Source organism: Conger conger, chromosome 16, assembly GCF_963514075.1.
Source record: "Conger conger chromosome 16, fConCon1.1, whole genome shotgun sequence".
Lineage (NCBI taxonomy): Eukaryota > Metazoa > Chordata > Actinopteri > Anguilliformes > Congridae > Conger > Conger conger.
Window position 1 is genome coordinate 27,847,051 of NC_083775.1, and position 72,089 is coordinate 27,919,139.

The 72,089-nt window shown below is 44.9% G+C and overlaps 1 protein-coding gene across 1 annotated transcript; it reads left to right on the forward strand.

Annotated features, from left to right (window-relative positions):
- Positions 1-12,462: 12,462 nt before the first annotated feature.
- Positions 12,463-50,745, forward strand: LOC133115288 (tumor necrosis factor receptor superfamily member 16-like). Its single transcript, XM_061225131.1, has 6 exons — positions 12,463-12,840; positions 16,641-16,788; positions 25,174-25,536; positions 40,610-40,835; positions 43,017-43,204; positions 50,402-50,745. The coding sequence occupies exons 1-6, from the start codon at positions 12,805-12,807 to the stop codon at positions 50,743-50,745; spliced, it is 1,305 nt and encodes a 434-aa protein (XP_061081115.1). The 5' UTR covers positions 12,463-12,804.
- The last annotated feature ends 21,344 nt before the right edge of the window (positions 50,746-72,089 follow it).

Here is a 72,089-nt window from a genome sequence, read left to right on the forward strand (position 1 = left end):
GAGAGTGTCAGAAGGAAGGGCACAGCCACAAACCTATCAGTCGTGACTCCAGTGCCCTACCCTAGCCCCCCACTGCCACTCTGACCAACACATTCCCACATCTCAGAGCCATTATCACCTGCAATGAGCTGCCATTTTAGCGCTTGTTAGCCGGTATTAAAGCAAACCTTCCTCACACGTCCCTTTATTTACAGTCCTGGCCAGCCCAAACGCTTTGAGCCCTGCTGACCTTCCTGCACCTCCCCTTTAAAGACGGCTGTGGATTTCCTGAGGGTGATAAAGACATGGGAAAATCACACGTTCAAAAACCACATGGGAACACCCAACATGTGAAGAGTACACGTGAACTATAAAAATAAATTGCATTAGGGTACGATGAGAGCAGGAAAATGTAGCCTATGCCATTTTAAGTCACATGTTTTGTTTTCACATTTGAAAAGTGTAGTTTATAAAATTTTAGTCCGCGACGTGAATATGTGAACATGGAAATGACAGAATGCAAGCTATTTTCTTTTCACATGTCAATTTGCATTCATACCTGAAAAAGCCAGTCACATGTGAAAACGTCCAGCTTGCATGTGCCATTTTTTTTTTATAAGGACAGAGCCTAAAGAGTAGGCCCAGGTCCAGATCCCATCACTGCACTCGGTCCAAAAAAGGATTTCTAATCTCAGTCTGGATTAATTATGCTGAAGCACCGTTCACCGCCGCAACACAACAAGACCTGCTCCAAACCAGTGGGTGCACAGTCCTCAAATACAAATATGGAAATCAGTTTTCGCAGACGTCCGAAGTCAAAGGAATGGACGCAGTCACTTCCTCAGACACTTCTGAGCAGAGAGCATTGAAGCCCTCTCTCTAAGCACTGCAGACGCGGAGCTGCTCATTATGTTGGTTGCCATTACTGGTCTGAATGAAAAGACTGTTTTGTGAATACATGGTAAATGGATGGCTTTCAGATCCCTCGTCTTTCATCAAACGAAACAGGGACACAGAGAGGGCAAGAAATATCTCTGATCTAACATCAATAGAGCGTTTCTGTCCCAGCACAGTGAACAGTTTTTTCTACTTACATTGTTAATATGAATTTATGGCAACTTTGTGTAATTGAATATGCCGAAAGTATCGACTAAGGACACAAAACTGCACATAGTCTAGCGCATAGCAAGCCTATACGCAAGAACAAGAACGGTGAAATAATCTTGACATTTTCTCCTGCAATGCCAAGCTGTGATAAGTAGCTTGCCAGTAAGATAAGTCATGTCCCAAACGCACCTCAAGGCTGTAGTCATCCATTCCAATAGTTAATTAAAATGTAATAAATGCTTATAACAGACAATTGACACATATGAATTTCTACCATTTAACACTAAATATTTTCCTAAATAGTTTCCTCCCCTGATTATAGTTTAAAAATAACAAACGTAGCATAACATTGACTTAAATTCTAATAATGTCATTACAGTATTTCTCAACAGCCATGTTTGAATTTCTAGGAAGCATTTCATTTCAAAATGTTACGTCCGTGTGACATTAAACCCACACCAGAGACTAACTGCAAGCAAGCACGACGAAGGCTGGACTCGTGCTGATAAACATAATCATTTGGGGAGGCATGTATCAGTCTACGACAGACACTGCCCTCTGTAGCTCAAATTTGTTTAATATGGATGCTTCAGTCAGCACGCGTTTGCCAGTGCGCACCTGCATATGGATGATAGCAGGAGAGCAGCCCTGCTGGGCGCTGATACACATGAACAGGGAGATGATATAGGGGCATCAACAGCAGCTGGCACCAGTGTCAGATTTCCGTAGAAACAAAACTCAGTCCCTGAAGCAACCACACAATTGTCCACTTAGTTCCTGGACTGGGGTAATATTCCGTATATACACTCAGTGAGCACTTTATTAGGAAGACCTGTGCACCAGCTTGTTAATGCTAATATTTAAATCAGCCAATCTTGTTGCAGCAATGAAATGCATAAAAGCAGACGTGGTCAAGAGGTTCAGCTGTTGTTCAGACCAAATGTTAGAAAAATGATCTTAGTGACTTTGACCATGGAATTAGTGTTGGGGCCAGACAGGGTGGTTTGAGTATCTCAGAAACTGCTGATCTCCTGGGATTTTCACATACAACAGTCTCTAGATTTTGTAGAGAATGGTGTGAAAAACAAAAAAACATCCAGTGAGCAGCAGTTCTGTGGGCAAAAATATGTTGTTAATGAGAGAGGGCAGAGCAGAAGGGCCAGACTAGTCGAAGCTGACAGGAAGGTGAATGGGAACATGAAACATTACAGTATTTTATAAAAGCACATGGCGCTACATGGCGGCAACATTGTGAGAATGTTGTGTGTTAGCTGGGTACTTCATGAAGTCACTACCCTCAAACACCCCCCCCCCCCATCTTACGTAGGAAGCCACAGAACAGAGACCTGCCCCCTACAGGGACACAAACTAATTTCTTGGTCTGAGGAGGATATACTGGGAAATATGTCACCGGGACACTTTGAAATATAAAACACAATTGAAATATGAATGTATGATTAACCAGCACATTAGTAGCTACATAACCAGTGTGCCCCAGGGCCTAATTAAAAGCCGTTTTAATTACAATTAAAATGTTCATTCTCAGACATTCTTCACTTTGCTTTATGGCATTTAGCAGACGGTCTTGTCGAGAGTGGCTTACAAGGCAACCGCAAGCGCAAAGATCAGAGATGGCAGTGTATTTCCCGAGAGGGGGAAAGTACTGTCCCATGGGTGGCAGCAATGGGGATATTTATACTGACAGCAAGCCATGACTGAAATGATATACCACCAATCAGACATTGTCGATGTCATTGTCTCATTCACTGTGACTGGAGGAATGATACATTTTGGCCGCCTGTCATTCTGTTCCTAGTCCCTCCCCCTTGACATTTGAAAAATAAGGAGTTCTAGGCTCCTCTTACTTGTTCCAAGGAGGAATGCAAATGAGGATTTAAAGCTTTATAGAAGGTGAGGGCAGTGTGCAAAGCAATGAACTAAAATGAAATAGCTTCATTATTAACCGATTTCAAAGAACAAACTACAGAAAAAAAAGAGTAAGCTACATGAACCAGCAGGAATAATACCAGAAACCATTCGTATTCTAGTCTGATCGAATGGAAAAGTTTCATAAATTTTCTGTTGCTGCGTTGAAGCACACCACTACACCATAATGCTGAGGGCGTCTCTCAACAGCCAAGGTAAATTCAAAATGAAACGCTTTCTCCCACACCCATCCTGTGTCGTGCAGATGGAGATCTGGACTGAATATAGCCACACTCAACACACTGAGATACAGAGACACTTAGATAATCCCCAGTTTGCTCAAAGATACGGAAACGTCTACTGTTAGTGCCACAAGCTTCACCATGTTATCAATTAAACCAAACTACAGACGGACTGCGCTGTAAATCAACCTCATACGCCGACGGCCGAACACAGATATGTCACACACCCGCCGTCAAAGTTCCCTACAGAGCTGGCCCGTTTCCAGCGGAGATCAAAAAAAGGGTTCAATGCGGCCTTCGCTGACCACAGAAACACGGCGAATGCATATCGGGTTCACGTCATCAATGTGTTTGCACTTAGAGATGACCGCGCTGAAGCGGTCCTTCAGGAGAGTGGAGGACTGCGCTATCCCAGCCTCCCGTGGATGATGTTCTCAGAGCAGCTCATTGGCCGGGCTCCAGCCTGTAAGCAGCTGCCCGCCCGCACCTGCAGGAAGCGTGCGCCCCAGCTGCCGCCCACCGCGACCTTGCGCTGGCATCAGCCACGGGGACGCGGTAGCACCTGTCGAAAACCGCCACCGAATTACCAAGTGCCTGAGATCCTGAAAGAGGATTTGATGAGCTATTTTATTTGTGAGAGCAACAGACTCTATGGGCGAAGCTAAAGATATCCATCGAGAGACACACACACACACACACAGACACACGTTCTCTCTTTCTCTGAGTGAGTGAGAGAGAGAGAACACTAATGCACTCTATTCTATACAATTCAAAAGCATTAGAGCACTCATTTCTGTATTAAAATATAAACTAGAGAGACAGGAGAAGAATGGGTAAAAGGATGTGGGGAAGAACACTCCTCCTTTGTTCTGCTCTTTTATGCCATAATGCAGGAATGGCAGGGGAAAAAAAACAACATGTAAATACATATTTCTCATAATCACAGCGGTTTGCATTTCGATCTCCAAACTGGCAAAGAGATTGAGCATGGAGTCAGATATGAATGACGATCCCATGGTGCATTTCTAACACTGTTATCCAGATATCTAGACTTACAAAAGTACTGAACTGATTGACAAGATGGCTTCACATCCAGGTGTCCAAGTTATTTTATTAGGGCAAATGCAATCAGAGTGAGTAAGGGTTATGGAAGTTTTAATTTTAGTTAAATACATACATACATTCTTAGTGCAGGTATTCTCTGGAGACCTCCAGCAGAGAAGTTGGTGCCAAAGCTGTGGGCTCTTGACCCAACGTCGGGTCGTATGACTTGAGGATGAAGCCACCTGAGAATTCCAGGGATTTTCTTTCTTTAAAATGTGAATGGAGGCTACTACATGCCAGCCATTACAACAACCCAACAAAGCCGCACTGCCACCCAGCTATGGAAACAGGCTACACGGCTTTGTGATAATATTTTTCTGCCAAGCACGAGTTCCTAAGTTGAAAAATGTATCTGCACACTTCTGCATCCCATTTAAATTAAAATATATTGTAACTGTTGACTAACAAATGAATGCCAAAATTGCAGCATTTTAATTAACATTCTTGTACCCAGAGATGTGAAAGGCTATTTATATTTGTTCAGCTTCAGAAATATACAAAGATTTCTCAGTTATGTTTCAGATTAGTTTTGTTTTTAAGTTTGAATCCCACCACTGCATGCCTTGCAACTAAGAGACACAAATTGTGGTTTTGTAAGGCTTATATGACTTATCTAAATTATGTTGTATTGCCTCGTTTGTAGATATATTTCCGCTGGTCTGAGGGTATCTTTAGACCATAAAAAAAACCTTCTGGGCCCAGTAAAAGACACATTCCACAAAATCTGATTTTATAGTCTGAAGAGAAACATCATGGAGTGCACTTCTTGCATCCATGTTTCCACACCATATTTAGAGGTGGCGTTCGAGAGGTCTGGGAAGTTTTCATTCCTCTTTGGGTGGTCTCAGGCAGTCGTATAAAATGAAAGCTCTTTAGACACATGATGACGTCAGTGTTCTCACTGTCATTGCTGAAGTGCCACTATTTACATCAGGAATAGTTATTCATTTATTTGGTAGGCTACTTTGTCTCTGTGCTGGAATTCAAAGCATGTATGTATGACTATAGAAGATATACTTGAAATTATTATAAAGATTTTACTGAATTTAAGCATTTTTAGGTACAGTAGTAACATTTTCAGCACAATGTACCACACAAACAGCAAGGCCCCTGAACTATGTGACCTGTGGGTAGGGCAGTCCTTCAGCATGGGCTCAGAGAAGAGGATACCACACTCCCGCTGCCAATTGGTTTGGTTTAGATATTTACAGCGTTTTCAATGAAGTAAAATCAATAACAAGAATGGGAATGATCAGAATAAGCCAAAAAAATAAAAATATTAAAGCCTCCGTGTGTCGAATCAGGGTCGAATGCTAGAAAACACAGATAAAATCCGCAGTTTCATGAACATTTAAGCCGTGTAATCTTCGCATTACATATTGACATGTCTATCATAAATGTGGGAGGCTAATAGGAAAATACTGCAGAAGTTTATGATGCAGAGAACAATAATGCTATCACAATAAACTGGTCTTGGGTTATTGGCTGTGCTCCAGTTCTAGCCTTGTCAACTTGGTGTGAAAACTCAAAGACTTGTCCTGTAGAAATCATGTAATCTGTGACCCCATTGTGACCCCACTTGCTGCAAAGATCACATTTTTTATTCCAGCAATTTTATAGCATGTAACTTAGTTATGAGCCAATTGCTTTAGAACCTGACAAAAACAAGAGGTTCCTGCCGGACGGAAGACAATTGAGTCCCACATCCGGCCCAAAAATAATCTCATCAAATTTCATCAAAATGGCATCAGCTGCAGAAAGAGAAGAACAACAACAACTGGATAAATCATATTTGGACATCGGCCCCGAATTACATATGTTAGTATTTCATTTGGGTTTTCACACATATGCAAAACCAGAAAAATGGCTGAGAAACAAACAGAATGCCCCATGGATCCAAAGAGTTCATTAGAAGGGGCTTCTGGGCAGGATGTAGGATGTGGGTCCATCGACTGGGCCGGGGATCAATACGAGATAAGATCTGAACGCCTACGCGATCCGCCCCGCCTGAAATCCCATCCCGGTCATTTCACTGATGCAGCACTTTTCAGGGGGGTGGGAGAGTGGGCGGAGTCTCTCTTCACAGGGGTGAGTACAGAACGTGAGGGTTTCCTACTGGACGAGAGACCCGATTGGTCCGACGCGGCCACGGATCAATCGCATCTCCTGTACTCCTCAGCTGAAAAGTCAATAACGGCAGAGGGTCGAATGACCACGAACGGGCTTCAGGCAAACAGAGGCTTAAAATAATGCAAGATAGGATCATTTTCTCCAATGCCGAGCTACCAGAGCCACGACAGGATAGGGCTGTGTGATTCCCCCCTAAAAATCAGACTCTCTCTCAAGAGTGGCCATCAAGACCTTGCTGTGAGTAGAATACACAACTGCTCAGTTACAGTGGTTCTGGAAAATGGCAACTAACATTTCCGCTTTTTTCTGCAAGTATCCTACAAATCACCCTGCCCTTCCATGCACAAGGGTGCAGTGACTCATGCCTTCTGCAAAACATAGCCAATCAGATACCACCAAATGGGTGATATCTTCAAACAGATGAGGGTATTTAAATATTGAGTATTTGGATATTTTGTTTACTATAATTTCTCTATAAACTCGAATTTGCAAGATGACACATGCACATTCCTTGCAGGAATCATTAACCCATTTGCACCTTCAACTGCTATTGCTTTTTATAGATTTTGTTCCAAAAGTAACAAAATTCAAAGCAAAGTTCAATACCAGTGTATTGGAAGGGGTCTTCAACATTCTAGGGTGAAGTCTAGGGTGACCAACCCAGTTAAAAACTGATTTCTGGGAGACATTTAGTGTGGGAGAGGGGGGTAGAATCTATCAGGAAATGTAACTAATCTAAGAAAACTGCAAAAATCGATCAATCGTTCATGAGGTCTCAGTAGAACAGGCAGACAGAGGTGTTCTGTGATAGCAAAGCCTTTCCTGGAGATTGTACCCTGATAACAGGAGTTCAAAAGCTAATGCTTAACTTTTAGAGGACTCTTCAAAGTTCTGAGAAACATGTGGGGTCAATTTAAATGGAGTTTAAACCGCAGGTTTAGACCACAGAACTACATTACAACTGGAACAGCTAATCCTCCCAATCCTTCAATTTCACAGATTTGGATAGCTGTTCCAGTTGGAATGCAGTTCTGTTGTCGAAGGGTTTAAACCTGTGGTTTAAACTCTAGATCACTGCAATGTTCTGTCTGGGAGAGGGTGATCACATGACCTGTTGAATAAAATCAGCAGCTCAAATCAGAGAGGAGCCCATTTTTCCGAGTTAAAATTAAGACCCTGCATATTCGGTTCAGACTAATTTACATCGAAAAATGCCTAGAGCAACACAATGCGTTTCCTCCAACCGATCCAGCAATATTTTACTCAGTCAGCTTATTTACAATTGGTTATTTGTTGTTACTGTAACACAAGTACTGACATATTTCAATTTTGAGCTGACAATTATGACTATCTTTGCAACCAAAGCCAAGATGTACAAAACAACCTCGCCAATGTTCTCCCTGCATTTCCTCTCATTCAAAATGAACCCAGAAAAATCCCTGTATTTTTTTATTGGAAAAAGAGTGAGCACATCAGACCCTGGATATAACCCAGGGACTCTTTGTGTCTCCTGTGCCGGAGGTTGGTTCTATCGAAGTAGAGATAAATCAAAGAGCGGTTCGAAGAGAGAAGCAGAGGGGGTTTGCAGCAACACCTGTGAACTTCATTAATGCCCTTGCCCCTAAACCCACTTCAGAGGCCCTGGATGTGATGTCACAGTGGGGACTCCTGTAGGGAGGGGTGGGATGGTACCACAGGAGGCAGCGAGAGATGACATCAGCAGCTGTCTCCCTATGACCCTGGGGGGGAGGGCGGGGCACAACTCAACCGTTTCTCATTTAAAAAAGTCAAGAGTTCACGATATGTAGCCTCGCAGCCCAAACTTAAAAGCTTATGCAGTTTCACGAGAAACCTCTAGTGACCTTCTTGAGTTTTATCGAGGGAGAAGACTTGGTGATGGTGAAGGAGATGTGTAGTTTATGCGATGTTCTGCGGGGGTAGAGTTCAAACTTCACTGCGTATGGGAGGAAGACTTGGTTATGGAGATGAGAGCGGTAGCAGGCTGGACAACTTACAGTGCAGTCTGTAAGTATTTGGACAGTTGTAGAATTTCTGTTTGGATTGAGAAGCCAACTGTCCAATTACTTTTGGTCTTCAAAAATGAGGGGTCCCATGTATAAATCCTGTAATTCCTACATGTATCACCGAATCTGGATGTAAATACCCTCAAATGAGGTCTGAGGTAGTCACTTTAACCTCATCGTCAGTTTAATTTCAAGTCCAATCTGCTTGACTACAGAGCCAAAAGAACAGAAACTGTACCACTGTCCAAATACTTATGGACTGCACTGTCTACACAGCATAAACGCACGGGTTCACAAGCAGGCGTCCTCCACAGTGCTCTTCATCCATTTTGTCCATCTCTGTCCACAGGCTTGGCTTTACCGAGCTCATTGTGAATCCTCAGTCTTCATACCGTGCAGCTGTAGCCTGACATTACTTTGACTGGTGGTTAATTGGGTATAACAGGCATGTGCAGAACACAGCAATGCATTGTGGGACGGACTGTAATCAGGCTAATGCAAGCTGCTGTAAATTCAATTATAAAATGGATAGCTCGGGTCCTGGAAGTTGATTGGTCAGCCTCCTTTCATAGCAAAGCAGGGCTTAATTGAATGCTCATATTTCATTTTCATAGGATTGCAATGAACATAATCATCATATGCTGAAACTTGGATCCAGTCAACCTTAATAAAAAACAGACTTTTTGCATGTTTTTAAGTCTGCTTGGTTAAAACTGGCTCAAATTACTCACTTATTGGTGAGTGGAAAAATAAGCCCTTAAAGTCCAAAACAGCAGCAAAAGGGTAAATGATGAATTCTGCTTGACTGTTTTTTAAAACCATTTAAAACGGAACGCATGACTATAAATGTACCCTTGCATAATCTATGAAATCTCAGCACATATATATACATATATATATACATACATATATATACACACATATATACATATACATACACACATATATACATATACATATATATATACACATATATACATATACATACACATATATACACATATATACATATATACATATACATATACATATATACACATACACATATATACAGACATATATACATATATATAAATATAAATGAAGTGCTGAGATTTCATAAGTAAAACGTATGTATATATATATATATATATATATATATATATATATATTATTCAAACGATACATATTGATTAACTGAAAAGATTTATTTAAGATTTTATTACTTTTCATTTGAGACTGTTGTATGTTGTTTCACAATAATGATGTAACCACACCGACCCAAGCTTGCATCCTGTTCATACACAGTCTAACAGGGTATCATCTTGACCTTGTCCGTTGTATGACCTTTTTTGAAATACTGAACTAAGGCAGACAAGGAGGGGACGTTGCTGGGGGCTGTTGTCGAGAAAGAGTTCTTAAAGTAGAGACAGGCCTCGGTTTGAACTTTTGCTTGTGTGGAATCGGAATTTATGACTTAAGCGACACAAGTTTGTTTGTCTACTGAATTTATGCATTTTCTATGAAATCTATCTTAATGTTCTGATGGGGCATATTTTAAAAGATTATTTTGGAAAAGACCATGTGAACCAGAGCCAATGACAGATGGGAAGCCTCTGTCTGTCAAGGGAAGGGACTGCCTTAATACTAAAATTAATGTTAAAATGTAACCTACATACCAAAGAATAACAATGTATTAACAAATTTGCATTATGGATTATTGTACTAATGAATGATAAAATGTATCAGCTAACATCAACAAGAGTTAGATGCTTATAGAGAATAGATACACCATGCAAAGATACTTAGCAATTTATCTGAAAAACCTAGAATGAGTGAGAGTAGGGAAGGGGCTGCCAGCATCGAGCCAGCGTCTTGTGACCTTCGACACAACACCCCCTTTCCGATGACGAGTTTTGGAAAAAGGTATAAAGATCATAATGACCAAGAGATGTTTAGCGCACTTTACATTGTCTTGAGTATTACTCTTCTGGACAAAGATATTATTGCAATAAAATCCTTATCATTCACTAGCCCTGACTTAGACTTTGACACTTTCACCGAAAACCAACCTGTCACTTAACAAGAGACAGAATGTCTCTAAGCCTAAAGAACAGTGAGAATCTGGAGTTAACGTCCATGCCTCGGTATTGCCTAGAGTTCAATGCTCTCTTTATCCCAAAATATGCATTCGTTCTAATATTTTCATGACAAATGACATTTCATTCATTTTAGTTCTAATATTTTAATGACAGATAACATTACATGAATTTAGCTGTTGCCAGTACCTAGAGTGACTTGCAATGTAAAATAACATGAATTCATTCACCTGAGCCACATTCCATTATGCACACCTACTGTACATAAGGGAGAATCCAGATCAACATCTAAGTACTATGCATAACCACTTCCCCACTTAAATGTACATACATGAAATGTATCCTTCAAGCATTGCTTCTATTGTGTTGAGATGTATGTTTAGCTGGACACTGTATGCTTTTTTTCTTTCAGAAAATAGTTTTTACAGGAAGCGTTTGCTTCTCTTCGACTATGCCTATAATGCTCTTTCTGTGATTCGAGGGCGAAATAGATTGTCTCTAAACCAAGAGCCTGCACAGCAAACCACTTAAAATAAGCACCTCGAAGACATGAAAAGAAATAACAACACTATTTAACCTCCTGGGTGTGATTTTGCATTTTCTGGCAGTTATGGAAAAAGGTGAACCAGTTTAACCAGCTTTCATTTTCCTGTGCATTTAATGCTATTCGCTTTACTGATGAGACAATTGAATTGTATCACAGCCATATGATGTTGTTTTCCCACACTGTCGTCACTGGTCAGTGTTGACGGTCTCTGAGCACAACACTCAGATACGCCGCAGGCGGGAAGATGCAGGATCTGATAAGGTAGCGACGGTTAGCCTCATATCGTTAGAATCAGTCATCACAGTCAGCTTCAGAAATGACAACCGCTAGAAGGTAAAGGGGACCAATTAGCTACTCCAGAATAATACAAATGGGCGACACTCTTCATGCTTAGCATTAAATTAATAAATAAATACATTCAGCCAAGGAAACATCTGAAGCTTAGGGCTGAGAGTGCTGAAAACGTGCACCCGTGGTTTTCTTGTTAAATACATGTATTTCCACATCTGGAAATTAACGATAGGACCGACTATAAGTTTATGGTGGGTCATATTTGCACCCTGGATCACCAGATAAATAGCCTAGACTTGCCTTAGGCAATCTGGGCAAGTCGCTTGTTGTACAGTAGCAGTAGCTCTCTGTCTAGCAGAGAAGGGAAATCTAATCTAAACCATCTAATCCATTGATGCTGCAATAGCAGCGAGGAGATAAAATCGCAACTACGAGGTAGGGTCATCAGTAAATACTCCTGTAGGTGTGCTCGCACAGGAAGGGCCCCATTAGCGGCGGAACATTTAGTAGTATAGCTAAATGTAACTAAATAACGAAATGCGACGTCATTTATTCAGAGTCTATATCATCAGCGTCAGTCGCCCTCTCGTGGCATCTTACTAACCTATATCGTAACCTGCGTACAGTGCAGCTGTCACTAGAAGGAAACATAAAAGATTAGGTAATCAGTTACTGAATATAGTGTAAACTGTACCACTAATACAAAAAAATGCTATTTCAAAAAATGCATTACATGAAGTTACTTAAAAATGGTTTGCATGGCCGTTGACGTAGGCTATGTCCCAGGCAATTTTGTTCGTTTCCAATTGAGAACTCAATTTCAATACAGTTCACAAAACAAAATGTGTGAAATTATCGAGAGAGAGAGAGAGAGAGAGAGAGAGAGAGAGAGAGAGAGAGAGAGCCCGGTGGGAAGGGCACATGTGAGATTCTTTGGTGCTTTTGGTGTCAGAGGAGGGGAGGGGAGGAGTGACTCAAGTCACAAGCACAAGCAGCGAGTAAAATCTGTTCAATGACTCACAAACTGTGCAAGCCCGTCCGCTCCGCACTCCGCAGTGCTCTCTGGATAGTACTCTCCGCACAGTTCATTTAGACAACGGCAGCAACTACCTGTCCACCGCCGCGCATCGTTCACAAAAAGGTCCCGAAAACTGCAACTGGAGCGCGTGGACTGAATTGTCTTTGCTGCAGACTGTAGGACACAACCATAACTATAACTCAGGAGGAAATGAAGAAACCCACGAGGATAAATTAATTCATGAGATAACATACTAACAATGCAGAATATTTTTTTCCGATGCATGACTAATTCTTTTTTTAATATTCACCACTTATTCGTCTGCATTTCCTTTCCAAAACACAAATAAAAACCCAGGATGAGAACCTTGATGTTAATGGTTTTACTTGGAGCGGTGAGTATTTGCACGTCTATCCTAGATGTATTGGTCGCCTATTAATTTAATTTTGCTGCATTGTTCATCCAAAATCGGGATAGTGTACATTTACCCTATTTTGTGTGTGGCGTCTTTGCGCGAGTTCAGTGTGTCGAGGTGGTATCCTTTCTTGGTGATTCAGTTAGAATATACTGTATCCAGAGACGCCGAGACTGATAGTGCGACTGTGGGAAGAGCTTGCGAACGGACCTCGCCCTCTCCTCATTCACACATTATTTTACTGCTCGTTTCGTCACTGAAAACGTCTCTACTGTACTTTTTTGTGTGGCGCGGAGACTCCGTCGGCGGTCGCTCATCTTTCGCAATAGCAGCTGGATGTTGGAAGAGCAGGTGCCTGCTAAGTAGAGCACTATAAGCCGTAGAGGATAGTGCACTAAGCACTCCAATGATATTAAATATTGCCGTTTTAATAATGAATCACTGTGTTCTATATTTAGGATAGGTACGCTTCAGAATGCGTCATAGGCTATGCTATACAAAAGCACAGCAGCCTGATGGATTTTTAAAAGATATATAAACATTTGGCTAAGCAAACAACGAAGCGGCGTGTCAGATTTGACTGTTTTGCGGCCACAAGACGCCTTTAGTAACTTGTTCAGAAGTTCACGCTGACGCCACGCTTGACGAATGACAAACTACTGCGGCTGCATTAGTTCAATGACGTTCTTTAATTTTAATGGATTGAAAGGTACAGTTATTGGTAACTTCATCACTCGGCGGAGTCGGCGCAAATCTTAACCTATCGCCTGCTCCTGCCCTTCCAACGTCTCAATTTTAAATGGGCTCGAGAACACTCGCTTTTATTAGTGCGGTGGTGCTGAAAGATCAGTGCAACACGTTTTAAAAAATCTCCCTTTCAATAATCTGCTCTGTGACAGCAGTAGGCCTAATTGTGTAATTGTGTAAAGCACCTAACCAGTATGTAATTAATTAGAACTCCAATACTAATTTACCTTCAGTCAAATATGGGACCGAACAAAGCTGTGGTCCCATCCAGACTTCCAATTCCACCGATTGGGTTATATTAGTGACGGGCGCCGCTAGATCATTCAAGAATGGCCGGATGTTATCTATTTATTTGCAAGTAAGTTTGTACCACAACAGGACAGTAACTGTATAAGTACTTTGAAGTTGTTTTATAGGATTTAACCAAATTAATATATATTGTATGACAGACATGCTTCTCATTTTTAACTGACAAATGAATGTGACCACATAAAATGATCTAACAGACAAAAGCTTAACATGCTGTGGGGCGTGTCAGTCTGCATGGACAGAATGTGTGTAAGATTATGCAACAGACTGGGAGCATGCTGTGGTATACTGTAAGCTTTGTGTGCGCATACATGTGTGTATGTGCACTTGTGTGCACGTGTGGGTGTATGTCTGTGTATGAGTGCATGCAGGTCTCTGATATTATGTTTACAATAACTGAGGTCACTATTTCATACTATGTTAAAGGGGAAGATGGCAGTTGACATCCTGCCAAACTTGCTCCTCAGGTCAAAATGTAGCTCTAGGGCATGCTGACTGCCCTGATCATGTGACCCAAGACCTCAACTGCCCTGTGTGTGGATGAACAGGGGCTTTATGTGTGTGTATGTGTGTGTGCATGTGGATTGGAAGAGTAAAAAGACCAGAAAATTTGGATTTGACGTGAAACTATTGAATTACTTGCCGATAGTCCATTCGAACGCGTTCCTGCCAAATTCACTGCGGACAACAGTGTGCACATCTTACTTAAAACACTGCTTGGATGGTACAGGCAGAGCCCAGGCTGAAACAGAACAGATAAGAGACAGAGAAAAAAGCTCTGAGGATGGGCTGTAACACTCTTCCTGGAATATACTGGACAGAGAATGTGTTTGTGATTTGATTTTGGGTGTGACTATGGACTATGGACTATGGTGAGGGGGTGGGGGTTAGGGGTAGGATTTGTGGTGTTACTGGGTAAAATGGACCTGTGCATTGAGGGAAGCTTATTGCATTATTACTGCATATAAGTGGAGCCAAAGATGTGTTTAGGTTTTCATTTTTTGGTCAAGGTCTCTTTCACTCACACACTCTCACACTCTCACACACATAACTTCATGAAAATGGCGGACCATTGTGATGCAATAAATACAGTTGCCAATGCCCCTTGAAAAGTTTTTAAAATGACAGCAAGTTTAATGTGGGCTTTTTTCACCATCATCATCAGTACTCTACAGGACTGGCACACATTTTACACCATAATTGCACTTGCAAAAGTACTTCGCACTAATAAGTAACCACGTTCCACTGATGCCTGTGTGTTGCTGTGGCTGTATTTGTGGATGTGGTCTCATTTGTGTGTATGCGGAGGTGGTTTCACGGCATGTGTGTATTGTTACTTGTGTGTATTGTTACTGGTTTGAGGCCTATGTTGCTGCCACACGAGTGTGTGGAGTCTCATTTATTTACTGTGAGGCTGTCATAATGTACATGTGTACTGTACTGTGTGTTCTGTTTATTCATTTTATCCATCAGGGACAGTGCACATTAATCAACATTTTCAGTTTTCACGCCAATGTAAATGCGCCAGAGTTAGCTAACAAGCTCATGTTCATGTGTAGTCCCTAACCTGCAGGTCTGGACTCACAGTGGGGGTGTGGCTGCATGCCTATGTAGTGTGTTTGCGGGCTGTGGTCATCATACGCGTGTGGGGTACGACATCACGTGTGGGGTGGTTATGCACCAGCTCTTTTAATGTGTGGTCTCATCTGGTTACTGTGTGTGTGTGGCCGTCATACTGTACGCGTGTGGGGTACTACAGCACGTGTGTGGGGTAGGACAGCACGCGTGTGGGGTACTACAGCACGTGTGTGGGGTAGGACAGCACGCGTGTGTGGGGTAGGACAGCACGTGTGTGGGGTAGGACGGCACGCGTGTGGGGTACGACAGCACGCGTGTGGGGTAGGACAGCACGCGTGTAGGGTAGGACAGCACGTGTGTGGGGTTGGACAGCACGTGTGGGGTAGGACAGCACGTGTGTGGGGTAGGACAGCACCTGTGTGGGGTACTACAGCACGTGTGTGGGGTAGGACAGCACGCGTGTGGGGTAGGACAGCACGTGTGTGGGGTAGGACAGCACGTGTGCGGGGTACTACAGCACGTGTGTGGGGTAGGACAGCACGTGTGTGGGGTAGGATAGCACGTGTGTGGGGTACTACAGCACGTGTGTGGGGTAGGACAGCACGCGTGTGGGGTAGGACAGCACGTGTGTGGGGTAGGACAGCACGTGTGCGGGGTACTACAGCACGTGTGTGGGGTAGGACAGCACGTGTGTGGGGTAGGACAGCACGTGTGCGGGGTACTACAGCACGTGTGTGGGGTAGGACAGCACGTGTGTGGGGTAGGATAGCACGTGTGTGGGATAGGACATCACGTGTGTGGGGTACGACAGCACGTGTGCGGGGTACTACAGCACGTGTGTGGGGTAGGACAGCACGTGTGTGGGGTACTACAGCACGTGTGTGGGGTAGGACAGCACGCATGTGGGGTAGGACAGCACGTGTGTGGGGTACTACAGCACGTGTGTGGGGTAGGACAGCACGTGTGTGGGGTACGACAGCACGTGTGTGGGGTATGACAGCACGTGTGTGGGGTACTACAGCACGTGTGTGGGGTAGGACAGCACGTGTGTGGGGTACGACAGCACATGTGTGGGGTAGGACAGCACGTGTGTGGGGTACGGGTGCCGTGGGCACGGCCTCACGTCTGTGTGCTCGCCCTGGCAGATGGAGGCGCTGGCGGCCCAGGAGGACTGCGAGTCTGGCCAGTACACCACCGGAGGAGAAGGAGAGTGCTGTCTGCAGTGCCAACCTGGGGAGGGCGTGGTGAAGAGGTGCGGGGCCAAGCAGACCGTCTGCTCCCAGTGCCTGGACAGTGAGTACCGCCACCGCTACACGCCTTCTCCAAAAACACGTCGCCTCTCCCAAGCAAGGAACAACCGCACTCTCCTCCAACTCGTAAAATAAATGTGCTCGGGGCATAACACAAGTCACATGCATACTGACAACAATGTAGCTCACGCAAGAAAAGTGTACAGTACTACATATCTACCTGGCCTTAAATGTGCTGTATTGTTATTGATACCAACTTCAGTCCAGAGATTTTGCACTACAAAACATTTGTTGTAAATTACAGCATGTTCCTAATCATACAAAACCAGTAACTAGCACATACGAAGCTTCATGCACATATATTGGCAAAAGGCCATATTACCACTCAGCTTTACTGTATGCAAACTGCCTTGGTGAACAAATACTGAGAATGTTAAGGTGTACACACAAGTTGTAATATAATGCATATTGCATATTTTGAAACAATATATACAGTATATACAGTCTAAATAATATATACAGTATATATTTTCCCCCATGTTGTTTTTATATTGTTCACTAATAACAGAGTGGCTCCACCACAGCACACTTCTCTGTGGATGGCTTCGTGATCTCAGATAATATGGCCAAAATGGCTGTCAATCTCAGTACTTTTATCTACCCTGTCAATTTTATGACCGGGTCAGCCAGGTCACCTCGCGGGTTTCACTGCGGTTCAATCACAGTTACAGTATAGCTGGCGGTTGCTATAGTTACTGTTAAAGAAGAAGCTTCTGTAATTTCCATGGATAATCTGGTATTACACACAGCCTTTGTCATTTCTTTCACAATAAATGCTAGTTCAGTCCTGTTAATTGCATCAACAAAATAGCATGAATAAGCAATCAAATATTTGAATGAAAATTATCTCAACTGATTATTTAAAATATATATATTGTTCCCCTGGGATCTAAGCGTATTGATGACATACTGTAGAATCAAAAGTTTGAAGGTTGAATTAAAATGTAATTGTTGACTGTTGACTGACCTGTTTGCTGAAATGAGGATAATTACTGCATATATCTTCTGCAACTCTATTGCACACAACATGTGCAAATGAATACAGATTGCAAACAACGGGTCAAATCTTTCCATAAATGTTTTAAATGATTCCCATGTCTGGTTCTGTTCTCCTTGCGTAACTGGATCGCCCGTATTAAGCCAGAGCAAAAGAACAGTCCGTTAAACAGTGAAGATAGATTTTCTCAGGTCTCAGATATTTAGGACCCTGAATAGCTGACTCAGCTTACAGGTTTCTTTTGGGAAAGTGTCCCTTGTATGGCATGAAGCATTAAACACATTTCACAAATGTACCCTCAATAGTACAATACTGTTCTTTTGGGTAGAAATACGTATCTTTTACAAACAAAAAAGGTATTTATTAAGTTATTTATTAATCCAATGGCAGGGGTACAATTGTATGGACCTGGAGGGTACTGCCCCAGTGCCAAGCTTTTGTAGCTTTTTTTGGCACTTTTTGTACCTGTTTTTCTGAGTGAAACATCTGTGGGCTCAGAGTATTCCCGTGGTTTTGAAACGTGTTGAACTGTGCCATCGGTTACATAAAAACCAAGAGGCCAAGATGTTTGCCTCCATTTTATCTGTCGGCTATTGGAACCATAAAGACACAGCTGAATGGATTTGACTACCGGACACACAGGTGCCTACACATGTTCCTCCGGTCTAGGAAAACCTGATCCAGCTTCAGTACCTGATTGGATAAAACTGGATAAAAAAAAAAAAAGACTGGATTAAAAGAATGTCTGCAGCTCCCCACTACCTGTCAGTCTACAGAGGTGTGTGCTGGGAAACTGAGTTTTTTGCCTGTTCTGAAACTGATTGTACACTTTGAGGCAGCCCTTTAGCGTTAGCCAAATTTCCTCGGCGAGGGATCGATTTTCCCACCGAAGACACGTTTGTTGTGTCAGCGTTTTCACTCCAGGTCCATCTCTCCCCAGAGCATTCTCCCTGTCCTGTCAGATCGCACTTCTGCCCTGAACCACGTAGGACGGACCTTGCACTCCCATACAAAAATAAACGCCAATAAACAGATAAAATACATTTCATTTAAAATATATGGAGAACACATACATTACAAATACAACAAAACAGATAAGCCTAATATCTACAGAATATATTATATATTATAGAGATATATATACAGATATATTATATCGCCTGAAAATAAATATAATGAAGTTGCTTCTTCTAAATTGGAGAATGACGATATTAGAAATATAATGATTTTGGCGATGGGTGCCACATTCACATAGTAGTGGCCACAGAGAGCATGCTGGTGTGAAAACCATCAGTAGTAACCGTCAGTAAGGCTCAGAGCCTTGCATGGCATAGACACAGCATGCTGTATTTGATATTTATGTACTTCTCCATAGTATCAATTTAATCAGCACGACATATACTGAAGCAAAGGCTGCCTCACTCAAGGGAACAGGCTGTGCCTTACAGTACCTGGGAGTTGGACCTGGAACCTCACGGTTTCAAGGTCAGTTCCACGACCCCTGTACGACACCGTCACAGGAGATACACTGAACAGGCAGCAGTCGCCGGCTCCGCCCCCTCCTTCTCTGGGACCGCCCTGTATACACACACGGTTACGCCCAGCCCACTCTTCCATGCCTTCATTGGTTCATTTATAACTGACGTTCTTTATCCACCTATAAAACATCAGGTGGTAAATACTGTGGGCGGGATGACAACTGAGAAGCTCGTCAAAAAATGTTAAACTTACACAAGCCAGCCCTGGGTCAAATTGTTTGGAATTCTTTACGGAGCTTGTCTGGTGTATTGGAACCTACAGGATGAAATCAAAAAGTGCAAACAACACCTTCTGGTCCTCTTGGTTGGCCAGGCAACCTTGGTGTTCTTGCACCAGGCAAGATCAATCAAGTACAGACAAGTATTTGAATCTAAAACATATTTGACTGAGGTCAGCGACAAACAATTACGTACCCTGAATATTTCCAGGAGGTGACCCTTGGCCCTCTGCTTGCTGGGATGGGGATACAGTAGATACACAATCGGGCTAAATTGGGACAGAGAGCCCTGTAGCCTGGCCCTTGAAGACCTTTGCTTTGAGTGCTGGGACCAGCCAGGCCATTGCTTAGCATTAGCATTAGCAAAGAGCATTTATGAAATGCACGGTGCTAAATATAGGGCAGGCTGTTGCAACTGGCCTATTAAACCCACACAACACAAAAAGAAAAAATGCATCCACACACAGAGACACACATGAACACTCACACACACACACACACACACACACACATACACACACATTCACACCACTTTAAAATAAACAAACATGGATGCTAATCTAGCCCTTAATCCCTGATGACAGGCGACGGTTGGTTTTTGTGCGTCACACAGAAGGTGGTAGCCAAACTGCCCCTCCAAGCAGAATACCAGGTGAACCAATGAACAGCAAGCTGGGTCTGTAACCAGCGGGTTATAGGTTTAAATCCCTGGAGGACAAAAACCGTGTCTTAACCCTTTAACTGAACTGTTAAAATAAGTCAAACAGCAAAGTGTATAAGGAGATCATTTGTTAATTGTTACTAGAGCAGGGGTGTTGTGAATAATTTCTTCTGGCAGTAGTGGCTCTTTCTGGCAGTAAAGACTCTGTGTTTATAAGGCAATGAAGTAGGAGGGGGCAGGGAAGGACACTGCAACTCACTGCAAAACTCAAAAAGGATAATATCCAACACACTTTTTGTCTCTCAACACATTGTGTCAAAGTTACTCCTCTTGAGACTTTTTAACACAGACGGTGTTGAAAACAACACAAAATGTGCTGTTCTAGCGAGACATGGGCCTGTTGAGTGAAGAGCGGCTTCATCATGTCATTGTGGGAGTGTATCAGAACCAATCAGAGTGTTCTCTGACCCCGTCTGTCACCAGTGATTCGCCATGGATATCAGTGCATTTCTCATTTCTCAGTCAAACTTGGATATATTTATTTCATAATATCCTGACAATGCTTTTTTAAAGAAGTGCACAGTTTCCATTCCTGTACACCTTTCTGCACTGTGAGGGTGCGTGTGTGTGTGTGTGTGTGTGTGTGGGGCAATAGTATATGTGAGTGTGTGTGTGTGTGTGTGTGTACATGTGTGTGCATGTGTGTGTGCGCATGGGGAGGGTGGCTTGGGCGGTTTGCCGAGGAGATTAATTAGCAGTCCTCCGCAGAGACAGAGCTAATGGGAGATGTCAGAGTGGGAAGAGTAGATAAAGCAGGCAGGTATTTAGCTGCAGATAATAAAGACGGGAATTGAATTTTGCTTTCTGGTTCAGCTACTCCCGTTTTGTAATGATTGAATTACGTCATCTCTGCCCCAGTGTTAGACAGATACAACTATTATTAAGCTCTTACTAATGATTCTGGTGCTAATTTTAGAACAGCGTCATTCAGAGTTGCCCTCTTGGCTGGCTTACAGCACATTAACCTCGGCCTGGTCTACCCACCTCGCCACAAGGGAAGGGCACCTCAGCCTCGGGCTCAAAGAAGAGGAGGCTAAGCCAGTCTCTGTGTGGGCGGAACTCATGGTACGATGTTTATTAGCTTAGCCTACATCCATATGCACGGTGATTTAATAGCTAGCATAGATCCGTATGCACAGTGATTTATCAGATTATCGTATCCGTATGCACAGTGCTATATTAGTTTAGCATACATCCGTATGCACAGTGATCTATTAACTTATGCCCCTTACATATTCATATATTTACTTAACATTTTATGTTCAGCAGACGCTCTTATCCAGAGAGACGTGCAGAAGACTTGCGGAACTTGAAATGGAGAGATTGCAGGTTTAATTCCTGGTTAGGGCACAGCCATTGCACAGACAATGGCAAGAGTCACAACATAGTATTTTAAACGTAAGCCGATAACATAATGTTCAGAGCTATAGTAGGTGGAAGAGGAAGACTGAGAATGTAGTGTTTTAAGTAACAATTGGGTTTGAGAGATAATTTGAAATGACATATAATTTAAGATGCACCATAGGCAGGGCTAGTAAAGCTGTGATAAATGCTCTGTATTTAAAGTATTATACTGACTAAAATTAGACAGTGCAGCATGTGATGGGCTCCACTGTAACCACAAGATCCCTTTTGAAGTGAAGCCTTGATAGTTAGCTCTGTCTCACAAACACATAATTGAAATGTCAAGGGTCAAAGCATGACAGCCAGGGGGTAGCAAACATTTTGGCCTGATATTTCTCTATAATATATATGTGTTTTTGGTTAGAATTTTTATGCAACTGACCAATATCAGATGAGCCTTGCAAGCAAATAAGGCCAGTCTAATGCATTTAATAGTTAATGAGCTGGAGAGATAAGCGTACTGTGGGGGTGTAAAGGGGTTTGTGGGAATGTGTTGAGGGGAGGGATAACGAAACAGATCACTGGAGAATTGTGGACCGACCCCCACACCGGGCCCCTAAACTCCAAACAAGCCCCCTACCGGACCGAGGGTCAGGGCCACGCCCTCACACGTCTGCTGACGCCAGCTTCCTCTCACAGGGCCTGAGGTTTTGTGAGAAGCGTTCGTTAGGAACACCGGACTGTAATTTGCTGACGGTAGAGAACAGGGCCCACAGCTGCGCACTGGGGCATCTGAACGCCCTGCTATGCATTATTGATGTCAGCCGTTTCGGTAATGGACTGAGGAGGAAACGTTGGACAGGGGGGGTTTATGGGGGTCGGATGGATGTGTGGGTGGGGTGGGGGGGGGGGGGGGGTTGTTGGGTAGGGGAATTTTTGGGGGGGACGGGAGAGGGGCGGTGGGGACGGAGGGTAGACTGGAGGCGGTGGGGCAGTCAGCGGAGTTCATGTTTTTTTGGACCCGCCTCCCCTCGCCCCCCCATTGGTCACCGCGGTCGCGCCGATCCTATGAGGCGGGCCGATCTGGCAGGCCTGCTGTACTGCACGTCCCATGATATCTGCTCTCTGATCCCTCTCTCCGTCGCACAGCCTCTCAGCGCACACGTACACATGTTTACGCTTAGACATGTTTAGCCACATTACAGCGGCCGCGCGGGAATTCTCCCGGCCGCGCTGAAAGAACGCGGCCCCGTCGATGATGGATCATCGGTAAAACACGAGGTCGCCACACCCTCCCCCCTGTTCGTTTCATCTGACCGTAATTCCACCTGTCAGCGCTCAGGAGAGGAACGGATTTTAAAACATGGCAACCGCCACACTTCTCAAGTTCAGAAAGGAGAAAGTGTTTCGGCTCTCACAGAAACGTTTGTTTGTTTGACTGATGGTTCACGGCGAGTCTCCCCTTGCAGAGCTGATCTGTGAACTCTGTGGCACTTCCTCTTCGTTCCCACAGAGTTGAAGCCAAAGACAGAACTTTCCAGAAGAAAAAAAAAAGTGAAGTTGTTCCAGTTTTACTTTCTCTCTAACCCTACATCCTACCTCCTCCAACATAAACACATACACACACACACAAAACAAACATGATGTTAAAACACACATAAACGCACACATAAGTGCACCCCCCCCCATCCCCCAAAACGCACAAATACACAATGGCATGAATGTATAGTAGATGCACAGACACTGTCTCACACACAGTCGCATGTGCGCACACAAACATACAGCCGCACATATACACACACATACTGCCTCACACATACACAAATACACACACACCCACACAGACAGAGCTTTGTCTCAGCGTAGAATGAGCCGGTCTCCTCATTTCCTCTCCCTTCTGGCAGTAGCCCAAAGAACAGCTGTACAGTGTAATATTGTTCTGCAGCAGACTCATCCTGCTCCACAACCCAAAACAACCCTCGGTCCAGAACCACACAAAGCGTCTGCTACATAATTTAGTCTGTTTCTAATTATATCCCAGCGCAATTCCATAATAACATGCAATATTGATTACTTATCTTATACTGTCTCAGAGTGCCATTGGTGTATTTAACTCCTTAGACCACTCACCACTCCCGAGTACTTCCCTCGAAAACTCCCTCAGAGTGACAACTGTGTCTGCCGGTAATATTGGGTACTGCCTCAATTCTTAGTACTGCCTCAATTCTTAGTTTTCACCTGCGCATTAAACTCCAAATGAGCAAAGCTTTGCACCTAAATAGATAGGCCCGGGCGGTCGATTTGACTGGCTTTTGTGTAATCTCGTTTGACTGATTGCCCTACTTTAGTAACAATTGACATTCACCTGCCTGCCAGCGTATCCCGCTGTTTCAGTTGCACCGTCGCGATTCCTCAAGCTGTCTTCCTGTGGGCACTGCGGGATGATGAGACTGAACCGGGAATCTGCCCCCTATCTCAGGAATGGGCAAAAATACACTCGCTTTATACACTCAATATTTTGTTGCAAAATGCTAAATACATGTGTGTGCCATCTGCAATCAAAATGATACTTTGCAGGTACAATACGAAAAAGGGGAGAATTCATTCAGCCTTGAGTCTTCTTTTACAATTGCAGTTCTGTCCTCCAAAAGAAAGAGGGCGACAAAGAACTTTCAGATGCTACTCATTTAGCAACCAACACATTCTAGTACCTTAATCGTCTCAACGGGTCATTCTGTTGTCATCTGAGGTTGATATTGATGCAGGCTTATGTTCTGGCCTAGTGCTATGACGCCTGATTCAACAAATCAGCCCACAGCCCCATGTATTGCATATATACATGTGATCATGTGCTTGAGTATTGAGTGTAATCAGTACCCTTATTTCCTTAGAGAAATTATTTTTGCCATTATGAAAGCTAATTGGCAACACGCACAACAAGCGCCAAATCAGTAGTGTATATTTGCATGCATCACACATACATGCAAATATACACTACTGAACTGATTTGTCAATTTGCTTTAATTACAGCTAAAATAATTTCCCACATTTCACATTGGTTAATCAGTCAATCAAACAAAACAAATCAATCAACCAATCAGATACCAGGGTTACGTTCAGCCCAGATGACGTCTGAGAAAGCCATCCAGGCTTAATATAGGCCTACGTCATTATTGATTTGTGCTACACCCCCGACACCCCCAACAAACAGGAGCAAATATACCTCAAAGCCTGTTGTAAAACATTGAACATGCTATTTGGCTGATGCTTTTATGCCAAGCGGTTTACAGTTGATTAGACTAAGCAGGAGAAAATCCCCTCAAGCATTGTGGGGTTAAGGGTCGATCTCAGGGGCCCAAAGGCTGTCCGGATCTTATGGTGGCTACACCGGGGATATAACTACCAACTTTCGAGTCATGTACCTTTACCACTATGCTACTGGCAGTTGGGAGGAAACATATAATTCGACCCAGAAACCATAGCAAAACATAACGAAAAGTTTTCAGACCGAACGTGCCCCTGAATCTGAAGCTCTGTCTCCTTCCCGCAGGCGAGACGTACTCGGAGAACTACAGCCACACGGAGGAGTGCCAGGAATGCACGCAGTGCACGGGCCTCTTCCGCATGCTGACGCCGTGCACCGACTCCAACGACGCCGTGTGCGTGTGCAACTACGGGTACTACCTGGACAGCTTGTCGGGCGGCTGCCAGCCGTGCACGTCCTGCCCTCTCGGCTTCGGGGTGCAGGAGGGCTGCGAGGGCACGCGCGACACGATCTGCGAGGAGTGCGTGGGCAACATGTACTCTGACCAGGAGAGCTCGCTCGACCCCTGCATGCCCTGCATCTCGTGCGAGGAGTACCAGGAGCAGGAGATCCGGCCCTGCACCCCCTTCAACAACGCAGTCTGCCACGGTAAGGGCCTTCGCACGACGATAAATGCACCACATAGCAGGTTTTAATGGCGGCCATTTTGTAGCATGTAGCATAGCATGTAGCAGAGATGCACCGACCAGTGCAGGGGTTATAGACTGCAAAAGCACAATTTCAACAACTATTTTACTCTTATATTGACTAAATATAAAACTAATATTTGAAAATGACTTTTTTGCTAAATAAGACAAAAATAGTGCCAAAGACAGTTTGACTGATTTCATGATGTGCCAATGGGGGAAGACAATTTCACTTTTCGAGCAAACAGTACCTAAAAAAATTATATCTTGAGTCGTATTACAAGACTAAAATATTTGTCATAGAAATGTTAACCCCTTAATTCACATTGGCCTGTATACTTTTTGGAGACCCATAATATGATTTACTTTCAAATTCCCTTTGGAGTCTCGAAATGTCCTTTTTGGAAAACTGCCTAGACACAGCTTAGAAAGAAAATATGCAGAATGCTAATTTTTGGCGATATTCTCATCAAATTTGAAAGGGGATTTGGCTCCATTGTGTACCAGGCACCGCCCCAATAATCTGCATCCACTCAAAAACAGAACATCTTTTCAGCAAGAAATTTTTTTTCCACGTCCACTGTTTGAGCTTCTGTAACTTGCTGTACTTCAACACTAACTAGGTTGGCCGTATATGACTTGCACCCTGGTTTATATGCGCATCTCAGCACTATTCTCTTGTAAAACACAAAATACATGTCAGGAAACAAACATAACACTACCATAAGCAAGACATAACACCTGCTATTACCTACCATTACAGCTCATGGCAAAATTTTGTCATACTGTACATAGTTTTTTTGTTTTTTGTGTCAATAAGAACTGCAGGCGTTATGATAGTCACAAGCTATAGCATATTGCCTGAGATGGTTATGAGAGCATTATGTAGACTCTATAACCAAGCAGTCTCATCATTACATCACATGTCGTTTTGGCTGATGCTTTTATCCAAAGCGACTTACAGTTGATTAGACTAAGCAGGAGCAATGCAGGGTTAAGGTCAAGGACCTCAAGGCTGTGTGGATCTTATTGTGGCTACACCAGGGATCGAACCGCCGACCTTGTGGGTCCCAGTCATGTACCGTAACCACTACGCTACAGGCCACCCCTATCACCGAGAACATTGCAAAGGGGATACAAAGACTGCTTTGTTGCAAGTTGAAAATCAACAATAGCCTACTGCACAATTTTCTCTATATGAAACCAATCCCACAGGGAACCAGCATCTCTACTGCAGATTAGTCACCCTCCCTAAAGAGAGGATGGGGCTCACGGTTTCATAAAGTGCGTCTGAACACCTACAGAGACAATTAGCAGATAGGATTTGGTGCAATAAAAGTTTATGCACTGGAAAGTCAGGTTGTTTTTTTTTGTGTGGTAGCTCTAATTAGTTATTCAGACTGTTTATTCAGATTAACTTTCATAACATACATTTAGGCATTTAGCTGATGCTCTTATCTCACATAAATTTGTTATTTCAATATGCAGCTATTTACATGTACACTCAGTGAGCAGTTTATTTGGTATTTATTAGACTTATTTTATAGACTTCTACTACTGTAGCCTATCCACTTTTGACACGTTGTGTGTTCAGAGATGCTCTTCTGCATACCACTGCTGTAATGCGTGATTATTTGACTGTCACCTTCCTGTCAGCTTCAACCTTTCTACCTTTTCTCCTCTGCCCTCTGCTGCTCAGGGAATGTTTTTTTTTGCAGCATTCTCTGCAATCTCTAGACTGTTGTGTGTGAAAATACCAGGAGATCAGCAATTTCGGAGATACTTAAACCATCATGTTTGGCCCTAACACTAATTCCACAGTCAAAGTCAGTTAGATCACATTTCTTCCCCATTCTGACATTTGGTCTGAAAAACAGCGGAACCCCTTGACCACATCTGCATGCTTTTATGCATTTAGTTTCTGCCATTATTGACTGATTATATATTTGCATTAACAAGCTGGTGTACAGGTCTACCCAATAAAGTGCTCACTGAGTGTGTATAACAGAAGATTTACTGTTTTTCTTGTTTAAGAGTACAACAGTGGTAGCTCCCTGCAGTTAGAAGTCCAGTTCCCTGTACGGTATTCATATTACGGCGATTGCTGCTTAAAACATTCACCACCTGGAGTGGCCACAGCCATGCAACTGCATGTCCATCAGATTCTTTAATTTGACTTAAATCAGGTAGAACTGTGGGCCCAGGAAAGTCAGAACTGCATGTCTTCACAGCAGGCAAGCTTGCTGCCCAAGACTGACGGCCATGTTAGCCAATTGGAAATCAGATTAGAGGGGATAGGGTTAGAGTTAGAGGATTTGATTGGCCGTGGTGCTTTCAAGAAGAGGAGTGTTCTCTAAACTCAGAGGTAAAAAAGTGCCTAAAAAGCACAAATGCTTGTGGCTGAATCGGTACCCTATAGGTACATAAGATTGTACACCTACCCAGCAATATATAATTACTTTGTACCCTTTTTTTGCTTGGAAGACATACCCAAAGAGAACATTACTGTACGTGCAGGGTACATTTGGGAAATTTAATCCTTGAAGAACAGAAATGTACCTCCACTATCACTTTAATTCCCATAAGAAAGTGGAGAGCTGTGATTGTCAGTAGAATCATGTTTCTCACTCTCTGTATGCACCAGAGTCCGACCAGTATTTCCAGCAATTCTGCCTAAAGTGATGTAACAACTGAGTTCAGCTAGAATGCAATCCAATCCAATCAAAGCACTAGCCATTGGTGCAGTAACGTAGCCCAGCTAAAGCACTAGCCATTGGTGCAGTAACTTAGGCCAGCTAAAGCACTAGCCATTGGTGCAGTAACTTAGCCCAGCTAAAGCACGCGCCAGTCTGAGATCAAACCCAAACCACGTGTGTGCTAACAGAGCTACCTGTGACCAGGAGTCCCATGGGGCATTGCACGGTTTCGCCTTAGCCCAGGGAGAGAGGGGCTCCCCACGCCGACTGGGGTGCCTGGAGTCTGCCTGCGGCAGGAGCAAAAAAGGCAGTGCTGCTCAACCAGAGGAATGCAGAGGGAAAAGAAATGGTGGCTAATGAGCCGTTCAAGGAACCTAAAAAAGGCGTTAAAAAAGTGCCATTAACAGCAGAAGCAGAGGGTAATGGCTGGTGTCTAACAGCGGTTGGAAGGGAGATTGGAATATCTCCATGATTCTGTCACTTACTCTGCCAACCACAGTTTTGTCAGCATGAGGGTAGCGAAGTGCATTTATATCACCTCTGTACATAGTGCTGATGTCACACAATGCCAGTAGGTGGAATGGGAGGTGAGGCGGAGTGTCCAGTGGGCTCCATCATCACAGGTAGGTCTGTACTCTACAGATGGCCTGAAATAGATAAATCGCAGGAGAATGAGTCACCACCTGTCCCTAACTGGATTTTGGGCTCAAAGTCAAAAGAACCAAGATCCATGAGCTTTGGGGCTTTAGGCATTTTGACTTGGTTGGCAGGAAAGGTATTGAAATAGCTTCTGGATTCTTCTGAGGGCTGTTGATTTGTCTGCATGAATTCTAGATCTAAATGGATCAAAACTGTCGTAATGAGCCCAACCCGTACTCACAGGGTAGATGTCAGATTAGCTTGTCATCTGTGCTTTGTGAATAGAAACTCCAAACCCAAAGATGCAAAACTGCTGAATGCTGACAACTTGTTTTAATGAATAACAGACCTCATCCAGCTCAGGACTCATCTATATCAGTTTTATTTGTGAAAGGGTAAAGATTTACATCACACGTGATTGAGTAACACAGGGTCAGAGGTCAAGGGGCATCGAGGGACAGGATGTTGAACAGCTGTTAAATCGGAGTTCCAGGCGTAATTTCTGAAAAACGCAGATCGGCGAGTCGCCAAGTTTCTCATGTTTCTTAAAGAGCGACCTTCTCCTCCAGGCACTGGACATCAAACGGGCCGTCCCGCGTTCGCGGACACACCGGTGGGAGGAGCGCGCCTTATAAATGAAAAACACAGGAAGTCCTTTTTCATAGCGGTTAACGGGGTGTGAAATCTGCATGTAATCTGTTTAAAGGGGGCGGTCTCTGGGGGAGGCCTGTGTGAAGGGGCAGGGCGGTCCAGAGGGTCGTGTGAAGATGTGGCGGCTGCCGCGACGGTAGAGGCCTCGTCGGACCCCAGCTTCGGGTGTCACAACGCTCGTTTCCTAGGGAAACCGCTCCACGCACAGTTTCCAGGAACTGCTGAAACTCTGGTCATAGGAGACAGATGGGAGGCATAAATTGATCCGCTTCTTTGGATATGGAATTTCAAGTCTTTGGCACTCTTTCCAGTGGACCACATTTAGGAAAGGGAAAACTGGCCAGTGTACAAATTGTTAATGCTTCACACATCCCTTCTTAGTCTGTTGTCCTGCATTCTCCACCGCAAAAAAGCTGGCTCTGTCCACTCCAGAATACCTCTGACCAAGAAAGAAAGAAAGAAAGAAAGAGAGAGAGAGACAGATAATTTGTGAGTAGGTACGAGACCTCCACATCACACAGCTCGAACAAAAATGAATTTTACATGGATGGAAGTGTTACACCTTAGCCCTTTAAGGTGTATGACAAATATGTGATTTGAATTTTATGAACTGCACATTCTAATGCTGCAAAAATTGTTAATGGACCGGAAGTATTCTTCTTCTTAGAAGTTCCCAAACCGACAGTACACTTAAAAGGGTTCAATGACTTGATTGACACTTGTCTATAATGCCCATTGGCCTTCCAAAAGATAAGAACTTTACCAGGTGAGATGTGCAGACTGCAGTATGGTGTAAGCTGTATGCTCTTTTTGGGAAGGAGCTACAGAAAAACCCATCTGCCAGAAAAGTCATCTCTTAGTTCCCCACAACAGAGGACCAGATTGCTCAATCAATAATGTGCACCTGAGCCAATCCCAGGCTTACAAGAAGAGTTGATTGCTTTTTAGTGAGTGACCACACGAACAAAGATTATTGAGAGTCAGGACTATTCTGTCTACAAGAGTAGACAGACTGCGGTTTCATAGATGGTGAACTTTGACCTGCCAGAGCTTCTGTGATTGCCCTGTTCTGTCGAGCAAAAGGAACCCCGGGACGGGCCGGTTGCCCAGGTAATAGGTGGGGAGGGCTGGTGGGTGGGGTGACGGATGGGAAGTGCTGGTTGCCAGGGTGATGGGTGGTCCATTTCACCTCTCTGCGTTTGGCTGGTGGGAAAAGCACAGTCAGAAGATTGCATCCACCCCTCCTCCAAATGGAAATCTTCAGGAATCTAAACCATCTTTACCGCCCGTCGCTCCAGAGGGAATTCTCAGCAAGCTGCGCTTTTTGTGCGACCGCCAGGGGTGACAGCATCGCTCCTCGCAGCGATGATGTCACCCAACGACCAAGGATTTGCTGGCTGTCGGTTTCTTATACTCGCCTCTGTTCGCCGTAGGTTACGAACTCCCTCACACCCACCCCCACCCCCTATCTTCATCAGCATATTCACAGGTCCTCTGGCCTGGGTTACAGTCGCACCTGCCATCTGCACTCAGATCGGATTACAGCTCTCAGGCCAGCCAGGTGGAACGCGCTCTGCCTCCTCCGCACGCCTGGGTCTCCTCGGCCTGGCTCCCACCTGCCTGAAAGGCTGCAATGGTAGCCCCTCGAACAGGGGGGTCATTAATAGTTTAAAGCCTCGATATCTTCCCTTCGGATACACCTCCATCAGCGCGCGGCCCTGGAAATGGGCCGATGGAGAATATAAGCGAGGCGATAACTCAGACAGCTCCCGGTGGTGCATCCGCTGGCAGAATGGCACAGCTTCAGGTGGTAATAAAGTATTGATAAGGCACTACTGCTCTATGCAGAGGTTTCCCCATACTATTATGAACAGGGAAAGCAGAGGTATGAAGATAAAGGGATGGATGAAAATAAGGAATAAGGGAGAGATTATGAAAATGAGAATTATACACTTCGTGAACACTTTTAGGTATTTATTAGAGCTAGTGCTCTTCTGCTGCTTTCGTGTGTTCAAATGCTCTTCTGCATACCACTGTTGTAATGATTGGTTATTTGTGTTACTGTCACCTTCCTGTCAGCTTCAACCAGTCTGGCCCTTCTCTGACCTCTCTCATTAACAAAGCTCGCAGAACTGCTGCTCACTGGATGTTTTTTATGTTTCACACAATTCTCTGCATGAAAATCCCAGGAGATCAGCAGTTTCCGAGTTATTCAAACCACCCTGTCTGGCACAAACAATCATTCCATGGTCAAAGGCACTTTGATCACATTTCTTCCCCAATCTGACATTTGGTCAGAAAAACAATTGAACCTCTTGACCATGTCTGCATGCTTTTATGCCTTTAGTTACTGCCTCATGATTGGCTGATTAAATATTTGTATTAACAAGCTTGTGTACAGATCTAATAGAGTTATACATTATACAGACCTTTTTTCTTGTTTATTACTTGATGGGACGTTGTAGTAGTGGTAGTAGTGGACATTTTTTTCAGATTGTAAAGCCTTGGCAATATATTGAAATATATCTTGTCAATAAAGCAGTCCTAAATTGAAATTGTGATGGAGTGAGAAGTGAGAGAGAGGACATGGAGGGGGATAGAGAGAGAGAGAGAGAGAGAGAGAGAGAGAGAGAGAGAGTAGAAGAGCACAGGATCGATAAAAGCGATGGGGTTTCTCCGGAGCCTGTTTAGGATTCTCGGGGTGACCTCTGCGAGCAGCGATCACTTTCTGCCGCAGAGTGCGCTGGCTCAGGCAGAGCCCCACTTACGCACGCACGCACCCCTCCCCCTCTTTCCCCCAATCCTTCCTCTGGCCCTCCCTTTCTCCCCATCCTCCAGAGTCCTTTCTCCCTCAGCTCGCTCTCTTCCCCCCTCCTTTCTTCAGCCTCCCCGATTTATCCACTTCAGAAAACGCTGTAGCTGCTTCTGTTCTCACTGTAAGCATTGCATCGGCCAGTTTCCATTGTTCCAATGAACCTACTGCATCTCTTACGGACAGCACTGCATCTCTCACTGTCATGACCGCATCTGTTACGGACAGCACTGCATCTCTCACTGTCACGACCGCATTTCTTACTGTCACGACCGCATCTCTCACTGTCACGACCGCATCTCTCACTGTCACGACCGCATCTCTTACTGTCACGACCGCATCTCTCACTGTCACGACCGCATCTCTCACTGTCACGACCGCATCTCTTACTGTCACGACCGCATCTCTTACTGTCACGACCGCATCTCTCACTGTCACGACCGCATCTCTTACTGTCACGACCGCATCTCTTACGGACAGCACTGCATCTCTCACTGTCACGACCACATCTCTTACTGTCACGACCGCATCTCTCACTGTCACGACCGCATCTCTCACTGTCACGACCGCATCTCTTACTGTCACGACCGCATCTCTTACTGTCACGACCGCATCTCTCACTGTCACGACCGCATCTCTTACTGTCACGACCGCATCTCTTACTGTCACGACCGCATCTCTTACGGACAGCACTGCATCTCTCACTGTCACGACCACATCTCTTACTGTCATGACCGCATCTCTTACGGACAGCACTGCATCTCTCACTGTCACGACCACATCTCTTACTGTCACGACCGCATCTCTCACTGTCACGACCACATCTCTTACTGTCTGCACTGCATCTCACTGTCACGACTACCTCTGCCACAACATTATATCTCACTGTCACGACTGCATCTCACTGTCAAGATAGTATCTTACATTACATTACATTATTGGCATTTGGCAGACGCTCTTATCCAGTGCGACGTACAGTTGATTAGACCAAGCAGGAGACAATCCTCCCCTGGAGCAATGCAGGGTTAAGGGCCTTGCTCAAGGGCCCAACAGCTGTGCGGATCATATCGTGGCTACACCGGGATTAGAAGCACCGACCTTGCGTGTCCCAGTCATTCACCTTAACCACTACGCTACAGGCCGCCCTGCCGCCCTCTCTCACTGTCTCCACCGCATCTGCTTCTCAAATCTACACTGAGAGTCCAAGTCCCAAGAAAGGGAAGGACATTAATACACTACAATGTATTCCGTTAAAACCGATGCCCTGTCCATAAACTACAATCAACATGGTGAAGGCAGAGATTGCTTTTCAGGGGGCACAGAGGTAAAAACCACAGCATTATTTGAGATATGTATTTCAGATACATGCCCTGAATATCCCTTTCCCCAGTGACCTTGAAGGAAATAGATACCTGAGCATGAAGTCCCTGACAGGAAATATCACTAGCGTATATCAACGGCCTGTGCGCAAAATGAGCTCACAGATGAAAATTAACTGCTTTATTTCCAAGCCAGCTTGTTACCGACTTTGCCGGGACACCTTGGACAGAGCGGTGCATTTGTTTGGAATACAAGCCTTCCAATAGCATTTACATCGTTAGGATCCATTGCACGATCTGTGTTATGAGATGCTTATTTCCCGTCGTTCACTGTACGAGTGAATCAGAGATATTCTGTGTTCCGCCATCATAGATAGAGGCGCTTTACTTTTAAATAGTGATCTTAGTCCTGCGGAATCAGTGATCTCTGCAGACTGGCCAGAAACAGACATGTAAATGCTGAGGAGCGAATTGTGACCCAGCCAGGAAAGAACATACACAGACTAAAATAGTTCACACTCCATCAGTAGGATAAACAACCTTTTCAATTTCATTCACAAACACAATGAATCACGGGGGCGGAATGATACAGCGGTTCAGCCCTGCAGGGCTTTGTCAGCGTGGCAAACGGATGAAAAATCAACCTCGCTTTTCAGTTCATTTGGTTTGGGAACGAGGGTGCGGGCGTTTTATTTTTTACGGAAGTCCGGAACGCGGTTCGAAACGACGGTGGATAAAAATAGCGGAATGTGGCGCATGGTGACATCACTAATTTACGCCACAGCCTGGACCCTTTGTGAGCAGCTGGGGCGAGCGGATCTGTGGGGCAAAGCTGCGGGAGTCTCTGCCCCCTCCTCTCCCTCACAGCCCCGGGGTTCACTGCACTGCAAAGCACTGTCATTAACCCTTCCAGGTGAGGTCACGAATACTCTGCTCTTATGGCAGGTCTGGACTGAGCATTCTAATGCTGATGGAACATGCGCTACTGACACTTTAAAGCAATGAAGTTCTAGAACATTGACTTGTTGAAAATACTTTCCAAAAACCTACGCTTAGAAATGTTGGTCTTTAACCCTTTAAGGTGTAAGATCACAAAGATGTGGATTAGAATGTTCTCAGTGGAACATTTTAATGCTGATATAACAATCACCACTACTGGTCATTTAAAGCAATGGGGTTCTAGAACACCGACTTAGAATGTTGAAAGAACATTCCACAAAAATACTACTTCTCAAAAGGTGATTGGAGGAGTCACAGCTGCTGGCCACAACCAGACATTGCAACATGCAATATCTGCAGCATCGGGCATCTGTTGCGTTGCATTATCCAGTACCGGCTAGCACTCAGAATGCATCACGAGCACGGATTCACCATTCCAGGCAGTCAAAGCCCCAAAGACCAGATGTGATGAATGTGATGATCATGCCCACGCCGGTATTGGGAGCAGGGGCGGACAGGCTGAGTCAACCTGCGTGGATTGATGGATTGAGCTGGGACTAATAGTGTGAATTATGCTTTGATAACAGTGGCAATGTGTATATTTGCCACCAGCTGTAGAAGCTAAAATCCCCAAAAGCATGGCGGTGCGCGCACCCAGGCAGACAGACAGGCTGACACACACACACACACACACACACACACACCAGGGTTGCCAACTCTCACGCTTTTGGTGTGAGACACACCTTCAGGCTCTGTCTCATGGCACCCAAAGGAATCATACGCCAAATCAATCAAACTCAAAATTAATCCTTATGGCAGGCACCTCATAACACACACACACACACACACACACACACGTTGTGTACAGTGTGTATGTGAATATTCCATCTGTGAAACTGCCACTCCAGCACCCCAACAGTAGCAGCTGGTGCACAGGTGCACTCTGCGGTTAGCGGCTGTATGTGTTCTGTGAATGTAAACTGGAGCTGAGCACTGCGGGAGCTTCAGTTGGGAGGGGCAGGCCTGATCTACAGGAGCTGGCTCTAGAGGTAAACACACCACTATCTGCCCAGTTTCACTCCAGCCCTCAGAGAAGTGAGGTGGCAGGACTCTAGAGGGATAGAACACAGCTCATCGATGCGAAGCTGACCAGACACACACACACACACACTCGCACGCACGCACGCACGCACGCACGCACGCACGCACGCACGCACGCACGCACGCACACACACACACACGCACACACATACTCAATGTACAGCTGTATCCACACACGCACACGTACACAGACATACGCACATATGTATAGAGGCATGCCTATTCACACTCAAACGCACACACACCCACATACACACACATACACACAGACGCAGAAAAACATGCACGGACACTCACACACACACACACACACACATGAAACGACACTCTCTCACACACACACAGACACAGACACAGAAACACACACACACGCACACACAGGCACACACATCTACACGGGGCTCCCTCTGGTGTGAGGAGGAGCAGGGGTCTCATTGTGTGTTTAGAGCTTTTACTGCAGCATAATTACTGCCGCTAATCAGAGCACTTTACAGCAACGCTTCTGTCCACTCCATCCCCCGGGAGCGAGAGAGAGAGAGAGAGAGAGAGAGAGAGGGAAGGATGGGGGAAAAGTGAGAGAGAGATGCAGGAGAGAGATGGGGAGAGAGGGAGGGAGAGAGGGAGAGAGATGGGGAGAGAGAGGGAAGGATGGGGAAAGGTGAGAGAGAGATGCAGGAGAGAGATGGGGAGAAAGAGGGAGAGAGAAGATGGGGAAAGAGACAGAGAGAACACAGGAAAGAGGTAGGGGAAAGAGAGGGAGGAAGAGAGAGATTAGAGAGAGAGGAGACAGGAAAGAGGCTGGGGGTGATAGAGAGAGATGGAGAAAGAGGGAGGAAGAGAGAGATGAGAGAGAGAACACAGGAAAAAGGCTGGGGTGATAGAGATGGGGAAAGAGAGGGAGGAAGAGAGAGGAGAGAGAGAGAGAGAACACAGGAAAGAGGCTGGGGGCGATAAAGAGAGAAGATGGGCTGAGAGCAGAGTGAAAACTGGCAAACTGGAACATGGAGGAATCAGGAGGAAGACGAGTAATGAAGAGATTAAAGGCTGAGAAAGGAGCATGGCAGACAGTGAGAGCCATACAGTGAAGAGATGGGTATAAAGTGAACTGGACAGGAGTGAGTGACATTGAGAAAGATACAGGGTCTCTGTACCGGCCGTTCTGGTATCGGTTTACACCCCCCCCACCCCCCCACCCCCACAGGCAACTGAAGCTCTGAGTTAGCAGACAGCGGGGGTGGGGGGGGTGGTGGGGGGATTGAAATCATAACCGAAGGTTAACATGCAAACGCACCACACGGCGAGTCTCTCGGCCTTCCATACTTTTCCTTATTTCTGTTACACTGTCATCAGCTTCTGTTGGCCATTTCATTTTTCTCACTATTAATGACTGTTTATTTGTTGGCTTTCATCTCTCTACCGTCTCTGTAACTCGTAACAATGAAAGTGTGAAAAGTAATCACAAATTACTTTGTGGATTCTGTGCCAGGAACTATACATTTTTACATAAGTACACCTTACATTGGGTTTTGGCTGTACTTCCCGAGGTGGTTCCGGTATGTTCTTTAATTTTTGAGGAACACATCACAGATGCGGAAATGTCAGTCTCCGCCGTTCAGTAAACAGCGCCTTTTGCTCTAAGTGCTCCAGCATTCCTGATTGTGGGGCTAGACCCAGTGAAGTTGTCTGGGTAAAGAGCTCTTTATTGTAGTTTACACTCACCACACACATTAAAGAAGAAAAACACAATAGAAACAAGCTTTCCTCCAGCCCTTCATTAACAGTCATAACAAGCTTGGCTCAGCCCGCCGTTTCCACGTCATCGTTCATTTACCAAAGTTAAAACAAAACGAAAAGAAAGGAAACGCCAATAAAACACCCTTTGGAAGAAGGGTCATTGCCTTCATTTCAGTCATTAGACATTCTGTAGGAGACCACATTTTATTTTCCGCTTTCATTGTTTTGTTTTAAACGCATTGGGGTGCAATTAGCATCAAAAGCGACCGTTTGAGAAAGAATGCAGCCAGCGAGAAAGCAAAAGAGCCAGGGGTTTGATAGGGCTCAGTGCTATGAAGCCTCTGTTATTGATGCTCCACAGGCAGGAAGCAGGTATCTCAGCACCACAAAAGTGACGCCAATTAGATTTTATTGGTTAGGCGATAAAACTGTGGGTTGTGGTGTTTAAAGCCTCAACCCTCGAAAGCTGTGAAATAGCATTGTAGAACCTGCACCTGGAAAGTACAAAGCTAAAATGTCTTCTACTTTCTGGGCTTGCATTCAAAAAGAGCATGTGACCTGATCTAGGATCAGGTTTCCCTGGTCAATATCCTAACCTTATCCATTATGAGCTAAATTGTAAAACTGATCCTAGATCAAGGCCCTGTCCAAAACATCTTACTTGCCTCCTATTGAGTATATATGTTGAGGACACTGGATGCGGAAGTTAAGTAGGCAAAATCTTCTCTAAATGTATAGTAGTGAGTCAAATCTTGATCTTAAAATCTTGGACAGTGATTTGATCCAAAGATGGCCCTGCCTCTTCCTCTACTAAAACGTATACGGACGGGCAGGGTTTCCAGTTGCATTAAAAGCGCATTAAAGACTAACTCAATATGAAACCCGGGCAGGGATACCAGCAGGACTCTTATTGTGGAACTTGTGATATCCCTCCTTGCGGTCAAACAGGCCACAGCCCTGCTTAATGAAAGCGAAGAGGCCTCCTCGAGAGGAATCACTTCACCTCCTGCGAAATTTGGGTCCGTTTCCTTCGTGATGTCCCAGCATATGCCAATCTGGCATCCCTCAAACTCCAGAGCTCTCCGCACAGCAAAGGAGAGCTTCCCTGTCATCGCCACAGAAACGCCCATGGAATTAATAAGGCGTAATAGGTCCCAGCACTGTTGAGGTTTACACGAGTGCCATTTCAAAGTCTTAAAGAATTAGGATGTTTAGGGGGAATTGGCACTGACTCCATTTCACATTAAAACCATCCACGGGTAAAAAAAAATTAAATAAATAAATAGTGGCAGACTTGCTAAGAAAGGCCAAATGTACGCTAAAGCTAATGCTAAGCTAAGGTGTTTCTCTGCCTACCTAACCCATCTCATTCCTTTCACACGTGATGCGGTTTCACTAAATCACAATGGGTGCACCAAGCCTGCCTCTTTATTTGCATTTTGAACCGATTACTTTGAAGGTGTTGACGTGAGCCAGCTCAGACTCTTTCTCTGAGAAGCGTTTCTGATATCATCGCTAAAGATGAGCTGTATGGGCCCGCTGGCTGGCTCATCCCGGTCAGGCTTTGTTCTAGTGCCAGCACGGACCGTCTGGTATCGAAACCAGACCGTGCCAGTGTCAACCGTGACCAACATCCCTGCAGGGTGATGCACATCTGGCACCAATGTCATCGGTGGGGGGTGGGGGGGGGGGGGGGGGGAGGGGTATGTTGGTCAGGAAGACAGCGTTTCATTGCGTACCAGCAACCCACCCCATAGCCAGTCGAGCCCCTGTAAGTTTGTCTGCCGAGCAGCACTCCACGTCCAGAGACTCCCGTCAGTGTGAGTCGTGTGAACTGCGGTGTGATAAGAAGATAAGATAAGCGGCTGTTGACATCAAACGATTTGGAAGAGAGCGCACGCTTGCCGGTGCTCGCCCGAATCGGCAGCCAAGGTTGCGATTGGCAGTGCAGTTTGAGCACGACTGGGAATTCTTCACTGAAGATTATATTGCTGATTTTACGCCGGTTAAATTTCAGTGAGGTATTTGGTCTAACAAAAGGGAAAAATGGGTGATTGACCAAACATAATTGGGGGATCAGGCGCGAACTTCCTGTTGTAAATGATTCTACCTCCCCGCTTTCTTGATTGTGCACTTGATAGAACCAATCACATCTAATGCTGCCCTCAGAACATAAATTATTCCAGTAAAATAAAACTCCTACATGCCTAGGAGAATGTAGTGTGGGCTATGGTCAATACACAAAATGGTACACAAGGCGCTTTGTCATGGTTCATGCAAATGCATGTGCAGGGCACATGACAATTATGAGTTAATTATATTAGGATGTTGGTGTATGTCACATTTCCAATAATATAACAAAGACGCATGTAAGCAATCCACTGAAATGAAATAAAGCCGTTTCCCTAAATAAACACGCAAGTTTTCCTGTTGTAAAAATAGCTCTTAAGTGATGGATTTCCTGTCCCTGGGGATTGGTGGGCTGCACTGAGCTCCAGAGTGTTTCTGCGCTGTATCATTTAGATTCGGGGAAAATAAGGCAGTTAAAGCGCGATTAAATCAAGTGAGAGCGGCTCTGCCATTTGCTCAAAGGGTTTCTAGTCTCTGTCGTGGGGGGGGGGGGGGGGGTGCCCCTCCTCTCGGTAAAGCAGACAGCCGCAGTGGAACGCGTGCGGGTGATGTCATCGGCCTATCGCCGACGGCTGTGCGCTTGCAGCGGTGCGTTTCGTTCCCGGTCCCGGTGGGACGCGGGGTCTGCCGGTTTCTGTTTTTGCCTTAATATGAGCAACCAGTTCAGACCCGGGAAACCAAGTGAGGTAACTGTGCAATCAACCACTTTAACAGATCTGTTAAGTCCCGAGTATCAGCATAAACCTGCAGACCCTGTGGCCTGCCAGGACCAGGAATGGTGATCACATTTCGCGATAAGAAGAATGAGCATTCTAGTTCAATCCCATTCAGGCAGTACCTGCAACGAAAGTTCACGCTCTCGCGGAAAACCAACTCTGAAACACGTAGGTACAGACCTCGCGGGAGATATTTCATGACTATCTGTGTAATGTGGCAGCATTAGCGCTGTATTGTCCAGTGACGGATAGCAAAATCTAACCAATATGCCCTTCCCTCTGCTGGTTATGTTTACAGATCCATTCCTTTCATCAGCCTCTCCTTCTCCCGCCTTTGGCTCCTCTCCCTTCCCCTACACGGAAGGCTCTAGGACCGAGTTCCCCCACAGCCCCTCCCCCACGGAAAGCCGCACGACGGTCAGCCCCACCAAGGTGCACCCCTTCAACGAGAACCTCATCCCCATCTACTGCTCCATCCTGGCGGCCGTGGTGGTGGGACTGCTGGCCTACATCATCTTCAAGAGGTGAGGCTCTCTGTGGGACACTGGGGATAATGGGAAGCACAGATACACTGGATCAGGTGATCCACAGGTGAGGCATGATAGGTGGGGCTGCCATACACAGAGATATACACTCAGTGAGCACTTTATTAGGTATTTATTAGACTTATTGGTATTCTGCTGCAGTAACCTATCCCCTTAACTTGATATGTTGTGTGTTCAGAGTTGTGTGCTCTTCTGCATACCACTGCTGTAACGTGTGGTTATTTGCTTTGTCACCTTATCAGCTTAGACCAGTCTGGCCCTTCTCCACTGACCCCTCTCTTTAACAAGGCGTTTTTGCACGCAGAACTGCTGCTCACTGGATGTTTTTTGTTTTTCGCACTATTCTCTGCAAACTCTAGAGTATGTTGCACGTGAAAATCCCAGAAGATCAGCAGTTTCTGAGATATACAAATGACCCTGTGTGGCACCAACAATCATCTAGTCACTTAGATCACATTTGACATTTGGTCTGAACAACAGCTGAACCTCTTGGACATGCCTGCATGCTTTCATGCATTTAGTTACTGCCGCATGTTTGGCTGATTAAATATTTGCATTAACAAGCTGGTGTACAGGTCTACCTAATAAAGTGCTCAGTCAGTGGAAACTATCTATCACTGACATGTAAGACAAGCAGAATGATAATGATAATCCAGCAATGCGAAAATTAGGGAACCAGTGATAAAACAGGACTGATAGAGACTCACTCTCCTCTTATCATTATAAATTGTGTCACGATGAGCCAGAACACTAAGGTAGCGTGAGGTCAGTGAATTTGCACAAACATGGAGCGTGATTGTAAAACTCCACAGAAAGCATCAATTATCGGACCGCTGCATAAACCCTGCATCTCAGCTGCTCCTGCACGTTTTCAGCCTTTCTTTAGTCCTGAATGCCAGCTCTGTGGTCGAAACTGAACCCAGCCCTCTGTCTGCTCAACTCAGACTCATCCAGTTACCAAAAAATATACAAAAAAATACAAAAACAAACCCAGCCTCGCCAAGATAGCGATGTAGCCTCTGGCGAGAGTAGCATCGGTTCTGGGTGCTGATTGGTACGGAGGCTATGAAATATTTAGGCTGGTTGTTGGAAGGTCTGACATTGACCCACTTTCACCCCACAGGCAGGGTGGCTGCTGGAACAGCATTAGAGAATGCATTAGCCATGAGACATCTTTCATTGATCTAAAAGAAAAGGCCATTTGAAATGCCATTCTATGTTATCTTTTGTGTTGAACAAGCTGCAGGAATGTCAAAGCACACAGCCTAGTAATGATCTCATTGCCAGCTCTGTTCCTACATCACAGAAGAGTGCCTCGCAGGAGATCTAGCACCTTGTCTTTTTAGCACACTTTTAGCACACCCACTGTGTGAACAGCCAGGTAGCAGTAGACCTGTGTCAGTAAGGAGGCCATTACGGTTCTTATAGTGAGCAGGTCAGTGGGGCTTTGTCTGTAAGGAGGCGATGCGCCACATGGAAATTGGAGGCCATTATGGCTCCTACAGTGAGTAGGGCACCGTGGGTGCGTCAGTGAGGAGGCCATTATGGCTCCTACAGTGAGCAGGTCAGTGGGGGTATATCAGTAAGGAGGCTGTGCACTGCAAGCGAGTCAGATGCCATTATGGCTCCAACAGTGAGCAGGGCAGTGTGCAGAGGAGTAACGGTACTTTCAAGCTTGCAGCCTGGCTCCTAGTCAAATCCACAGTTTCCATTCCATTACATTCATTTAGTAGACACTCTTATCCAAAGTGGCTTGCTATGTAGGAGAACATAAGTACATCCACTTGAGTTACCTGGCTAACAGCATTAAGCTGTGAAAGTTGAGCTCTACACAACATCCGTAAGCACTATTGCAGATGAACTACAGTGCCGTGAAAAAGTATTTGCCCCCTTCCTGATTTCCTCTATTATTTTGTATTTTTCCCCACACAGAAAGGTTTCAGATCTTTAGAAAAAATGTCATATTTGAAAAAGGGAACCTGAGCAAACAGGGGGACCCCTGCAGTAGACCATAGTAAGAGCTATGCAATTTCATAAAGTAAACGTCTCCACTGCGAATGAGAAGCATTGCCTAGACCTGTGTTGCTAAATTCCTATTTCTGGTACCAGGGGACTTTACCTAGTTACAGATTCCTTTTTCTGCTGGTTTGCGTGGCGCAGGTGGAACAGCTGCAAGCAGAACAAGCAAGCGGCCAACAACCGCACGGTGAACCAGACGCCGTCGCCAGAGGGAGAGAAGCTGCATAGCGACAGCGGCATCTCTGTCGACAGCCAGAGCCTGCAGGAGCAGCAGCAGCAGCAGCAGCAGCAGAGTCAGCAGACACAGGCTCAGGCCCCAGCGCAGACAGGTGAGCGCCCAGTAACCAATCACACGCCCGCTCGCTGAAGCGGCAGCCAATCACACGCCCGCTCGCCGAACCGGCAGCCAATCACACGCCCGCTCTGTGAACCGGCAGCAAATCACATGGCCGCTCGCTGAACTGGCAGCCAATCACACAGCTGCTCACTGAACCCGCAGCCAATCGCACTCCCGTCTTTTTGAACCAGCAGCAAAGCGCATGGTCGCAATTTGAACCGGCAGCCACTTATATACCCGCTATCTGAACCTAGAGCCAATCACGTGCCCGTCTCTAAATGGTGACTGATCACCCGCTCAGTTTTGAACAGCAAACAATGAAATGCCCTGCTGTCTGAAGGAATAATCAATCACACCTTTGTTCTCTAACGACAGCCAATCACGTACCCGCTGTTTGAACCAGCCACCAACTGCACACCTGCTGTCTGAAACTTTAACCAATCAAGCACACATTCTCTGAACCAGCACCATATCACTCGGGGTCACTGAATGAGCAACCAATCACATGATCCCTCTCTGTGAACCACCACGCTAGTAAGAAATTACACACCCGCTCTGTGAACCAACCACGTGACCACACTCTCAGGAGTGCACTACGTACTCGCTGTAGGGTACTCGAGAGTTAAAGGCAAAAGACTAGCTGCCAAACAAGTCTCACAATGAACAAGAAGCAGAGGACTCTGGGAAATGCATTGAACAAGGACAGCCTTTTTCATGGTAGGACAGTGGACTGCTCGGAGAACAGGCAAGTGAAGTGCTCCGCTATACAACCATTCTGAGTGGAACGCCAAACACACAATTGTGTATTCCTCAGACACCCTGAAAAAAAAACAAAAAAAACACGTTCACAAAACTGTGAGGAGCACATCCCCCAGCTATTCAAGGACTTTTCATGGACCCATGTGAAAGATGTACATTGCTGTTCACTTGTACATTTCTAAAGACGTCCCTGCTGAAAATTCCAGGTAAGGCCAGCTGGGATTCCAAGCTGCTGTGGTTTATGCTGTGTTTATGATACTTCTAGCTGGTCATAGCTGGTCTGTAGCTGGTTAAGCTGGTAGAGTAAGCTGGTGGCCAACTGGTGGAGTAGCTGACTATATACACGTAGGCTGGTCAGCTGGCAAACAGCTGGTTGACCAGCTAAAAGTGTGAGAAACACAGCTTAAACCAGCTGGACCAGCTTGCTTTGAGCTAGAATTTTCAGCAGGGTTATGCTCTAAGGGCCGTGGGGGGTGATTCTGACTAAAACAAGACCACATTCTGCCTGAAAAAAATCTACAATATGACAAACACATTGTGCAGTAATAGGAATAACGGGCCAGGAAAATAGAGCTAGTTGAAGAGAAGGCACGATATCTTATGCGAGTGAAATGCAAGGGTCTCTCAGACCAGCATTTCGAGGTCCAGCAGCCACGGCACGAGAGAGATGACATTCGGGTGGTATCGTGGGCAAGGCATCAAAATGGCTCCGGATGAGAGACCAAACAAACTGACATCTGCTTCCAAGCTGCTGAGTATTAATATCCACCCCCCACTTCCCTGATCTCTGAAAGCACAGGGCTGCAGATGTTCTCTCGGGTGTCTGAAGGGAATCACTCGCCACAGGATGTTTGTTCCACACACAGAGACTCTCCGTGGCCATCGCATTCTCAGCTGGCAGCGGTGTCAATGCTGCGACGGCTCGCTATCAATGTAGGATAAAGAATATGTGCTCTGTGACCGCTTTGTTAGGTACACCTGGACACCAGCTTGTTGAAGCCAATATACAAAACGGCCAATAACGTGGCAGCAATTCAATGGAAAAAAGCATGCGGACATGGTTAAGAGGCTGAGTTGTAATTCAGACCAAGCATCTGAATGGGGAAGAAATGTGACGAATATGTGACTGACTGTGGAATGACTGTTGGTGCCAGATGGGGTGGTTTGAGTATTTCAGAATCTGTCGATCTCCTCACATAGAGCAGTCTCTAAAGTTTACAGAGAATGATGTGAAAAAAAAAGAAAAATCCAGTAACTGTTACCAAAAATGCCTAGTTAATGTGAGAGGTCAGAGGAGACAATCCAGACTGGTTCAAGTTGACAGGAAGGTGACAGTAACTCAAATGCCAATGTGTTACAGCAGTGGTATGCAGAAGAGTATCTCTGAACATGCAGCACGTCAGGGGCGGATGGGCTACAGCAGCAGAAGTCCTAAAAAAATAAGTGTAATAAATACCTAATTAATGGTCACTGAGTGTAGACTAATGGGCAGATGAGGTATAAGCCACAGTTTTCATGTGAAACTGGTTCGCATGGTTACGGGGCTCGGCTACAATGTTTGCTCGCCGCCCGCCAACGTTTAACGGTGCGCTTGGCGCGGAGGTTCCCTCGGGCCATTTTCGGCAGTTTCCCCCTGCAGGCCTTCGTGCGATTGGCTCATTAGCAGGTGTGTTCTGAAGCAATGCAGGCCAAGCCACCTCCCACTGCTGGCTGTGTAATTTAGTGGGGCTCCAGGTTTTAATAGGTGATAATTACCCTGAGAGGCATCTGCTGCCACGGAAACCTGTAAGTACAGCAAAGCACACACAGGGTACAGTCTGCCTGTGTTTTAATATCTCCATAAACCTGTGGGTTTCATTAACTAGGGCTTTCGTCGACAAAGAGAGAGGAGGGACGGCCATCTTAGCTCCTGGTGTGAGGCTGAAAACCGCTCAATAAAAATGTAAAACACCAAACAAGAGACCGCAAATCCCCGGTTCTCCCGCTGCCGGGCTGAAAAGGATTTCAGAACGAGCCTCCGCCCGCTTTCCCACAGGCCCCAGAGTAGAATCAGCAATTTTCCCTCCCGTTCTGACATCCTGCCGCGCCCTGCCCCTTCCCCGCCCCCCATCCGCCCACCGCCCCTACATCCAGAGAGGTATTTAAATTTTAAAGAATTGAGAGAGGGAATCTCTCGCCCGTCTGCTCCCTCATCCCATCGAGTTTAAGCGTAATTTAGGTTAACCGTCAGTCAGAGCAGCCCGGGGGGGCAGGGCGTGCCCGAGGTCTGTGCCGCTGAGAGCCGCTGACACTGATCCCCGCGACCGCACAGGAAGGAGCCGTCGATGCGCCCCCGAACTCTGCGGTGAGGCCAGAGTTAAGTGCTCAAGCGGTCGGGCGGTCCACCGACCGGGGGCGGTTGCATTAAAAGAAATGCCCTTTCTGTGCGCTCCAAGGCTCTGCGGGTTCGAACGCAACCTCCCTACCCAGTCCCGGCCTTCGGAACGACCGCAGACCGACCAATGAGGAGAGACATGCACTCACACCCCACACCGACACGGAGCACGGAGAGCAGTTTGGAGCACGTCCCGCGGAACCAGTTTTAAGTGGGGCGACATTCAAAGGGGCACAAGACCGTTTCTCACAGTGCTCGACACCCCCAACAGCTGATGGAGAATGGGTTAACCCCAAACTATAAAATGCTGAAAGTGAACTACAACATTCGAGCGCCATCGTCTCTACAATGTACAATAATCAGCTACAGGTTAAAAAAAGGTGCTTTACAACTTGTTTGGAATTGTTTTTTTGATTACTGCAAAGAAATTGCACGTGTGAAACCTGTGCACCGTGAGCAAGCATAAACTTGTCAGGCAAATATAATTTTTTCTGTCAAAAGTACAATAAAACAAAAGCAATACCACCCTTGGGACACCGTGGTTCCTGAGTGCCATTAAAGTGAATCTCTCACTAACACCCAATGAAATTCTGAAAATCGTTTAATAACAAGTGTTATTTTTTGTACAACTATATTTTATATGTTAACATGGCTGCATCTCTCAGCGGGCTTGCACATCTCCCCAATACACATGCTCTGAAGCTTAAAAAATAGTTTAAGCAAAATGGATGAGAGACAACCATTAATTTCCATTTCAGATATTATGTCACAGGCCTTCTTAAGCAGGTAGAAAGATCGGTTTACAGAGGATAACAAATCTGGGCTCCACCTCCTGCAGTTATGAAATTATGTTTACATTTAGATATTACACAAATAATTCTCTTGGTGATCTTGGAAAGGGTTAGAAAGATTAAGTTAAGGAATATTGATCTTTAAAGACGCAGATATGTTGAGAGTATTTGTTCAATCGGCTCAATCAAACATTATCTAATTCACTTGGACATGTTAATAATTTAACCCGACAGATAGAGTATGCACTGCAACTGAAAAAACATGGTGGGAGAAACGGTCAGACATTTTTTCTTTTCTGAGTTTGATTGTTTCAGACTTTTTGCCCACAATATCAGAGTTCTCATTCAAATAACATTAAAGCTACGCAAGTACATGTGTGCACATTTTGAAGTATTTTTGAAGTAGAGTATTTTCATATCAGCTATCATTTCCAGGACAAGGAAAATGGGTAAGCATTATAAAATATAAAATAACCGCTCAGTGTAAGAACCCAGGTATCACAGATTATTCCAGCCGTCAATATTAGATTTCAGTTGGCAGTTTAATTAGATTCGCTCTAATATGTATTTTTGGTTGGAATAAACCAGTTTACTGAGGTGGTCGCAGAACAGTATGTGCCATTTAGATGATGAGAGTCAAACGATCTCCATGTTAAAGTGGAAATGATGATCACCGTACTCTTCCAGCTACTCTAAGATAGAGTGTGTCACTGGCAGGTTTGAATATCAAGATGATAAAAATGATGTTGGTGATGGTGAGGATGATAATTATGTCTGTGTTCCCTCACCTTAAACAATACTGCTGTCGTCCTATAAGCCATTCTTATGACTGACAAAAAGATGCATCTGCAGTCATGACAATTTGGAATAACAGTTCATGCTCATGGGGCAGATACGGCGAGAACAAACACCTTAAGTCAGTCATGTCATGCTTCAGAACAATGGACCCAGTAGCGAACTCACAGAATGTCCAATAAAAGTCTTTATTGAAATACGGGCAGGTAAACAGGCAAAGGTCGGTTGCTGGCAAACAGGGCAACCAGACACAGGGAAGGAAATCCAAATCGTAGTCACGGTCACAGGCAAAAGTTTCATAACAAGTAGGCAAACAGGCAGATAAACAAAAAACGAAATCCAAAGACACAAACCGAGAATCCAAACAAAGTCCAAACATAGTGGATCTAACACAAACAGAAAGAGAATCCAAAAGGCAGCGGTAGAGATACACAAACCAGGTCGAAGCACAGGCAGATGAGACAGAGAATGCTGGAGAGAATGCACATTACAACCTGGCTCAGACCAGACAAAACAGACAGGTTTAAATAGATCAGATGAGGGAAACGACAGGTGTGACCACATTTCCAAGGTCACATTCACTTGCAAGGTCTAGGAGTTCACATAAAGGGCAGGTACAGTGATGAAGTCAAAGGGATTCGGTAATGAAGTACAAAGATATAAATGAGCAAACACATCAACAAATTAAAACATCACTAAAAATAAAATGAGGGACAGACTGTGCTAGCCTCAGATTTTCGGATTGGCGATTCTACAGCCTAGAGCAACCCCGTCCCCTTTTGTTTTTTGACACAGAAATTCCTTTGGTACTTCAGGAAAGCTGAAGGGGGCTTTTCCTCTTTGCATGCAACACCACGTTTTGCATCTTGCTAGTTGTGGGAGCAAGTCATTACTCTCAATTAGCAGCATGATGCAAGTACGTACTCAAATGTAATTAAACAAACTGCGTTTCTGCAGTTATAAATAATAACAAACTGACCAGATCTTGTTTTGAAAACATGTCTCGATTAGCAATGAGGTGGGCGAAGGATTCAAATTCTGAGGACCGATTTTCACAATCACATGGCCTGTATTTAAAATATATATATTTTCATTATATTACAGTGGTAGTGTGGCAACACTCAAAGGTCCTTAACAGTTCAAAATACTAAAAACAAAGACGTTAAGGCAGAACATTATAATCAGCTTGCCCTAGAGAACAGCCGAGCTTTAAAACCAAATCTGTACAACATTAGATGTTTTTTCTGTCCTTTGAGGAACAGTGAAAGAAATGTGTGGTCGGGGGGGAGGGTGCGGGGCATTCGTAACAGCCGTCTGCAGTGTGTGAATGGCGCGCATATGATCAGGCCGGACTCATGATGTCACAGCGCTGCAGCTCTTAAGCCTCTCTGTAATCTATTCAGGCTCTTGTGGGGTCCGTCCCGGCGTAAGCCCCCGCTAGCGAATGGCCAGAGCGCGGTGGACAATACCGGGACCCTCGAGCGCCTCCGCATTCCTCCAGCGTTTCCATGGCGTCTCTCGGTTGACAACAGATTGAAAGCTGGTGGGAACCGGGGGCCGTGCGTCTCTCCTCTCGCTCAAATAATGACATCAATCAAATAATTTAAGGTGGAACGCGCGGAATACACGGTGCCGAAGAGATCCACGGGATTAACAGAGTTTCTGCGTGTGTTCCGTCTCACGGGCAACTTTAACGTGTCGCTCAAAGAGTCAAAAAGAGCGACTGTTTCGATATTTCCTGTATATCTGGTCATTGATCGGAATCAGAATAACGAAGTGATTCGGCATCATGTAACGTCACACCGACGGATTTTGTTTTAGGCTAGCTGGCAAGGTTTTGTGACCTTCAACGGTGGGCAGTAAATAAAGAACACATTTACTGTGCCTGTCACTCGTTCTCCGCCCGCCCGTCTCTCTCTGTCGCTCTCTCCCTCTCAGTCTCCCAATTTCAAAATTAAATTTTTTATTTATTGGCACAACATGGTCTGTGGTGATGTTAGCCAGGTCTAGCACGATTACTGGCGTAAATCAGGTCAATGCCCTTGTGTTCTCCTATGGTGAACACTGTTCTGGATAAGCAGATGCTAACTGAATGTAATGTAATGCCATATTCAAACATATTGCTTTCAACATGCACCTAATAGAAACACAGCAGTGCGATACTGAAGTGACATACAGTGCAGTCCGTAAGTATTTGGACAGTTTTCCGTTCATTCAATTTACATTCTCCTGGCTGTGTACTCCAGCACATTGGATTTGCATATACGGGTTAAGTGCAGACTGCCCCCTTTAATTTGAGAACATTTAGATCCATACTGGGTGATGTGTGTAGGAATCACATACACTGTATATAGAAGCACTACAGAATAGCAAGTGTGAAATACATCTCTTTCTCTCTCCCACTCTCTCTCTCTCTCTCTCTCTCTCTCTCTCTCTCCCACTCTCTCTCTCTCTCTCTCTCTCTCTGCAGTGGTGAGGGTGGATGGGGGGCCCTGCCTGACTCTGCCCCCCCATAAGTGCGAGGAGGTGGAGCGACTGCTGAATGGGGGGAGCGGGGAGGTGGAGCAGGAGGAGGGCCGGAGCTGGTGCAGCCTGGCGGGGTTGCTAGGATACGAGGAGGAGCACATCGCCTCCTTCCAGCAGGAGGAGCATCCCGTGAGGGCGCTGCTGTCCGATTGGGCGAGCAAGGACTGCGCCAGCGTGGACGCACTCTGCACCGCACTGCGCAAGATCAACCGCCACGACATCGCCCGCAGCCTCAGCCCGCTGCAGCCACAGAGCCACACTGACCCCACGGCCACCTCCGCCGTGTGATGGCCCTGAAGCCCCCCAGAACCCTGCCCTGAACCCTGCCCCCCCTACACTCCAAAACCCCGCCCAGAACCCTGCCCCCCCTACACTCCAAAACCCCGCCCAGAACCCTGCCCCCCCTACACTCCAAAACCCCGCCCAGAACCCTGCCCCCCTACACTCCAAAACCCCGCCCAGAACCCTGCCCCCCCTACACTCCAAGACCCCGCCCAGAACCCTGCCCCCCCTACACTCCAAAACCCCCCCCAGAACCCTGCCCCAAGGCCCCCCCAGAAGCCCGCCCAGAACCCCGCCCCCCCCACACTCCAAAACCGTGCCCAGAACCCCGCCCCCGCACCACCCAGAACCCTACCCAGAAACCTGCTCCCCCACCATTCAGAACCCTGCCCAGAACCCTGCTCCCCCACCATCCAAAACCTTGTCCAGAACCCTGCAATCCCACCAACCCAACTCCACCCATACCCCTGCCCCAATCTCCACCCATAACCCGACCCCAAACCCTTCCTCCAACCCTTCTCCTAACCCCACTTACACCCTCACCCATTACCCTGCCCCCAACCCCAACCCTGCGACAGCCTCCACTGTGAGAAGCCACGGACGTTGGAGAACCGAGCAGCTTGTCAAGACTGTTCTTAGAAAGGAGGATCGGCTCCTCCTGAAGGACTATGAAGAGGGACCTTGCCTGCCCCGTCCTCACCAAACTGCCCTGCCTGCAACCTAAATCCGTTTGAGTCCTACTACCCCGCTCTCCTGCTAAAAGCGCAGCTCTGGGTCCGTTGCGTGGGATCCAGCTCAGTGTTAACTCCTCCTCCCGGTCCCTGAACCCACTGAGACTCACTGTGACGTTGACGTGACATGTGGACTTGATGCCTTAGTTGTAGCCTGATCTGCCGTCTCTGGCTACCCGATTTCTGCTTCCTCTTCTTCCCCCGGCCGAAGCTCTTCTGGAGGTGCCCGGTTCCGTCCTGACACCTCTGGTCCATCCTCTTCCACCTCCTTTTCTTCCTCTGAACATGGTCGTTTCGTAGAAATGGAAACCACTTGGCTTGCCTGGGACTACAGTAGCCCACACAAGCCTGAAACCTCTCACTTTCCCTCCGTTCTCATAGCGACCCCCCCTTTTACAGACAAGCAAACCAAAAATAGCACTATGTTAATCAAATTGTATACTTATGTAAAATACTAGTGTGTTGTTGTGTAGAGATGTTAGACTAGCAGACTAGTGGACTATGCCTGGGCAGCTTTCCTCTGGGACTGAGAGCAAAAGATTAGCCTAGCTACGAGAACCTGCTTCCAGAGAAGGCATGCTAGGGCTAACCGGCGGCCATTTTGACAGGAATCGACACAGACGGACAGAATCCTTTTTCAGAAATTCCTCATTTGAATGTAAACCGCTCCATTGCCCTTTATTAGCAGTGCTTTACTTTTTTGTGGTTCCGGTTACAAAGTTTACAACTGAATTGAGCTTGTGCGCGTGAACGTGCAACTCGTGGAATGTGGCATCACGGTAACTCCAAACCTTTTTTATACCAAGGTAGCATGTGCCCCCAAACCGATGGACAGAATTATGTATCGACTAAGAGAGGAAACAACCCATGACACAGCTTGCATTTTTGGTTCCCCCTCACACGTACACATAGGCATGACCACATAACAGACATGCACATGCACAGGCACCAACACACGGGCACACTTGCAGTCACAGCCACACGCCTGTAAAGAGAGACAAACATGTTTATCTGACTCACAGATACAAAGACACACGTTCCTTGGCTCACGGACACACGAAAACGTTCCCTGGCTCAGACTGATAAACAGGCACATATACGTGGGAGCACTTTGCTTTGCATAGCAGGTTTGTCTACTGTCTCTCTTCTCCATTAACAGCAACAGATACACACACACACACACACACACAATATACAATACATGCAGAAGACATCACAGGACAACCCAAACAGGTATTCCCTGTATTACATTCATAGCATTATGAGTTGACAGTACGGTGGAATCTTATGAATCTGAAATACGGGGTTATCTGGCTCCTTCATTGAGCATCAGTAACCTGTTTCGAAAGGGGGATTTAAGGACATTACTCCAGCCAACTGTGAGGGAGTGTGACTGTGCAGCCATCTTTGTAAACCAGGTGCTGCATGTTCGTAAAAACTGTGGTGAAAATATGTAAAAAACTGTATTGTTCGACGGCTAGGGTAGGGTGACCGGGCGTCCTGTTTTTCCCGGGAGAGACCCGTGTTTTAGTCCCCTTAGTTCCGACTCAGATAAACTCTCAATTCCTTCCATATTTCAGTCTTACTATATTTCAATACGTTTTTCTCTGACTGCAATTGCCATTGCTGTCTCATTGCGTTATGTACACGGTAGTCCAGGGAATCTGGTCACCCAACGATTATGTTGAAATCCAGGGGTGTGTGTTCTTTCTCAGGGTTCCTAATAGGGAAATGATGTGTTCACTGGATACTGTACCAGTGTTGAAAGACGAGCAGACCCAGAGATGAGAGTTGGAAAGAAAATCCTCCAGGCAAAACATTATTGAATTCAAATTCAAATTCAAATTCAGCCTGTTATCAGTGTAACCGTTACTGGTCAGTAGTATCATTAATGTGCGTTCGGAGGCCGTGTCGCACAGTACAGTAGCACCGTAGAGCACGAGTCAGTCTCATGTTGTTTTAATCCTGCCGAACAACAGCGAAACAGGTGGAGCTCCGTCTCTAGGAACTTCAAACCAGGTTGTGCTGTCGACTGACAGGTTTTGGTTGAGACCAAACAGAGCCATTGGAAAGCAGCCAGTCCTTCCTCAACGCACACAACGCATTTCCATTCCAGTTATGAAATGGTCACGTGATGCACGTAGGCCAATCAGCGTCAAGCACCCTTTGTGTGCAAACAAAGGCGATTCCTAGTCGCGGGTAGAAGTATCCGTAGGTGTCGCTCTCGAAGCTCCGCCAAGGCGACACGACCAGGACCGGAGAGGCTACTACACGAATAACGTAAATTAAACACCGTTTTTGAACGGGTTGGGGGTTTTAGCGGTATCGATATACCGCCGACATCCATTTCCATGCGAGGGTTCTGCGTGGCTTTTCAGACAGCATTCATGAAGAACGACGCCTGGAATTCACATCCCTGGCAAACGCTGGAAGGAGCGGGACTACGAGCGCACTTCCGCGGCCGGGTCCGATCCCAGCGGCGTCGTTAAGGGGCACGCGGGCGTAATTGGCGGGGCTTCAGCGTGCATTAGATCGCCGCGCGCTCCTTAAGTGCGAGGGTCACTGAGTGCTGTCCCGTTTGCATTTTTCATTGATATTGACGGCAGAGTGAATACGACCAATCCAACCAATTAGGAAAGCCATTAGTTACACGGTGCCGCGCATCAGTGCGCCAATCAATTTAGGCCAGAGCCGCAGCGCCGCCCGCGGAAGGCCTCCAGCAGTCGCCACTTTTAATCTGGGAGCCGGGCGACGGTAAACAGCGATAGTCTTTCGTAATACGCGGCCAATCGGATTCCTTGTCAGAAACGCAGGCTTTTTCGCTTCAGATGTTAGCTGTCTTGTGTCACTCAAACATCCCGTTCATGAATGTGTCTAGACACACAACGTCATGTATAAATCCTTTATCGTTCTCAATGAAGATTCATGTGCATTATTTCCTTTATTGTTGTTTTCATGTTATGAGTAGTATTATGTTTTTTTTTTTGTTTTTTGTTTTTTGAAATCAGTATTCTGGAGGACTGGTTTGTAGCACTTAAGTGCGAGCATGTATGTTCACGTCATGTTTTGTTACATGTTTTCCTTTAAAATTTGTTTTGCCATTATTCAATTATGAGAATGCACAGTGGCTTATTTCAGACTGTAACCTGTAAATGTTGGTCTTCGCTTTTGACATGTGCCTGTGTCATGTCAGGGTCAAACTGCCATACTGTAGGTCCCCTACATAACATGACCCATTGTAGCCGTGTCCCAACCCTGCCTCCACCCCCAGCAACAAGGAGAGCTCATTTTGTTTGTTGGCTTGTGTACCAAAGAGCCGGAGCTGCATGACTGTGATTGTTTTGCTCGTTTTCACCATTACATCCTCATGAAATGTCTCTAGGACCGGCACACTCACCATGCTCACCATTTTTCTAGAAGATTCAATTTTCATTCGGTCAAACCCCTGCAGCCTGCACCCAGCAGCGGACATTTGTTTACATTTTCCATATGCTTTCACACTTCCAGGGGGACTGGAAAATGCTGCAAAAAGGGACGGGTCTCTTATGAAGTAACATTTAGCGACAGGCCTCAATAACGGGAGAAAATAACAGTGGAAAGTTACTTCTGTGCCTAGTTAGTGGGCCGTTTTTTTTTCAAAGGAGACCTGGGGAATTTCTGCAGGCCCCGCTGAATCGCGATGTACAGGTCTCGTGTGATTGAAGTGTACTTGCCCAGGCAAGGCAGACTCTCACTGTGGCTCTTCAAGGTACTGCTGACCAGGAATCTCATCTCTGGTAAGAAACTTTAGAAAGTGAATAGTCTGAATGTTCTCTGTACCAACTAAAAATGTACACTGTATTATGTAAATGTGAATTTATTAGAATTTTGCAGCAGATACACAATCAAATATAAAAGTGAAGAAATGAACCAACTAGTGAAAATAATAAACCAAACTATACTCACCTGTAAGCCAAACAGAATGTGTTTATGTTTTTAATAGTTCGTTAATGTACTCTTGTGTATGTACAGTAGCGGTAAATTGAAGAAATTATTATTTTTTGTATTATTCTCAACATTATTAACAACATTGTTAACATCATGTCTGTTGGTCACTGATATTCAATGCAGAGGCTGGTATCTGATGACTTTCTGTAATGTTTCTACGTACTTGTTACCATTTGTGGGATACACAGTATGTTCAAACTTATGCACTTTTCAAAGCAAACTATCCCATCACAAAACAAAGACATGCGGAATATTCATTAAATGTAAATTGCTTGCCATTTCTTCAGCAACAATTCCAGGTGTCCTTAAAAAAAATGTCAGTGGTTATGATAGGAAAATTACACAGTAATTGGAAATAAACGGCAAATACAGTTTGGTTTAGTCAATGCTTTGCAGGGCTGAGAGCGAAAACGCATTACCGGAGAAATAAGATCAATATAAGCCGCTATAAATTTCATTGGTTTGCAATTGCGAAGCGGTTTAATTTGATCAGCAGATCAATCAAGCCCTGCTGGTAAATGGAAGCACGGGTCTTGATGATAAATGCCCTTTCTTCGAAGATGATTTGAGCGAGTGAATCAGCTCACAACACGGCCACAGGGATAGCCAACGTAATCGATAGCAGGCTAATATGATACCCCGTGACAGACCAACGAACATCTTTTTATACCATGTTTCCCAGATGCTCTCATTAAAGAGAGCCGACCGTTGCATGAAGGGCGATCCGAGGTTTGAGAATCGAAAGGACTCTGGTTTGCGTTACGACCGGCATTCTCAACGCAGGCAGACTCGCAACATCTTTGAGTTTTGCACTCAAATTCAGTAAAAGTACAATAAAGACAACAAGAAAAGGAGTACCACTGACATAATAACCACAGAAGTAAAAGGGAAACAGACAACATTAAAGGAAGTACAGAATTTCCTTTAATGTTATCTGTTAAAGTGAGAAGACGTCATGGGACGAAAATGTCAAAGCAGCGAGACTTTACCGTTTGCGCCATATGAATTCACACTTGTTTTTGCTTTAACACCAGTCTGCAGTTGCCAAGCACCCAGAGATATGATTTTTACTGCAAAGGTGATTTACTGTAGTGTGGACACACGGACACACACACACACACACACACACGTAAACACTCGTGCTCACCCCCGCACTGCACATTCGCACACAAACACATGTTTATACTGTACACACTCACGCAAACACACAGACACAGACACACACAATGCCGCTCAGTGTGGGATGCAGCTGAGAATGCAGTTTTTATTTTTCATCTTGTGCCAAAGCGATCAGCTGGACTTGTAGAGAAAAGTTGTGTTGAAGCCCTGCTGGCTCATAGGAAAGGCACATGTGCTGCCCAGCTCACAGCTCATCCAGCCCTGTGACCTCAGTCAACATGTCTGCAACGTTGCAGTGAGGTTGCAGTGAATAACAATATCTTAGCAACGTTTTTACTACAGTACATTCACAACATTTTCTTTACACATTTAAACCTTTATATGAATCATTTTTTAATCATGTGGAAAGATATGGAAACATGCTCTTGTGATTGTGTTGGACAAACATCTGAAAACCTTTTCCTTCTGAAAAAACTAACAAACATAAAACGACACTGAATGTGATCTGCACGTATTTACCATACATAGTTGCGATGTGGCTGATGGGGTAAAAATGTTTTTACAAAAATTGGGGGCCTATATTTGCTGGATGACTTATGTCAAGCACAGTTTCAGTGTATTGACAGACCCCACAGTCAGGTATTAATCCTTTGAGGCCCAAGGGTTAACACCAGAAAACTGCCGTACCATATGGCACTCTCCGCCTTATACTGTTTCACCCAATCAAAATGATTGCTATACTATTGCTATACTATTGTTTTTAGTCGCTATTAAACCCCACCCCACATTTTCAATTTTCTCAATTTTCTCAACCAGAGCCACTTCATATTGGGCTTGGTACTGAAAGGGTTGGACCTAGACAGCCCTGGGTCCGGCAGCCCCATGGAGCACAGGGCAATTGGCCATCGCCTGCCCCGGGGAGGGAAGGGCTTGTTCAGACACGCCGGAACTGGGTTCAAATAGCATTTATTTTGGATTCCAACCCTCTTCTGTGCTCTATTGATTTTGCCTGGTGCCTTTGAGCCTCCAAGCAGGATCAGTTGGGTGGGATTTACACTTTTTGGTTCATTTAATTAGCTTCAATACACCAGACAAACTTAGTCAAACGCAGAAAAGTATTTGAATCCAAAACCAGTACTGTTTGAACTCGGGTGTGAGATGCTCAGCATCTGCTCGCTCGAGCCGTGCGCTAACCGTTGTCCGCCGGCTTCCTCTCTTGGCGCCTGTGCAAGCTCCGCCTCGGAAACAGAGCGTGTAAAGGAGCCGCTAATGAGCGCTAGCACGTGCTGGTCTGCATGCAGGCTACAGCTGCCCTGGGAGAACGACTGCAGGGAAGGAAACGGAGAGAAAAAACCTGGAAAAGAGACATGAAAATAAATATACATGTCACACGCCGGGTGAAACCCTCGGGAGGGCCAGCATAGCTGGACGCAGGCAGATTCTTAACATCGTCTGTTCTCAAACAAAATAAACAAACGCAATTCTTCTCGGTTCACGCTGAAAAAAAACAAAACAAAAACAAAATTAAAACTAAAATAACAGACGAAATGAGCCAAAAGGCGAATTAATGCGGTTCAGCAACATTATTTTCCTCTCACTCTCTCGTCACCTCGGTCTCAGGTACGTACTGTGGAGAGAAGCACACCTTTTAGCCCTGAGCTGATTGGTTGATGCAACCTAGTGTGTCTGCCTACTTAACCTACTACTGAACATAGAATTATACGCTCTATATTCCCTCTGCTGGACCAAGCCAAGGCAGAATAAGCTGTGAAATAAAAGTGCTGTGTAAAACAAAAAACAAGTGGGTAGTTTCCCACGGTCCCTTGCCACTTAAATGCCATGACAGTGCGCTGCTCGCTCCGAGTGTGACGCTGTTCTCTACCGTCTCTGACGAGGGAGTGGTCAGACACCATGACGGTCTCGGTGCACAGTCAGCAGTCCCGACGTCCTCTGCCCACTTAAATCATCTTTCCAGCGTTAGCGGTGAGGCACGTGCGGACGGCCACATGCGGCGGAGGATGTTCGTGATCGGGTCGGAGCAGGAGGAACGTGTTTAACAGCCGGGGGAGACGATTGAGTCCATCCAGCTCCGTGGCTTAAGTGCTGAACCCGCAACCAAAGGGAGAGTGAGTGGGGCAACCATGCCGTTCTGATAAAAATACAACTTTCCAACAAACCGTCTTTGATCAAGCCATGGAAATGAACCCACTGGTGTGCTGGCACAAACACACACACGCACACACACACACACACACACACATACAGAACAGACAGAGAGACACACATACATCCACATACACGCAAGCACACATGCAAGCAGACACAAACAGACGGATAGACACACACCCATGGAAACACACACACACAAACATGGACATGGACACACACACACACACACAGTGATGATAAAGCAATTGCACTGTAGATTGCCGTCACTCATTTGAGATTCCTCCCATGTCTGCCATTAAGTGTGACGAGAGCATGAAGCGATCTGTCCGTCTCCCGCGGCAACAAATCACATGACAGAGAACTTTCATCCCCCCTTCAGTTTCACTTTGGTCTCAGCTGATTCCTGTTTTCAATGGATAATTCATCCAGACCACAACATATTATACAAATGTGTTCAATATGAGGCTCAGCCTAGCTCTGTGCTGGTGTCTTTCTGCACGCAAGCACATAGCTGTCTTCCCAGAGCGGATACACTCTCCCAAACACCAGCATTTCCAAACTACTCAGTCCCCCTGACATTTTAAGCAAGGGTAAAACTAAAGAAAAGTAAAAATAGGAAATTGAAAGAATAAAATGGCAGTACACTCTGTCCCCGGTGCGCTCACAAGCATTTGCTATGCTCACACTCCACAGAAGAACAGAGCATGCCCAGAAGAGGATACATTTCCCCGCATGGTGATATTCTTTCACAGCTGCAGTGAGTAAGGACGTGAAGTCACAACGATCTCGTCCATCACGCAGACGCTTCCCCGGGAACGCAGCGGTGCGTGGAACTGAACTCGAGGAATCCAGCCCTGCAACATGCGCATTCGTTCAGCAAACAGAGAACAGCTTAGCCAGACATTACCAAGCCACAAGAACGCTGGGCTTCATTACAACCGAGCCCTTAGTCAAGTTCAGGTGCACTGTACAGTTTACCCTTAAGCTCAGCACAAACATTTATTCAACACATTTTTGTTAATATCCCCCTAAATCTGTGGCAGCTGTTCCCATAAACGTAAATGGTAGTCCAGGGAATTATGTGTTAATTTTCAATTATAGGCTATACCAGTTAAGGCACGTTTCCTCTTACCCAGAGCAGTATCCGCCCATCTAGATAGTTCCGCTGACATTTGATGAGTTTTCTAGGCATTTGCTGCAGTTCACCCTGAGAAAACAGACCTCATGGGTTCAAAAATGTACATTTTAATAACAAAATGTAATCGTAATGTTTGAAATATTAATAGGTGTAAGTTATGTTGTAGAAATTACAACCCGCTTGTATTTCAACCATGAATTTCGAAGCCGTTATGTGCTTTAATGAAGGTAACCGCTAAAACTTTGCTGCATTGAAACTACAAAAGTTTGAATTCCACCACCACCAAGTTTCATACCACTCCACCTGCATTTGAGAATTTGCGTAGATATAGGCTATACTGTTGGTGTACTTAGGTAGATGTAGTTTGATAAAACCTTGCAGAAATGAAGCACTGTGGATGATTATATTTGAAAAAAGACATTGCTGTTGAATTTTTCTAATGTGAATATGTGGTGCTTTCAAGCCACAGGAAGATGGAACCACCAGGTCTGTTATATCAGGATGAGTGGCAGTGAATATAAACAAAAATCATTAATTTCAGCTAAACTATCTGGATGGACGGAAACTACTCCAGGTAATTGGAAAGGTGCCTTAAATGTTTTTTTTGGGGGGTGAACTACCCCTTTAAGAAATGCCTTTGGGGAGGGGGGGAAAGGAAAACAACACTAACAGCAGATTCCTTTAATTTGGCTTCAATTAGCAATTGAATTCTCATTTAGAAGGCAGTTTAATCATAAGCAGCTGCAGAGACATTGCTAGCAGAAGCTGCTGGAGAAAATCACTACGGAACTGGGGTGGGCAATTCTGTCTCCAGAGGGCCAATGTGCATGCAGGGTTTTGTTGCCACCAATTACTCCAACCTGACTAGCTAATTAGATGAACACACGAACATGGATTTAACCATAAACAGACAATATTCCATATGAGGAAACAAACACAGCTTGTCTTCAGCTTGTATTCTTTGTATTTATCGTGTTGAGAAATAAACTCAAATTCGAGATCATGTAGGCCAAAATTACAGAATTAAATTATTTAGAGCAGAAGTGGGTCTGAAAACACCTCAGCCTGGTAGCTTCCAGTGGCAGTGCCTGGGACCTGGAGGGTTGGTGGTTCAAGCCCCGGTGTAGCCACGATAAGATCCACACAGCCGTTGAGACCTCGAGCATGGCACATTAACCCCGCATTTCTCTGGACTATCCCCTGCTTAGTTGAATCAACTGTACAGGAATCACTTTAGATAAAAGTGTCAGGTAAATAAGTCATGTAAATCCACAGATACAGCCCTCCTCCAACCAAGGTGTGGAAAAGGGCTGTTGTACCAAGGGGAAAAGGACTACCTAGTACCTGCTGTTGCTAGAGACCAGACTGCTGAACGAGGCACAGGTCTCCAGAACAGCCGATCACCGGCTTCTCTCCAAGGATATGACTCGTGTTCATCAGAAAGCATTAACCTCCATAATACGCATGGCACGCAGGTGCCTGGCCCCACAAGCCACAGCCTGTCAATCATACGCCGCAGTCCATGCACGGCAGACGGACCGCAAGCGCAGAGGCGGTGAAAATTTGAGCGCTCCTCTTCTTCAGAACAGGCTCCACGTCTCCGTCATCAGCAGACGGACGGGGTTTTTTTTAACGAGCCGCATAAATTGTTTTTATGATAATGCATTGATGTCTCCCGCGCCTTGCCAAAACCAATAAAACGAGACAATAAAGAATGCCCGTCACCCGCAAATATTTGGTCTTTCCAGGGTGTCTCTGTATGCAAATTGTTTTCAGCAGCCGCAGGCAACAAACTGTAGCGTCAGAAAGGATGGGTGGGCAGGTACAGAGGTCAGATACCGCAGGAAAGAGACATTATTCTGCTTAATTTATCTCCTCTGCCAGTCAAGCCGAGCCGGAAAAGCCTTGTGATTAAAATGACTATTTTCAACTTGCAAAATAATTCGGCAGAACAAAAAGGGAGAGATAATTTCCAGCTGTTCCATTTTCTCAATCGCGGAACAGATGCCTTCCTGCGTTTCTTCCCCGTTCGGAAAGAAAATAGAGGTAATGCACCTCACTGTACCGTAGCTGCGCTCCATCTGGGATTTGAACCCAAGGCCATCAGATCCGGGGCTGTAACCATAACACCATATGCAGCCCCATACGTTTCAAAAATAAAACACAAAACAAATCAACTTCCAATTTAGAAGGTAAAATGTAAAAAAAAAAGAGAAAAAATCGGAATCATTCTTGTAGACCTCACTGTTCTGTTTCTGTGCTGTATGACTAGAAAGGCTAGATATCAAATGCCAATAGAGAATTGTACTCTACGGAGTTGAAAGAAAAGCAGCAAGAATCTACCACAGTCACTTTAACGTTTCAGATGCCTGAAGCATCTTAAGCAATTATGTCTTACACATAAAATTGCGAAACAAAACCACAAGCAACAAAAAATTTTAATATTATCAAAGGAGGCAAGTCTCAGCAGTACTGTTAAAGAACACAATTTGGACAAAATGAAGTGTTTGATAAAAAGATAAAGAATGTGCAAGTCTCTGTATTACTGAGAAAAGTGCCGTTTATTTGCAGAGCACACCGAGTAGGGAGAGGCAGTAAACGCACCATCAACAGAAAAAAGCACCAAGCCTAAATAATTACCTAGATGCTTTTAAACACAAAACCTCAAAACACATTTTGACTGTTGCAGGTCTTCTACAACTAGACTTTCCAGTGTGATGAGTTTGCAAGAATATGGCCCGCGTTAGTTGAAACACATTTCCTCTACTAAGTTCTATGTGTTTGTATGCATCTGGGAATTATTTGTTCCTGTTTTCTGTTGTACACCTTTAAGCAGGTCACTGTATTATCCTGTAAGGTAGCCAAACTCAAGACTGGGCTCTATTAAGTAACCTCAGACTGCTTTCTTATATAAAGAAAGAGCATAATTAAATGAAACGGTTTACAAAGGAAGCCAAAGAGAGCCACGGGCCAAGAAAAGATGTATGTTCAATGAAACTCCATTACAGTTGGCTTCATTGTTGGTCAACTGCCTGCAAAAGGAGAACGTCCATTTTAAAATAAGGGAAAAGCAAGTAACTATTCCAATGAAATCAAATTATTTAAACTGGTGTATTACCATAGAAAACAGAGATGTACTGTTCAAACACAGCATATTATTTAGCAAATGCATGAGTAGAGACGGTTTCTAAAGGTAAATGGTAAATGGTTGGCATTTATATAGCGCCTTTATCCAAAGCACTGTACAATTGATGCTTCTCATTCACCCATTCATACACACACTCACACACCGATGGTGATTGGCAGCCATGCAAGGCACCGACCAGCTCGTCAGGAGCATTGGGGGGTTCGGTGTCTTGCTCAGGGACACTTTGACACAGCCTGGGCAGGGGAACAAACCGGCAACCCTCCGACTACCAGACGACTGCTCTTACTGCCTGAGCCATGTCTCCCTCAATATCTGCATCACGGTCTTGTGAGAGCAATCGATTTCCCATATGTGGAATGTTCTTTTTTTTTTTTTGAAGAAAAATTTCTAAACAGAATATTTAACAGTTCCAGCCCCCTTAAAACACTCAAAATATCTCACTGCTGTAAAGAGAGCACATTGCACAATCAAGTAAATAAAAGGCCTGGGTCAGTTAAAACCACAAATGCATGATTAGACACAAAACTTGAACAGTGCCAGATGTTTTTATTGATACATCCCCCTTATTGTCCCACCCAATGTATGTTGGTTCAAACTCTAGAACACAAAATTATCAGTCCTGGCAGACGGAAACAATTTCACATGTGCGACAGATGAAACTAGCAATTCCACTTGTGCCCATGTTTCTGCTACTGTTGTCACCAAAATAAGGCAGCTTAAGCCACATCTTTAACTGTGAATTCCCCATAATACTACCACAGGCGGCATGTCAACCTCACTGTCAAACTAACAAACATGCAGTCCTTCGTACCTTATCGTCAATTAAAAAAACATAAGCAACATACATTTGAAGAACATAGCGATAAACATCTTTAGCAATAACACCCAGGTTGGAATTCTTCAATTCCTCAAAACAAAAATCCGTTGAAGGAATCTTTTGCAATCTTGTTCTACCCATGCACACCGAGTCATAAATTGTTGTGGCTGTAACTGTAACTTGGCAGGAATGTAAAGAGAAATCTCAGCTCTGAAGCAGCCATTTTACTACATCGCAGCAATGTCAGTTTAACAGCTGTGACCAAAAAGCATCCAGACCACAGTCGCAGAATGGGCTACACATCTGTACCGCGCGGTAACTATGTCTCTATTATTTATGGCGGCGCTCCTTATGCCCACCGTAGAGAACATCCATCAATATCGGTTATGCCCCGTCTGGCGGACTGACAGCTGGCATTTTACATGTTACCGTTTTACACCGCAGACTTTTTCTCAGAGCCTTTGAGCTGATGGTACAAGAGGAGAACCTCATCTGGGAGCCAAGCCTCCAACCTTCTGGAAACGGGCCCAACTCCCTCATCGCCCAGTCAACATCCTGACCAATCAGTCTCTGCCTGTCTGTTAACCCGCACCTTTCTTGGCGAGTTATAAGTTTATGTTTCAGGATACAGCTACCTGATAATATACACTTATATACAGTACCTGATAATACACACTCATTGGACAACATACGTCCATGTGATCTCCAGCCGTTTGATATAATCTCCAGCCACTTGATAATCTGCAAACATCTGTTAATCTACACCTATCTCATCTAATCTCCATTTATCTGATCCCATATCCAGCCACCAGAAGCTCCAGATAAATGTAGTATTGTGGTTTCCAAGCCTGAGAATATCTGCATAGTATTCTATGCACTGCAATTATTTTTCACTGGGAATTTTTACTGGGCCAGAGATTAGATTGCTCAATCTAAAGTATGTGGAATGCATGCTGGTCTTCTATAGTATGTGTGAAACGTGTGCTGGTTTTGCATTCCGTGTAGAATGTGTGTGGGTTTTCTGATGCCTGTGGAATGTGTGTGGGTATCGTGTTATGTGTAGAATGTGTTGTGTTCCTGAGTGTACATTAATTGTGTCACGTGAAAGGTGTGTTGGTTTTGCATGGTAAGAAAAGTGTGTGCGTGTGTGAGCAAGTGTGTGCGTGTTTGCATTGTGTTAACAGAAGCGAACGTTTGAGCGAATGTGTACCCTTATTGTTTTGAGGGAGATGCTGTAACACGAATATGGCACGGCCCAACCTGACAACCTGATTGCATTCAGGAGCGCATTCCTCCCATTCCATGCTCATGTCCGCGACATGGGCTTCCCACGGCCCCACAATGCACTGCAGCCCCGTACCCTCGGAAACGGGGGGCCACACACGCAGGCCAGCATTGTCACACAGATCGCTGGCCTGACGGACAGCCACTCCTCTAGAGACAGGCTCCTCAGTGACTGGGGGAACGAATGGAGCTCTTAAGACCGAGGCTCAATGGTTCCAAACTCCCAGATGCTCCACCCATCTCCGTCTCCTTGGTCATATACATCAGAAGTATTTCACCATAATGTGCGTGCCACATGTTACCCAGAAGAAGGGATGAAGGAGGAGAGTAAAGAAAATGGACAACTAAGAGGAATTTGAGGGGTGGTGTATCGGCAGAGGTGTTAGGGGTTAGGGGTTGACGAGGGTACCTTAATTAGGGACACAGGAAAGAGAGGGTGGGCTACAGCCAAAATTCGGCAGCTTTTGACTGTAATTATGGAACACGTTTCTTGCACTCTCTCTCACACACTCACTCACTCTCTCTCTCCGTTTCCCTCGCTCAGCTCTCAGACCAGCGTGGCTTTGTCGGAGCAGAAACACGTTGCAGAAGCATCCTGTTTGGGTTACCGTTGAACGTGTCAGGAGCGGTCATAACTCTCATCTACACTGACCTCTTTTTCCACAGCTTCCAGAACCTTCAGTAAAGACCTGCAGCCTCCCTCGCCTACCCACAATACCCCCGAACGCACACAGATGGAACTTAATGGTTAACAACAGGGTGTTGCATCAGCCTTCCCATTGAAGTAGAACTACCCCAGGAATGATCTGTTCATTTCTCACTCGTGGATTAGACCACATCACTCAGAGGCATATTATGACACTTATGACACTCAGAGAAGGTATGGCCGCTCCAAGCTGATCACTTCGGCATGTGGCCTTCACGTTGCCTTAAACAGACATTGTACTTTTGCTTCACAAACTCTCAAACTAGCTTCAGCGATGGCTCAACGCACCAAACTTTCTGTGAGAAAATATTCTCACTTTAAATTTTAAGTCAAAAGACAAATGTTCATTGAATCCAGACTTTGGACTAGACAAGCAGATATTAACTTTCTCATATATCTTCACTACCATTTATCATGGACCCAGCTGAACTGTGCACATACATGCACTCTCTCATAGGGGTTTGTTTTTATTCTTTCTTTTTAACAGCAAAGTTAAAGATTTCGAAGAAAAAGTTCCCGTCATCATATTCCCACAGCCTTCTGACTGTACATCTGACAGAAATAAATCTAAACTGCAGACGAAGGAAAAGCACACAGAATGTCTAAAAAAAAGAGCCCTTTCCTTAGTGTACGTGCTTTATGCTTTGGATCAGCCATCTAGACAGTGCTAACAGAGAGTATGATTTAATGAGGATAATCCTGGAGTTTCAGGATGGCTCATTAGTTCTAGTGAAAGTAGGAGCTGGCTGGATATTTCCTGTATGCTTTCCCAAGCACAATCTTATTGGATGTTACTCTCAGCTCTTGAGAGAATCACCTGTATGAGAACTTGTCATTTCCCTCAGTGACTTGAAAAGCCTATGACAGGCTTGTACAGGATATGGTAACTATGATACATGAGGCACAGGGATTGGATGTGTGAGCATATAAAGAAACAGCTTGCATTTAAAACTCCCTTTTTTAGGCCACAACAATGAACCACCATGAATTGCACATGCATACAGAATAACATTTCCATATTCATGAATGCAACCCTTGCTCTAAGTATTTTCCTATAAGCATCGATATGACACGATGATCAGATAATTCTCTCAACTGCTTGAATTCTTTTTCTTTTAATTGCGGGCAAAGACAGCCATAATAATTCACTGTAAAAGGTGTTCTTATCTCTGAACTTATTTGCATAAGTAAATTATTTCCCACTCTTTGTTCACTAATGGCAAACCCTCTGCACTCTTTGGCAAGATGTCTTCATGCAAATGTCTTCAGTGAAAACAATATTAAATGGATAGTGCTTAGTTCAAAGACAGCTCACAAATGGTTTTCAATAGAAGATGCAGCATTCAGTTGCACTTTAGTCATTTCAGCTGTCCTGAAACACTGTGGCACAGAAGTCTTAATTGACCAATGAGTACAAGGTCCTATATAAAAGCGCAAAGGAAAGGTCCTCCTCTGACTCCATACTATGCAAGCTTCACTGTAGTCTGACATAGTTGGTTCTCCTAAACGGAATGCGGCTGTGGTGAAATACAGTCAGCCAATCCAATCCAGATCTTTCAATGGAAAAACCAATCTCACTCAATACTAAAACACTGAAAAACTAAATGGCAAATAACCATGCTTTATGTTCTCTGTACTGCTGTGTATTGTATTTTGACGGGGACTGCAAGTCCCAGGACAAACAGGTGGAAATGTTACTGCCTGGTGTCAAATTGGTGCCGTGCACAACAACGCACTTGGAGGCCTCCACAACTCAGACCATGTTCTGAATTTGCTCAATGGTCTTTTTCAGAGGCTCACAAATCCGTTGGAGGGACTTAAGAGCAGGTATGAAATAATCAGGGAGAATGTGATTTTCCATAGGACAGCATGGGCACTGGAATTATTCGAGGCACATCCCTGCATGTCAGTGGTACTATACCTTCCTGAACACCACTGAAGAAGAATTATCTGCCTGGTACTGAAAGGTCAGGCTACAGATCAGGCCTGTGAAGCCATCACAGTGGAGTCCTCCCAGGGATTATCCTCACTTACAAGTGTACAACTGAGAAACACAAGACTGACAACACTGAAAAGGGCATGGCCTTCTTTGATATTTCTATGAATTTCCCTCTTCATTGGCCAACACTGTGAATACAATACCCCCATCTGTGGTGAAGATTCTTCATTGATCACCAGAGTGGTCCTGTCTCTCAACTGCTGAATGACAATAGCCAAATGATAGGCAAAAAAATATATACTGTAATCATAAATCAGTTCCCAAAATACACCATAAAACAGAATATAGTTTCTTATCTATCATAATTTCTAAATATAACTATCAGTGCCACAAACATGTTTAGATTTGGTTGAGCCTTCTACTCAGCTTCTCTTAAAGGAAGAGCATGACCAATGACATGGCCTACAATAGTGGTTCTAATTAGATTGGACATCTATTTTATACCTCCCCCTCATTGCTCTAACACTGAGGAAGCAGACCGCACTTTCATTGTGACCTCCTGCTTGTAGTTTGTTTCTTTCTCTCTTTTGTCTTCATCCATTTCTCTACACCTGCTGCCATTTCATTCACAGATTGGACATCATATTACTGTAACATTTTGCACACATACATGTTTCTGCACATCTTCCATGTGTGCAATAAGGAATACACCCGTGCATCACTGGTTCATGCTGCGATCAAATCATGAAAATCTAGTTTGACAGGACTCAACTGAATTTTGTTTTATGTGTTCAGGCTTGTGTTCTGCTTGCTGTTTTGCAGAAATGTGTTAGTCATATGCTTTTTGGGTGAAAGCAACTATAAAGAACTCACTGCTTGGAGTCTCTCTCATGGTGCAGACAAAAGGGGGGGAAACATTATTTCACTGGTTACTTTGGGGCCACTGTAGGCACTATTGCAGTGGTTCTCAAACTCGTTCCGGGGGGACCCCTGTATATGCTGGTTTTCATTCAAACCACATTCACAATCCCAGAATTTTAACAAGCTGTTAATTTCTCTTAATCACGCCTTTCATGTTTTGAGGAATTTTGTACCATCGTAAGCCACCTTACTGTATGTCAGAAATAATGACACATGCCAAGAAAATAAAAGTCCCATATTCATTGTACTATATTGCAATGGATTAAATAAAGACAACTGATAAAATTTAAAACAATAAAACTTGGAAGGTGGAAAAAAGGCTCTTAATTGGTTAAAATATAGACACATGGCCCTTAAAAACTAACTATTTGGTAGATAATGAAGGATTCAAAGACAAAGCAAATGGTAATGAGCCAAACCTGCACTGTGTTAACATGATTCAGGAAAAAACTTAACACATGTGCTCAAGAACATTAATTGAGGAAAAGATTGGCTGTAATAAAAGCCAGAATAGCAGGGGTCCCCCAGGACTGAGTTTGAGAACCACTACACGATTGCGTATGGATATATGCTATGCCATAACTCTTAATACACAATGACACTTCAATGAAATGAATCCATGCAAACATTATCCAGTGCTTCATTATTCATGTACAGTTAAGTTGTTAGGGGAGCTTGGAATTAGAAGTGTATCTTATGCTCACCACTTAATAATTTGGGAAGCTTCATTGAAAGCAACAAAATAATGTATGTATATACAATATATGACAATCTTTGTTTTGGCTCAGTACTCCAGCACATTGGATTTGAAATAAAATAATGTATATGAGGTTAAAGTGCAGACTGTCAGCTTTAATTTGAGTGAACTTACATCTTTATCAGGCAATCTTTGTAGGAATTATGTCCCACATAGTGCCCTCATTTTAGGAGAGCAAATGCAATTTAACAGGCAACTGCCTGTTCAGCCATTTCTAGTAATGTTTGTATCATTACTTCATACACAAAAAGCAAACAAAATGTCTCGAGTTGATTCGAGGCATGCAATTTGCATTCAGAGTTTGGAGTTGTCTCTCAACATGAGGACTCAATGACAGTAAATCAGACTATCATGAGGTTGAAAAATCATAGAGACACAGCCAAAACTCTGGGTGTGTGAAAATCAAGAAATGACCTCAGCAATAGCAAATGACCCAGACCACGGGAGACCACTGTAATGGAGGACCAAAGAATAATTTCAAATTTCCAACTGCCAAAGAGATAAAGAACACTCTCCAGGATGTTAGCATAGATGTGTCAGATGACTATAAAGACACTGGTAATCCTCAAGAACAGAACGGCCAGGTCAGAGCTTGCTTACAAAGTACATAACAAAACTGTAGAGCTCTGGAATAAAGTGTTATTGATGAATGAGGTGAGGATTAACCGGTACCGAAGTAATGGAAAGAGGGCCGCATGGGGGTGTATGGTTCCACTGCTTTAATTGTTTGATGTTAGTTGATTTTTTCTATTTTGGTGAAAGAAAATGGTGTAGACACTGGGTCCCTTTCTTGACAGAAAAAAAAAGGTTACATGAGACTTCATTCTCCAATATAACCCAACAGGCTAGCAGTGTCGCATCAGAATACAGACAGACAATTTACAATGTTTTCCCCAAGCTCTCTTAATGGGCGTGGTAGACATTCTGGAGTTTACGAGTGTCCCGTTTCTTCATTGCGGGTAACGTGAGCGTTTGGGTCTTCTCCATGCGAACACAAACAGAAGGAAGCCGTAAACATCGTCGGAGCAACAGCATCGAATACCAAAACGCGTATCCTGCGTGTAGCGCTATGAAGTGCCATCATTCACAAATACAACAATCTGGGAGAACAAATAAAGAATGGAACAAGTATTGCCTATCCTTAGGTACAAAGCAAAACAACATGTGGTGACATGGCGTCATTTCTATTTGTAATGTTATCGTTATAAAACAAAGACCTATCCCCCACTTGCAAATTCATATTTATCACTCCCCCCCCCCCCCCCCCCCCCCCCACCCGTTCTCACTAAGAAGTTCTGATGATGGACATTTGATTCGGTAATGGCAGAGATAACATTTATGTCCAATGTAAAGAACAAAGGGTCCAATATCTTGTTACAACCAATAGAGGATCTTTGCCTGTAATCTCCAGTGTTCCTTCTGCCTGCCTCCCGCCTCCAGTAAGATCCTGAGCAGATAAATCAACATGGCAGCTGTATCAGCGATTAGCTGGCCCACGTGTTACCACAGCACACAGCTGATGTTCTGCTTCCACAACGTTACTAGATTACCGAACACTCTCTCCCTCTCTCCCGGGGCAAAACCCTTCATAACTAATGAATCATTCTAGGACATTTTGGTTTCTTTTGTTTATTTGGGTTTTTTTGTGTCCTGAGGAAGAAAGGCTTATTCTTGAAAACTGCATCTCCCAGGATTACATGCAGTATGAAGTGGGAGAGGAAAAGGACCCCGGCTCTGTGTTCAATTAGCAGCCTCACAAACCTATGCTCATACAAACATACACGCACACGCACACGCACACGCGCCTTCAGCTGGATTGTAGAGTTTGAGAGCGTTCCAAGTGAATTATTTTAAAACATTACCATTTGCAAAAGGAAGTCAAGGGCATTATTCTGAGAAATAAAATCATATCCAGATCACTTCAGAATTGGCATTCACTATGCCTGCCATATTGGAGCATGACATTCGAGGAAAAATGAGTACATACAAACAGTTACTATGTACAGTCTACCATCCCTTACGGGAAAAAAACCCCCTATTTTCCATCTAATTGGAGGAGTGCTTCCCCATTATTAATATTGAATATAAAAGAAGAGTGCATGCTGTCTGTATTTCAAAACAGTAGAATAACAGTTCTTAAATATGAAGGAGCTGAGCCTTCCATTAGTTTCAAGGAGGTCTGTGTTCTTCGCTGCACGCTCTTGTTTTGACACAACATGAAGGAACACTCCTCTTATTAAACCGTGGCTGAACATATCAGCATGGAGAGTTGTGCTACAGCCCGAACACAGCCGATAATCGGAGGCGCGTCGGGCAGCGTTCCCGGCCTTGCGGGAAGGGCTTCTCGGCCAGGCCGCCCGCCCCGCTTCTCGCACGCAGGAGCGGGCCTGGCGGCTCCGCCGTTCGCAGACACTCCATGTAAATGAGACCGTAGAAAAGGGAATTGTTAGTGGCTGAAATTCACTTTCCCCCCACTTAATCACAGACTGCACTCTGCGGAATCCCCGAGGGGCCGCGGATCAGTATTCGGAGCCGTTCCCCTCCGCAGAGCGCAGTCGGATTAGCGTCCGCGGAGATCCGCCGAAATCCATAGGCATTAAAGCAACGCAGCCCTTTAACAGGGCAGCCACCCTG

Excerpts from the sequence above, each read along its gene's own strand:
- LOC133115288 (XM_061225131.1), top strand. The coding sequence starts at position 12,805 with ATGAGAACCTTGATGTTAATGGTTTTACTTGGAGCG. Across the intron at positions 12,841-16,640 it reads TAATGGTTTTACTTGGAGCG|ATGGAGGCGCTGGCGGCCCA; the intron begins GTGAGTATTTGC and ends TCGCCCTGGCAG. Across the intron at positions 43,205-50,401 it reads TCAGGCCCCAGCGCAGACAG|TGGTGAGGGTGGATGGGGGG; the intron begins GTGAGCGCCCAG and ends CTCTCTCTGCAG.